The sequence below is a fragment of the Elgaria multicarinata genome, chromosome 8 (genome assembly GCF_023053635.1).
Source record: "Elgaria multicarinata webbii isolate HBS135686 ecotype San Diego chromosome 8, rElgMul1.1.pri, whole genome shotgun sequence".
NCBI lineage: Eukaryota > Metazoa > Chordata > Lepidosauria > Squamata > Anguidae > Elgaria > Elgaria multicarinata.
Genome location: NC_086178.1, coordinates 11,099,882 through 11,163,425, shown reverse-complemented (window position 1 = coordinate 11,163,425; position 63,544 = coordinate 11,099,882). Strand labels below are relative to the sequence as shown.

General features: G+C 43.8%; 1 protein-coding gene across 1 annotated transcript; it reads right to left on the bottom strand.

Annotated features, from left to right (window-relative positions):
* Nucleotides 1–3,021: 3,021 nt before the first annotated feature.
* LOC134402436 (cytochrome P450 2J5-like) lies at nt 3,022–61,497 on the bottom strand. Its single transcript, XM_063131875.1, has 9 exons — nt 61,170–61,497; nt 43,252–43,414; nt 34,404–34,553; nt 21,103–21,263; nt 19,182–19,358; nt 17,173–17,314; nt 5,925–6,112; nt 4,519–4,660; nt 3,022–3,475 (listed from the first exon to the last, which is right to left on the bottom strand). The coding sequence occupies exons 1-9, from the start codon at nt 61,335–61,337 to the stop codon at nt 3,285–3,287; spliced, it is 1,482 nt and encodes a 493-aa protein (XP_062987945.1). The 5' UTR covers nt 61,338–61,497; the 3' UTR covers nt 3,022–3,284.
* Between the last annotated feature and the right edge of the window lie 2,047 nt (nt 61,498–63,544).

Genomic DNA, 63,544 nt, shown 5'->3' with positions numbered 1-63,544 from the left:
TGGGAGATTGAGCTTCCTTCGTCTTTGCTCATTGTGGGTAAGACTTGGCAGGAATTGGGTGTTTTGGTCTGGCTAGCTTAGGTTTGTTGTCGGTGTGTGATTTGGGGTGTTGGTACTTGGATCTTTCTTCAGCCTTCCCCCTTCTCTCTCTGTTACCTCTTACCTCAATTTCTGTTTCTTCTTGTTTTTTTCTAAAAATACAAAATTTATATAAAAAAGTCTTCTAATTGTTAGCCTTTAGTGTGTTTGTTCCAATCCTTCCCCCTTCCTTCCTTTCCTGCATTTTCCCCTGAAAAAAAGCAAATTTTAGCAGTTGACTACACTAATACCACTGTAACAATCTGTCGGAATATTGAAAGACATGATCCACTCCCACAGCATTTATAAAGTCTACAGATTTCATGTTTGTATCATGAGAAATGAAACATCAGTGTTTCTTTTTCCCAATGCAGGTCTATGAGAAAATGAGAAATTCAAATAATTTGGAAATCTGAATCTCGATACGGATTCAGAACTGAAGCGAATAAAAACAGGTCTGAACCTGTATGAAGTGAATCAGGCCTAATTCGGAACTTCTGAATTAGGATTCGAAGAGAATTGGGGTGGTTGTACGTCCACAGCCCTTGTGCTCAATTCCTACATCGGCTCAGTCTTGTTCTGAATGTTGGTCTGTGATCCCCCTGGCCAATGTGAAGAACAAGCTGAAAGGGCAGGATTGCTGTTTGGGATTGATAAACAAATGGTCAAGTAACACCTAATTTCTTTGAACAAGTTCAAATCTCCAGGGCCCAATGAACAGCATCCAAGAGTAATAAAGGAGCTAGCAGAAGAACTCTCAGAACCTCTGTCTATTATCTTTGTGAAATCATGAAGGATGGGTGAAATGCTGGACGACTGGAGGAGAGCTAATGTAGTCCCTATCTTCAAAATGGGTAAAAAGGAGGTACCTGGGAGCTACAGACCAGTTAGTCAGACTTCTTTCCCTGGGAAATTTTTTGGAGCAGCTTATAAAGAAGTCAATCTGTAATCACTTTGAAAAGAATGAAGTGATTACTAGAAGCCATCATGAATTTGTCAAGAACCACATTGATCTGATATCATCTGATCCGAACTAATCTGATCTCATTCTTTGATTGAGTAACCTCCCTTGTGGATTGTGGAAATACTGTGGACATAACATATCTTGACTTCAGCAATGCTTTTGACAAAGTGCCCCATGACATTCTGGTTTACAAACTAGCAAAAAGTGGGTTAGATGGATCCACTATTACGTGGATCCACTGTTGCCTACAGAATCGGACTCAAAGAGAAATAATAATGATAATAATACATTTTATTTCTTACCCGCCTCTCCCTCTGGATCAAGGCAGGGAACAACATTAAAAACAACAATGCAATACATAAAACTAGTTAAAAGCTTTAACTCCGAGAGGCCTGCATCTTCTTCAGCTGCACATCCGGGAAGGAGAGTCCACAGCCTCGTGTAAGTCAGGTTCCTCCTCAGAAGAAGACTCCTCAGGAAAGGCCATGACAAGGGTCTCATGCCTACCTTGCTGCCAACCTAAAATGCTGTCCATCCATCTATGCTGCCCAATTTGTAACACCCCCCCCCCAAAGTCTTCGGCTTCCCAACCTCATGTTTTTGTTAGTTGTTTTTATGCTCTTCATGATTTTAATTTTTGTGAACCACCCAAAGAGCTTCGGCTATTGGGTGGTATAAAACTGAAATAAATAAATAAATGAATGAATGAATGTTTTCCCCTTAAGGCTAATTGGGGAAATATCTGTTTTGTTGACATTCCCTCTCCCTTGGATAAAGCCATGTGCATAGCTGGTGCAGCTTCAGCCATCTTCATGTAGACTGAAACATGCTGATATTTCAGGGATTATAATATTATCATATACCAGTGCAAATCTCCAGTCCCCATGGGGACTTCCTTGCTCCCAATTAACTGTGCCTAGGATTGCAGCCTTGCTCTGTTTAATGATGAACAATCAATCACTCGCCTTCATTTGATGATATGGATGATTATTTCTGGCTTCTCCCCACATAAAGTTGGAAATGTCTTCTGTTCCTGCATGGTAATGGTGAAGACTACATATTGTTTTTAAGACAAAATATCAAGCAAGCTGATTTGATTTTTTTTTAAAAAAAAAATATAATCATGATGATTTCCATGTGCAACTTCATTTTTATTTCTTGTCCTACTTTTCCAATTGGAAACTCTGTCTCTTTAATTTTTTTACGAACATCAGTCAAGTTGTGGCAGGACAATGGATTGGGGCTATGACTCCTTCCCTTTCCCCAATCTCTCCCCCCCCCAGTGGTTCTTTGCTCCTATGGGAATAACATATATGTACATGTATGCTCTTAATGATATTTTCACACACCTATTGTGTGGTGGGGCTAATGTCTTCTGTAGGAATTCGGGTTGGGAAGGCTGCAGTAGAAATTGAGGGGGGATATGGTACCAAGGAATTTATTTGATGAACAGGGTCCCCTCCCCATCTTTGAAAGGCACAGAGTAAGAAATGCCTAGTTTTGTAATTGTCAACCTGCTCTCAAGTAGGGGAAAGTCCAACCCACTTTCCTGTATGGGGAGGCTCAGAAGTAAAAGACGAACAAGTAAGTTGAAAGTAGTCTCTTTTATTGGCTTACCAGTTCCATTATTCACTGAAATTCATATAAGTTCAGGGTTTTTTGGATGCTCTGAAGCATGGTTGAAGAGGTAAGTACTCTCTTGTAAAAACACTGGCTAGAATATTTGCAAGTACATCTTGTCATCCTCTAATAAGGCTCCCCAGACATGGATTAAGAGGTAAGTATAGTCTTGTCAAGACACACTGGCTGAAATGTTTGCAAGAACATCTCCTCACCCTCTCCCTCACCTCACCCTCTACACATCCTCCTTCCCTTGTTCTCTCCTTCTTTAGCTCTCCTTCTGCCTCCTGCAACATTGGGTTGTTCAATGGCTCTGCTCCAGGAAAGCCCTGTCTGATCTTCCCCAGGTAGCTGCAATCATGGTTCAAGCCAAATTCTTGGTCAGCCGGCAAGTGAGTGCTGAGGATTGTGTTTGCCTTGACCGAATGCCTACTAAGGCCAGGAGAGATGGGGGACGCATTGGTGAGCCCTGCCAGCTCACTCCAGTCATACACAGAAAGAATTCAGTACTGAGCATTTGTGCATAAACAGCAAATTCAGGGTGGTGTTTTTTTCATAACTGAAAAGTAAGGAGGGAGAAATTTACGGTAATTAGTAAGCCATTTTAAATGCATTTATCTGTTTATGATGAGCTACTGTGAGGAACAGCACAGATTTTATAAGGCGGGGGTTGGAATGTGAGCCCCATGACAGGATCTTGACTGAGTTTTTTCACTCCTTCCGGCAGCTGAAACCTGAATGCCCTCAGCAGTTTGATCAAGAAGATGAAGAGCTCGATTCTCGCCAGCTGCTCCGTCAAACACACCCGAGCTCCTGTGGAGGACATAAGGGAAAAGCAATGAGTGAGTAATATGTCCTAATCAGGAACTAGGTGTGAATCTGAGAAAAGAACATGAGTTGTTACCCTCTTCCCCACGCCATACCTTCAAATGCTAAAATGCTTGAAATGGGGCACTACTCTGGAAGGAGGGCAGAAGGAGAGAGTGTGGAATAGTGTGGTGTAGTGGTTAGAGTGATGGACTAGGATTTGGGAGATCCAGGTTCTAATCACCACTCCGGAATGTAGCTGACCAGGTGGCTTTGGGCCAGTTTCTGACTCTCAGCCTCACCTACCTCACAGGGCTGGTTTGAGAATAAAAAGTAGAAGAGGAGGATTAGGTAAGCCTGCCTTGGCTCCTGGCAAGAAAAAAAGGTAGGATATAAAGTAATAATAAATAAATACGATTAAGCCTGCTGAATATTTCCAGTAGCTGTGATTAAGCCTGCTGAATATTTCCGGTATCTATGATTAAGCCTGCTGAATATTTCCGGTATATCCAGTTTGAGAGGAGCAGAACTGAAGGGCAATGGGTTAAATCCAGCCCACCTGATTCCAATCCAGTCCTCCAGGTGTCCCCAGAAGTCCCCAGCCCATTTCCTCTGATGTTTTTGTGGTTTCCCAGTGTCTGCTGTTTTCCCCATTCTGAAAGACTGAAACGGCTCTCCTAATAGGGCTTTAGGTACTAGCTGGAGAAGGTTGCAGTGGCAATTTTGGTATTTTGCCCCACCCACTTCAGCTGTGGCTCCAGCCTATCTCCACTTCCCCTCTGCCCACCACTGGGAGGCATCACCTAGACATTATGTAGAGGAAAAGCAGGGAAGAAAAAGCTGATAGTGCAGCGCTCAGATCTGAATTCTGCCCTGAAGCCAGAACAGGACACAGTGGATTAACCGCCTCATGTAGGGTAGCTCAATATCTGATGAAAAGAAGTGGGATGGTTTTAGGCTTGCCTGAAATGAAGTCAGATGGCGTCTCCTGGGAACAACTCAGTAGATATGTGTACAAATCACAAGCAGGTTCAGATTTCTGCATTTACCTGCTCCGAATGGCAGAAATTCTTTTCTAGTCACAAAATTTCCATCCTTGTCCAAAAAATGATTTGGGTTGAACTCTTTAGGAGTCTCCCATCGCTTAGGATCCAGAAGAACAGAGCGCAGGTCTGGAATAACAAGGGTCCCCTGCAAGAAAGAAATAACGGACTGGGAATGTATCGAGAAGAGCGGCTTTCAGGATTGGTCCCCACTTTCCCAGTGCTAAGCAATGCGACCACACATACTTTCCTCAGAACTGAGGACTCCCTCGGGACTGGTCCTCTGAGGGGCTGTTTGAGGCATAGCTAGATGGGGTGATATCCCGGGGATCATCCCAGGATCATCCTTGTACGCCCACATGACACGCAGGGAATCCCGGGAGCAGGGAGGGATAATCCCTCCCTTTCCCCGTGATATCACCCTACTCCTTTTTCTTGGTTTTTCCATGGTCTCGGGATGATCCAGAGAACGTGGAAAGTGTGTCCCACCATCCCGGTTTGTCTGGGCTCCTTGCAAATAACTGCAAGGAGCTGGGAGCCAGTCAAGGGGCACAGAGCTCCTATTTATTTATTTGTTTGAACATTTATATCCCACCCTATATCACAAGGACCTCAAGGTGGCCTACAGATAAAATCACACATATAAATTAGAATAAATATACAATTCTAAAACAAATCAAACCATTAATACGTTAAAACCAATATGAAATTTTAAAACAGTTAAATCCAACTAAAACAAGACAGTGTGCAGGCTGGTGGATTTAGCCATCAAAGGCTCTGTTAAAGGCCAGAGCTGTTGCTTTGAGGTTTTATGTTTAACGGGGTGCAGTTGGGGGGTGGGGGGAAGAAAGACTTCCGGCATAGCAGCATTTTCCTGCCCCGGGGAAGCACATCTGTACTTCAAATGCTTTCTGCGCCCACCTTGAATATAATCAGAACGTCCCTTTCCTGTTCGCAACCTGCACAGGGCAGGGGAAGAACTCGGAGGAGGTGTTTCAGTTCATCCCTCAATATCATGTGCTCTTTAATAACAATGTGGATGCATCTATCTGTCTGTCCGACATGCCACAGCACCATGATTGTGAAACTTTTTCACCTGAAACTTCTCACGAGTATTAAGGGATCCCTAGGGATGTGTGCAGCTTGTTTTAAAACTGCATTAATTTCAATTGTTGCATTGTTGCTAGGCTTTATTTGTGTGGTTTTTTTTAACACAATATTTTTAAACTTTTAAAGTTGTATATTGTATTTCACTGTGTTCTATTTCATGTTTTTAATGGTTGTAAAGCACTCAAAGAGTTCCAGGTATTGGGAAGTATAAAAGTGAAATAAATAAATAAATAAATAAATAAAATAATTAATTTTAAATCATTTGAAGTGCATTCATCTGCAGCTGTCATTATATTCTGTACCTTGGGAAGTAGAAAACCACCCAGCTTCACGTCCTCTGAACATTGTCTTGGGGCCCCAAAAAAGAAGGCATAGTTTGATCGCTGTATCTCATGAATCACAGCATTAGTGTAGGGGACTTTCTTTAGATCTTGATAGGAGATGGATTGAGAAGAAACGAAAACATCTTCTATCTCCTTGAGGACTTTATCTGAAGAAAATGATGGAGATAGAAGCTTTATTTTTGAATATTACTTTTTATTACTGAAAGCTTAAGTAATCATTGGCAGCTATTTATTATACATGAAATAATTTCATATAAACCTCAAATATCATTTTATTACGTTTATATCCCAACTTTTCTCCAAGGAGCTCAAGCCCGCCATAGATGGTTCTCCCCTATCATTAATCATCCTAGGTAGGGCTGTGTTCCGCTTTGCTTAGGGTTGTAGAAGTGGCATCGGAGCGGCCTGATTTGCCTCCAGTAAAGGCGGAGGAGGTGCGAGTTGGGGCGCAGTGGAGCGACAGGGAGTGGGACGCTGATTTGCTGAGCGGTCCTCTTGTTTTCGGCACTCCACCCGCCATTTTGGTTTTTCCCCCATAGGATTGTATTGGTGCTTTAAAAAAAAAAAAAAAAGATCCCTGAAACTTACTGTGCATAGACATTGATGATTGGGTGTCATTTGTGTCAGATTTTCAGAAATTTTGTCGTGCGGTTTGCTTGCTATAAGTTTTATAGAATGGCTAAAACGGGAGGGGGGAGCGCTTTTTCCACCTTGATGATTGACAGATTCAACGCCTAATCATGATAAGTGATCACCTGATGTGAAGTGTCCTCCAATCACAATGTTTGAGGGGGGAATAAGCAAAACGGGATACTTAGTAACTTGGGATACTAGTAACTTTGATTTCTTTGTCTTTCGATCAGACTTTTTTCAGTGTTTTGAAGCAGTAAACTTACACAACCTTAAATCATATACTAAGTAAAATAACAGATAGGCAACACACCACTGCAAGGTGCCTACCATCACCTTGGGGAACAACTGAATAGATGTGGTGCAAGGGAATGATGTCCATACAGCATGTGGACGTGCCCAGTGCACACTGCCCTGCCTTGGGGGGGGTCATCAGAACCCTCTAAAGCAGTGGTTCTCAACCTTCCTAATGCCGCGACCCTTTAATACAGTTCCTCATGTTGTGGTGACCCCCAACCATAAAATTATTTTCGTTGCTACTTCATAACTGTAATTTTGCTACTGTTATGAATCGTCATGTAAATATCTGATATGCAGGATGTATTTTCATTGTTACAAATTGAACATAATTAAAGCATAGTGATTAATCACAAAAACAATATGTAATTATATATTGTGAAATATTTATTTCTAATTACAAATAAATGACCATCGGAAATATGTGTTTTACGATGGTCTTAGGCGACCCCTGTGAAAGGGTCGTTCGACCCCCAAAGGGGTCGCGACCCACAGGTTGAGAACCGCTGCTCTAAAGGTTAGCCATTGGAGAAGCCAATGACATGCACAAGTTGAAGTGTGATGTTGTTTCTCAAAGGCACATACCTAGACAGGACCGGTCAAATGACTGGAATCCCCTTTCCCTCTTGGCACGTCCACTTTCCCCTTACAGGTAATAAAGTCAGACAAACCTTTTTTTTAAAAAAAATCTTGTTATGATTATTCCTAGATTCAGCAACACTGCTGCTTTTAATTCCACCACTCCTGTGTTTATTTATTTATTAAATTTATATACTACCCCATAGCCAAAGCTCTCCTGGCTTTCCCTCTACAGTGAAGTCAGGCAGGCTTTCATTGTGATTCAAGTTCTTATTGTTGTTGTGATTATTATTATTAATATTACTAGTACTGCTATTATTAACATTATTATTATCGTTTACTAATGACTGTGTGATGATCACAGTGCAGTCAATCAAGTCTGAAGCAAGGAAGATAAAGGTTTACTCTTATCCTCCTCCCCCCCCCTATTAGTTATGGGATGCAAAAGGCATCTCTCTGTGCTGTTCCCGCCTCACAGGGCTGGTTTGCATTACTGGCTTTGATGGCCTGGAAAGTGGAAACAATCCTTGGCTCACTTACTTGTGCCCCCAGAAATGTCTGCTGCATGCCCGCCTTCCCGCCTCCACCTGGGTGCTCTCGTTGTGGGGTAATGGGATCTGCTGCCAGGGACTTACTTCCCCATAGATCTATGGCACAGTGTGTGTGTGTGTGTGTGTGTGTGTGTGTGTGTGTGTGTGTGTGTATGTGTGTGTAGCACCTCTCTGCCTGCCTCTCTGGCCTCCTGGTGCCTGGGAGATGTAGATGGGCTGTGTGGGTCAACCCCACAAGCCCCTTGCATGCTTGCTCCCAGTGCTTCAGGCCAGGGCATAGCCACCACCTGCTGCCACATCTCCTCTTCTGTGCCTGCCTCACAGGGCTGGTTTGTGTGTGTTTTGCTTTGACTCAGGGCATTAGTCCTTCCTGGTGATGAAAAGGCAGCTGCATTGCTGCTGCGCTCACCCTGTTGAAGTTCCTTGTTAATTTTTGAAGTGTTGAAAATTCTTATTTAGGTTTATCTTTAAGTATTCCCCACAATGGCATGTTGGGATTTCCTTTCAAATGGCCATGAATAGGGATCTATTTATTTAGAAGCCCATTTAGCTGTCTGCAGCTTACAAAATCCCTGAGATAGAGGGACGTACTAAAACAAAGGACAGTACTTGCCCATAAAGAAACCATACTTGCCCATAAAAAAACCATATTTGCCCATAGGAATCCATTGCAAAGCGCTTGCCCATAGCAATCTATAGGACAGAATTGTCCATAGAGAAACCATACTTACTTGCCCATAGGGATCTATTGCAAAGCGCTTGCCCATAGCAGTCTATAGGACAGAATTGTGCATAGAGAAACCATCCTTGCCCATAGGGATCCATTGCAAAGCGCTTGCCCATTGCAATCTATAGGGGAGAATTGTCCTATGTTTCCCTATGGGCAAGCGCTTTGCAATGGATTCCTATGGGCAAGTATGGTTTCCCTATGGGCAAGTACTGTCCTTTGTTTCAGTATGTGCCTGAGATAGATGCATTTCTGAAAATGGGGTGGGGGATTTTTACATATTCACCAAAAATCACTGGATGCTCAGATTTGCTTCAAACTGGCCATGAATGTGGATACGTGGATAAGCTCTCATGATGCCGATCTTGAGGATTCTATAATGTTAAAAGTGATGTAGATGTAGAAAGGTTTGTTAATCAGTTTTTTTAAAATCGGTTTTTAATGCTTTTTGTGTGTATGTTCTGTGTTTTAGAGTTCTAAATTTTGTATACTTGTTTTTACCTCAATTTTAGAATTTCTGTAAACCGCCCAGAGAGCCCTGGCTATGGGAGCGGTATATAAGTGTAATAAATAAAATAAATAAATAAATAAATAAATTTGGGGTTAGGGTTGATGGTTAAAAAGTTAAAAAATCACTAAAAATCAGGGCATGCTTGGATTTGCTTCAAACACAGCATGAATGTGGATGTAGGTGGAAGCTGGGATGGTGCCCATTTTCAAGTTTGTATCTTGAAAAATGACAGAGATATTTGCATTTCTGAAAATGGGGTGGGGGATTTTGACATATTCGCCAAAAATCACTGGATGCTTGGATTTGCTTCAAACTGGCCATGAATTTGGATACATGGATAAGCTCTCATGGTGCTGATTTTGAGGTTTCTAACATTAAAAGTAAAAAAGTTATAGGCATTTGATTTTTAATGCAAGTCTATGGGGGAAACACAGAGCTCCGATCCGGATCCGGAGCCCCGCCATGGAGCGGAGCAGACCATAGGCGGATCGGCGTGTGGCGGAGCACACCAAATCTGGAAGTTGCGGATTGGGATCCACAGTGGATCGGGGTGTGTGTGTCTGTACACAGCCCTAATCCTAAATACTCTGCGAGGTAGGTTAGGCTGAGAAATACAGACTGGTGTAAAGTCGCCCCACTCTGTGGGGATACGAACCTGGGTTTCTCCATCCTAGTTCTCCATCTTAGTTCGACCCTAGCACTGACCATAACATAGCTGGGCTAAGATTCAAAGCCTGAGGTAGGATTGGTTAAAAGAACAGTGCTATCACTGTAGAGATATATTGGAAAAGAAATAAGAACTTGGTCCCCAAATCCACGTTATGAATAAATCTGAAAATGTTGAAGATTATGATTGCCAGTTCTTAGTTTGCTACTCTTCTTTATCATCAGTTTTATTTAGGCTGTGATTTTGTATTTTGTGCTAATGGTTTGTAGACTGCGTTGGCTCTGGCCTCTGAAGCAAGGTTGATTGATACACACTGACAAACACACGATGTAGCCCATATACTTTTTCTAGTTTTACACTGAGAAGATATGGAACGGGATGGGAGGATAGAAGTTAGTATAGATTCTTGTCATTGTCAGACCATTACAGCAGGTCTAGCCCTGCTATAGAGCAAGATGAAGCAATCACCCAAGGCAGCAGATGGATTGGCAGATTTTGTTCATTACAAATTTGTTCTCTCTTCCTTTTCTGCTGCTATTTTATTGGCTAAACAACAGTATTTTTCTCTTCTAATTCAGTCTCAAGCTAAGTGCCCTCAGCAGCTTTTTATTTATTATTTATTTGATTTATTTATTACATTTTTATACCGCCCAATAGCCGAAGCTCTCTGGGTGGTTCACAAAAATTAAAACCACAATAAAACAACCAACAGGTTAAAAGCACAATTACGAAATACAGTATAAAAAGCGCAACCAGGATAAAACCACACAGCAAAATCGATATAAGATTAAAATACAGAGTTAAAACAGTAAAATTTAAATTTAAGTTAAAATTAATTGTTAAAATACTGAGTGAATAAAAAGGTCTTCAGCTGGTGACGAAACCAGTACAGTGTAGGCGCCAGGCGGACCTCTCTGGGGAGCTCGTTCCACAATCGGGGTGCCACAGCGGAGAAAGCCTTCCTCCTAGTAGCCACCTGCCTCACTTCCTTTGGCAGGGGCTCACGGAGAAGGGCCCCTGTAGATGATCTTAAGGTCTGGGCAGGTACATATGGGAGGAGGCGTCCCTTCAAATAACCTGGCCCCAAACCATTTAGGGCTTTAAATTTCAATACCAGCACTTTGAATTGGGCCCGGACCTGGACTGGCAGCCAATGGAGCTGGAAAAGGACTGGCGTAATGTGATCTCGCCGGCCAGTCCCCGTTAGTAAACGGGCTGCCCTATTTTGTACCAGCTGAAGCTTCCGGACCGTTTTCAAAGGCAGCCCCACGTATAACGCATTGCAGTAATCCAAGCGAGAGGTTATCAGAACATGGATAACTGTAGCTAGGCTATCTCTGTCCAGATAAGGGTGTAGTTGGTATATCAACCTAAGCTGATAAAAGGTGCTCTTTGCCTCTGAGTTCACCTGTGCCTCAAGTGACAGTTCTGGATCTAAAAGCACCCCCAAACTATGGACCTGATCCTTTAGGGAGAGTGCAACCCCGTCCAGGACAGGGCAAACATCACCTTGCCGGACAGATGAACCACCTGCTAACAGTACCTCCGTCTTGTCTGGATTGAGTCTCAGTTTGTTAGCCCTCATCCAGCCCAGGCACTGGTTCAGAACAGTCACTGCGTCACCTGGGTTTGATGAAAAGGAAAGGTAGAGCTGGGTATCATCCACATGTTGATGACTCCTCAGTCCACATCTCCGGATAACCTCCCCCAGCGGCTTCATGTATATGTTAAACAGCATAGGGGATAAGATAGAGCCCTGTGGGACCCCATGGCTTAGGAGCCATGGTACAGAGCAATAATCCCCCAGCACCACCTTCTGGAATCGGCCATTCAAGTAGGAGCGGAACCACTGCAACGCAGTACCTCCAACTCCCAGCTCAGACAACCTATCCAGAAGGATACCATGGTCGATGGTATCGAAGGCCGCTGAGAGGTCCAGGAGAACCAACAGGGTCACTCTCCCCCTGTCTCTCTCCCGACAGAGGTCATCCCACAGGGCGACCAAGGGAGTTTCCATTCCAAAAGCAGGCCTGAAATCCGATTGAAATGGATCTAGATAATCCGTTTCATTCAAGAGTGCCTGGAGTTGTCCTGCAACCACCCGCTCAAGCACCTTGCCCAGGAAAGGGATATTAGCCACCGGCCTGTAGTTGTTAACATCCTCCAGGTCCAGGTTAGGCTTCTTCAGGAGTGGTCTAATTACCGCCTCTTTTAAAGAGGCCGGCACCACTCCCTCTCTCAAGGAGGCATTTACAACCTCCTGGACCCAGCCGGTGATCCTTTCCTTATTTGATGTAATGAGCCATGAGGGGCAAGGGTCAAGCACTCAGGTGGTAGACCGGACTTGGCCAAGCACCTTGTCCACATCCTCGGACCTCAATAACTGAAACTCATCCAATAAAACTGAACCGGACGGCGCTCTGAACGCCTCTACTAGTGGAGCTGCATTAAGTGTGGTGTCCAATTCATGACGAATCTGAGCGACTTTATCTTCAAAGTGCCGTGCAAACTCGTCACAGCGTGCTACCGAGGGTTCCACCATCTTTCACCCTGGCCCAGAGTGTAACAGGCCGCGAACCACCCAGAAAAGCTCCGCAGGACGACACTGAGAAGACGCAATGCTGGCGGAAAAGAACTGTCTCTTTGCCACCCTCACCGCCACAGAGTAGGCTCAATAGTGAGCTCTAACCCGTGTTCGATCAGACCCAGCATGAGTTTTCCTCCACCTGCGTTCTAGCCGTCTCCCCTCTTGCTTCATTGCCCTCAGCTCAGGTGTATACCAAGGAGCTGACCAGGCTCTGCTCAGAGGGAGAGGATGCTTGGGCGCGATCGTGTCAACCGCCTGAGTCATCTCTGCATTCCACAGAGCGACCTGGGCTTCGACAGGAGCACCGGCCAAATCAGCAGGAAAATCCCCCAGAGCCCTCTGGAATCCATCGGAGTCCATTAGCCTCCGGGGTCGGACCATTTTAATAGGCCCCCCACCCTTGCAGAGGGGAAAGGCCGCCGAGAGTCAAAACCTCAATAGGAAGTGATCCGACCATGACAAGGGGGTAGATGTTAGTTCCCCCACTTCCAGATCAGTATCCTCCTGTCCAGTCGAGAAAACCAGATCAAGCGTGTGTCCCTTTGCATGTGTTGGGCCGATGACATGTTGAGACAGCCCCATGGTTGTCGTGGCAGCCAAAAGTCCTGAGCCACTCCGGATACAGCATCCTTGGCATGGAAGTTGAGATCCCCTAGAACCACCATCCTGGGGGTCCTCAACACCAGGTCCGAGACAACCTCCGTCAGCTCAGGCAGGGAGACTGTTGGGCAGCGGGGTGGACGGTACACCAGCAGAATCCCTAATCTGTCTCGAGTACCCAACACACAGTACAAACACTCAATATTTTATGTCATTTGACACTCTTCTGAAACCCAGTCCACCCTCCCTTCCTCCCTCCTTGTCTGCTCAGGATTTTGCTACTTTCTTCAACACCAAAATCCAATCAATTAGCTCTGAGCTCGCTATTACTATCTCTTCCCCAACATTCACTTCTCAACTTCCAGTTCCCCCTGTAATTTTCTCTGCATTTCCTCTGATTGCTGCAAATGAACTTACTAGTATAATGCATTCTTTGAAGCCCTCCACCTGCCCTCTTGATCCTATCCCTTCTCGCGTCTTTATCAATCTTACGTCTACCGTTCTTCCTTCCCTACTCCACATTATTAACACTTCTCTGTCTTCTGGCACATGTCCTTCTGCCTTTAAGCATGCTTCAGTCTCCCCCATTCTAAAAAAAATCCTCTCTCGATATGTTTTCTCTTGCTAATTATTGCTCTATTTCTTTGCTGCCATTTGTGTCAAAAGTCTTGGAACGAGTGGTTTATTCCCGGTGTCTTCATTTTCTTTCTAGTTCTTTGGCCTTGGGTCCTTTTCAGTCTGGCTTTCATCCTCTGCATTCTACTGAGACAGCTCTTACTAAGATTACCAATAATCTTCTTATCGCCAAATCTAAAGGCCTGTTTTCGGTTCTTATTCTTTTGGATCTTACTGCGGCCTTTGATACGATTGATCATGACCTCGTATTGGCTACCCTATGTGACCTTGGATTCTGCAAATCTGTCTATGACTGGTTTGCTGCCTGTCTTTCAGGTTGCTCATTTAGCGTGTGTGCTAATGGCCACTCGTCTTCTTCTTTTCCTCTTTGAGTTGGGATGCCACAGGGCTCAGTACTTGGCCCAGTACTTGGCCCTTTGTTGTTCTCTTTATACATGATATCTTTAGGTAATCTTATTCATTCTCATGGCCTCCAATATCATCTGTACGCAGATGATACACAATTGTATCTCTCTTCTCCCGAACTTTCTTCTGACATTCAGGCTAGGATCTCAGCCTGTTTGTCTGACATCTCAGCCTGGATGCTTCAGCTTCGCTTAAAACTAAACATGACAAAACCAGTATTGCTTGTCTTCCCTCCTAAACCATCCCCTCGCACTTCATTCTTTGTTACTGTTAGTAATGTCACACTTTAGCCTGTGGAAGAAGCTCGTAGTCTTGGCTTCATATTTGATTCTTCACTTTCCTTCTCCTCACATGTCGAGGCTGTAGCCAAGTCCTGCCGCTTTTTCCTATATAACATTGCTAGGATCCATCTGTTCTTATCTGTACATTATTATTATTATTATTATTATTATTATTATTATTATTATTAATTTATTTATTTATTTATATAGTGCCATCAATGTACATGGTGCTGTACAGAGTAAAACAATAAAGTAGCAAAACCCTGCCGCATAGGCTTACATTCTAATAAAATCATAATAAAACAATAGGAAGGGGAAGAGAATGCACCAAACAGGCTCAGGGTAGAGTAAAACTAACAGTATAAAAGTATTCTGCCAAGACTCTTGTACACACTTTAGTTATCTCCCGTTTGGACTTTAGTAATCTTCTCTTGTCTGGTCTTCCTTCTATTATTATTATTATTATTATTATTATTATTATTATTATTATTTATTTATATAGCACCATCAATGTACATGGTGCTGTACAGAGTAAAACAGTAAATAGCAAGGCCCTGCCGCATAGGCTTACAATCTAATAAAATCATAGTAAAACAATAAGGAGGGGAAGAGAATGCCAACAGGCACAGGGTAGGGTAAGCAGGCAGGTCTCTCTTCACCATTCTGCAGCCAAGATTATTTTCTTGGCTCATCACTTTGACCATGTTTCTCCTTTGTTGAAAACTCTCCACTGGCTTCCAATTCCTTATAGAATTCAATATAAGCTTCTTTTGCTGACATTTAAAGCATGCCATGGTCTTGCGCCTTCTTATCTCTCCACTCTCATTTCACTCTGTCATCCCCCTCGTATCCTCCATTCTTCAAATGCTATGTTGCTCTTCCGCCCAGGAGTTTCTATCTCTCTTGCCCGGCTTTGCCCATTCTCTTTAGCTGCCCCGTTTGCTTGGAATGCTCTTCCAGAGAATCTACGAACTACAACTTCCATCTTAGATTTTAAACGCATTTGAAAACTCATCTGTTTTCTATAGCTTTTGGTATTTTAGCCTGATTTTACTGTTCTCATTACTATGATTATTCCTTATTTTTGTTTTGTGTAACCCCTTTCCCCTTTATATGTTTTAATGTGATTTTAGACTGTAAGCCTCTAGGCAGGGTATTGCTGTTTTATTTGTATATTCTGTATAGCACCAAGTACATTGTTGGTGCTATAATAATAATAATAATAATAATAATAATAATAATAATAATAATAATAGTGCCATGAGGTAGCAGGGTGGAGAGGTGCAAAACGTTCCATGAGCCACCTGAGCATGTATCAACCATGTCTGTTCCTCCTAGATCCCAGTTTTATTGCACATTTGTCATTTTGCTATTACTCATTTCATAGTCATTCAACAGCTGTTTCATTTTTTCTTGTTTATTTTAATTCTGTCAAGTTGTCATTCATGGTTATGGGTGGCAGAAACTGATCCTGATTAGACAACATGCTAAGCCAGGGTGGTTAAGCATCTTGGGCTAAACATTATGGCTTAGCATGTCATGTGAACCATTCCTAACTATGGTGTCTACATAATTTTGGTTTAAACATGCCCACTAACCATTGGTGCAAAAGGGTTAGTAACCTAACCGTAGCTTAGCATGTTGTCTGAACAGGCCACTAGACATCTTTCCCTAATCTGGATATGCTGGCTGGTGTTGATGGGAGTTGTAGTTCAACACATCTGCGGGGCGCCAAGTCAGGGATGGCTAAACTAGGGAAATGGTTGTGAAAAAGAAATATCTTGCATCAGAGGTAAATCCAACAGGGGCCCGTCTGCACGATGCTCCTTTCACTGCTTTTCCCCCTCAAAAACCTATAACGTCACAGTGTGACAAACACTGCAATGTCTGGGCAGGAATGAATGTGGAAGATCCTGCCCCGAAACTTCCTAGGATCAGTTACAGGGCCGTAATGAGCAGCAAATAGTGACTAATGATGGGGCTCTGAAAGTAATTAATTTTTCTTTCCGTTCAACTCTGTAGCAGTGAAAGGATGTCTCTGTGCACCTATAAAGCTTCAAAACAACAGGCACTCGCCTTCAATGCTAGGTAGCCATATTTAGCTCTCTTCTCCCACCTCGCCCCTGCTCCACGCAACTTTCCCTTCGGTCAATCAGCACTTCTTCGACCAGTCTGTGCTGAATTCAACTGAGGTCACACGGACTCCAAAACTGCTCTGAATCCTCAACGATGGGAAAATCCACTGCAAAATGTGTTCTGGGGGAAAAAAAGATTTGGGGCAAGAAATGCTGCACTAGCTATAAGAGGTCTGTTTGTCATCTGCCACGATCGACTTGCGGCCATGGTAGAACCCGGGTAAAAGCTCCGTATAGATACCCCACAGGTTATTTCAGTCTCCTCGGGTCTTCTGAAACTCTGATCATGAACTCTTTTACTTATAAGTAAGTTTCATTTTTTCACAGAACATTCTAGGAGGTACTGATAGAGATAAGGCAAAATGTGAAGTTTAAAAGCATCCTCATAGTGTTTGAAAGGTATGAAGCCTCAGGGGGAGAATCCTATTCATGTTTAGTCTGGAAAAAGAAGTCCTACATCTTCCAGCATTCCCCAACAAGCCATGCTGGCAGTTGTAAGACTTTTCCTTCAGTCTAAACATGTATAGGATTGTGCCCTAAAAGAATGACATGATTGGGATCAAGAGTGTCCCTTGCTCCCATGGGACAGATGTCTCTTACCTTGGATATCTGGATGATTTGTCAGGAGGACAAGTGCCCATCTCAGAGTAGTGGTGGTTGTCTCTGTTCCCGCGCCAAAGAAGTCGTGAATGTCCTGAGCCAGGTTCTCTTCATCAAAGGTAGAGTTGGGGTCATTCTTGTTCTGATGTTGAAATTTAATTTACAATGTATTATTTGTTTATTTATTGCATTTTTATACTGCCCAATAGCTGAAGCTCCCTGGGCAGTTCACAAATATTAAAACCATTCAAAGTATAAAATGAACAGTATAAAAACATGATATTAAAATACTATATAAAAGCGCAATCAGGATAAAACCAGCAGCAGTGCAGAAATACAAATTTAAAATACAAATTTAAAACAGCAAAGTTAAAATTGAATCTATAAACTGTTCAAATGCTGAGAGAATAAAAAGGTCTTCACCTGGTGTCTGAAAGAATATAGTGTAGGCGCTAGGCAAACCTCCTTAGGGAGCTCATTTCACAGCCGGGGTGGCACAGCAGAGAAGGCCCTGCCTCTCTTCCTTAGGCACGGACTCACAGAGAAGTGAGGATGACCTTAGGGTCTGGGGAGGTACATATGGGAGGAGGCGTTCCTTCAGATAGCCTGGCCCCAAGCCGTTTAGGGCTTTCAATGTTAATACCAGCACTTTGAATCGGGCCCGGACCTGGACTGGCAGCCAATGAAGCTGGAAAAGGCCTGGCGCAATGTGGTCTCATTGGCCAGTCCCTGTTAATAAATGTGCTGCCCTGTTTTGTACCAGTTGTACCAGTTTCCGGACCGTTTTCAAAGGCAGGCCTTCAGCACTTCCTTACTTTCTGTGTCAACTCTTACTATCCAAGGAGCAAATCATGTCTCATAGTTGAATGTTGTGAGATGCACACACTCATGTGCAGATTGCATCTTCTACTGCTTGTGAGGATGTTTGGATTAGGGTTATACTTGATGAAAAATGATTATTACATATATCACTGGACCCCCAAGGTGACATACAGATAAAGACATACAAACAATATAAAACAATAAATATACGTAGCTAAAAACAAATTAAACCATTAATCAAGCTAAAATCAGTATAGAATTTAGAAGCAGTAAAACCAATTAAAACAGTTAAAACAATGTACAAGCTTGATGAATTTAACCATTGTTAAAAAAACATGTCTTAACTTGGCACTGAAATGAAGCCAGCACCTGTGCTAGTTGGGCCTCCGTGCGGGGGGGGGGGCATTCCATGGCCGGGGCGCCACAACAAAGAAAGCCCTCTCCCATGCCCCACCATAGCGTATGTCTCGTGTTGGTGGAGTGCGGAGGAGGGCTCCTCCAAGAGATCTCAATTCTCCGGTAGGCTTATATAGGGAGAGGCGCTCCCTCAAGTATCGAGGTCCCAAGCTGTTTAGGACTTTAAATGTCATTTCTGACACCTTGAATTCTGACTGGAAGTGTATAGGCAGCCAGTGCAATTCTTTTAAGACCGGTGTTATGTGGTCTTTGTAAGATGTACAGGTCAGCAGTCTAGCTGCTTCATTTTTCACTAGCTGTGACTTCTGAGTCATCGTCAAGGGCAGCCCCACGTAGAGTGCATTGCAATAGTCTAATTGGGAAGTTACCAGTGGATGCACTACTGTGACTAGGTTAACGAATGCCCTGTAACTAATAATTAATGCCCTGTATTTCATATTCCTGATGCTCAACAACAGCCTTTCCCCCATCCTTAGTAATCTTGGTTGTGAGCTCTGTAGAGTGTATAGGTAACAGGGTTAACTGATACACTTTAACGGTTGACTATGCATCCTATGTGTGCAGTCAAGGTTCTAATCTGCATTTGTGACAGTGAGTATGGAAGCTTAACATTTATCCTCTATGCAGCTGTGCAAGAGTAGCTGTGACACTGCATGATTAGGGGAGCGATATTGGTATTTACCTCGAAGATCAGCTATTCTAGTTTAGGTGCTCTTTCACACTTCACCCTTTTATTCAGCAAAAGCATTGTGTAAAAAGCAGACACTTACTTTCTCCATCTGAAGTAGATAGAAATCCATGAAATCCTGTGGCTCATGAAAGGACAGTTGCTCCTTATGCTTTTTTATCTCCTCCTTTGCATATGAAAGCACCAGATGTGAGGCAGTTATTAACTTTTTGTGAGGCCCTGGAAGATGTTTCAGTATTGATGGGAACATTTCATACAGCTGAAAGGAAAACAAAATCAGAATCCTGTCATCATCAAGGAGGAGGTTGGGTAGCACAACCCCACTCTCAACCAGCCCCTTTGGATCAGCACTTCAGCTTCACTCTCTGGATTATTCTTGATGGCTTAATTATTAATTTGGTTCTCATTTGGTGAAAATCTGGATTTAGCATCTTCTTCTGAATACTGCAATTACTGGATTTTTGTGAACCGCCCAGAGAGCTTCAGCTATTGGGTGGTATAAAAATGTAATAAAATAAATAAATAAAATAATTTCTGGTCAGAGGATTCAAGGCACCACTGATATGTATTTGGGTGTGTGGGGGGTCTGGGTGTGGGGGGTCTATGTGTATGCATGTGTGTGCGCGTGCGTACTTTAGTAGGCAACACTCTTTTTTTCCTCATTAAGTTGCCAGAGATCATAACCTCAACACTGGTATCACAAATTACTAGTGATGCTAATTAGGTGAGCAGTTCTCCATTTGAAATGGTTTCCCTCCTTCATACTTAGGCCATAGCTAGATGGGGCTTTACCCTGGGGCGAAGGAAACCGGGATCCCCATGACAAACAGGGGAGCCTGGTTTCAGGGAGGGATGATCCCTCCCTTGCACTGGAATATGGCCCTACAGTTTGGGCCACTTTTTCTGGGGTCCTGGGCTGATCCTGAGACCACGGAATGTGTGGGCGGGTGTCATGGTTTGTCCTGGCTCCTTGCAGTTACTCATGATGAGCTTGGAGCTGCACATGGGTGTTCCCCTTCCTCTTAAAAAACAAAAAACAAAATGGTGGGCACAATGTCCTCTCCTTCTGAGGCCATTGCATGCTGTGTGTAAACAGAGGTGGAGATCTCACGATAAAAATATCTTGAGATCTTCACCCCTCCATTACACTAGACTGGTAGGTCTAGCTGAGGCCCCAGAGATGTGACGGCCCCAGTGAAAAATTATTAAAAACAAAAACAAAAAACCCACACCTGTTTTTTCCCTGAGCACCTTGAATTTCCTGGCAGAATTGAAGCGTCCGGTTATGACCTATATAGCCCTGTATGGTTTGGGACCAGGCTACCGGAAAGACCGCCTTTTCCCAATCCAGGCTGCCCAATTCTTAAGTTCTTCTGGAGAGGTCCTTTCTTTGAGACCACAACCTTCAGAGTCATGTTTGGTGGCAACCTGAGAAACAGCCTTTCTGCTGGCCACTCCCAAGCTCTGGAACTCCCTCCCAAGAGAGGCTGGGTTCTTCTGTCCTTCCATTCTTGTAAAAACATTAGGTACAAATCAAACAAATATCTTTTTTCCTGGGAGATTCAATAGTACTTCTATTTAATTTGATGCTTTATCATCAATTTATTCCTGATCTTTTTGAACTACTTTCAATACTTCAGAAAAAAGCAAGTTAGACACATAGTACATAAATGAATGCCCATTGCTAAACATGTTTGGATTTGACAGCCTTATAAGCCCCTTCCAACTCTACTATTCTATGATTCTATGATTGAGGATTCAGATCTCCAAAGAGTTCTGTGTGATATACGTGATCTCCTCACAACTTTTATCTTTACAGTAATTGTGAGAAATAGGTTATATGTTAGACAGGAAAGGACCCCATCTGAGGGTGGTATTGAAGACCTCTAGACTCACTCACTCCAACAGTCTAACCACAGTTGTGAAGTTTTTCAAGAATTCTGTGAGGGAAGATAGATCAAAGACAGAGTCCTGTCTCAGTTAGAGAGAAAAAGGATACTCACGACATGAAATATGCCGCCTACAAATTTTATAGAACTATTAACAGCTTCAGTCAATTTCTGGAATTTTTCATCTTCAAGAGAAAACCGGTGTCCAAAGGTCACAGCACATATCACATTGGAGACTGCATTAGTGATGGGCAAGGAAGGGTCAAGTGGCTGACCTGAAAAGTAAGGTTTATTTATTTATTTACAAAATGAGTATACTGCTCCATATATCTAACAAATTCCAGAGGAGTGAACATAAGAATTAAAACAGTAAAAGACACAAAATTTAAGCACCATTACAATTATCTATCTGCCTGTATATCTCAACAGAATGCCAGAGCCTTGGAGCAGCCGCTGAGAAGGCCCTCTCCCGCGTACCCATCCGGCGTGCCTGAGATGATGGTGGGACTGAGAGAAAGGCCTCCCCTGAAGATCTCAGAGCACAGATAAACCTGTTACTTTTTCAATGTTATGTTGTAAAGAGATATAACCAATGGATTATATAGATGTTATAAGGGAAATATAATGGCAAATGTATAATCAAAACAATTTTATAAGGATTTCTGAAAGGGGTCAGCTAAATGCGATGTTATATGAAAAACAGGAAAACATGACTTAACAGATGGAGGAGAGCAAAGGATATAACTCAAAACTTACAGAAAAACAGGAAAACATGACTTAACTGATGGAGGATCTTTTTCTGTAGAGATAATAGAGCAAAGGAAATAACTGTCAGAATGTACAGAAAAACAGGAAGGCATGACTGAAGCCCCTTTGTGAACAGTTAAAAATTATGGTCTTGTGGTCATGATAGGGGAAGAGAAACATATCTGTTGTTTGAACTCATGACCTTATGGGGGGAAGTGATGAAGAGGTAAACGGGGGAGGAGTTACAAGGCGTACCGGGATAGGCTGTAACCCTTGAAATACCTGACCAATGGGTAACCAGGGGAGGGACCACTTCGGCCAGGTTAAAGGTATAAAAGAGCTTCGCATCAGCTTGTGGGTGTGCCTACTTTGCTGGAGCACCCAGACTTGCAATTCTGTCTAATAAAATACTGGGTGTTAACTTTCACCATTTGTCCTTGAATTTTAATTTCAAATCGTGTTTCTAACACATGGGAGAATACTGTCTTTCAAATAACTGAGCTGTATAGGGCTTTATAGGTCATGACCAGCACTTTGAATTGTGCCCAGAAACAGACTGGAAGCCAGTGGAGCTGTTTTAACAGGGGAGTTGTATGTTCCCTGTAAACAGCCCCGGTCAACAATCTCGCTGCAGCTCTTTGAATCAGCTGGAGTTTCCAAACACTCTTCAAAGGCTGCTCCATGTAGCACGCATTAAAGTAATCCAAGCGGGTTGTAACTAAGGCATGTGTCACTGTGGCCAGGTCCGACATCTCTAGGAACGGGCGCAGATGGTGCACTAGCTTTAATTGTGCAAATCATTTGGGAACAAATGATGTCACCAAGCAGAGCTACAAAGAAATCATTTCAGACTTTGAAGCTCTGGGAAGGAAACTGAAGAACTTTGGGGCCCAGGTAATTTTCTCATCCATCCTCCCGGTTCTTGGAAGAGGATTAGAAAGGGAAAGAAAAATACTCTGGATGAACGACTGGCTTCGAAGGTGGTGCCATCGTGAGCGTTTTGGATTCTGGGACCACAGGCTACGCGACTTGGAACATGGACTGCTGGCAAGGGATGGGTTGCACCTCACAAGGGATGGAAAGAATGAGTTCGGCCACAGCATGAAGAACTTCATCAGGAGGGCTTTAAACTGAATCTTACGGGGGTGGGAGACGCAAATTTTGAGGCAACAATGGATGAAGGCCAATGCACCACAGTACAGAGAACAGCTCCAACAGTGTCCCAAAATAGTGTCTGCAACAAGGTAGGAACAAAGCCAGACTATAAAACACATGGTCTTCGATGTTTATATACTAATGCCCAGAGCATGGGAAACAAACAGAATGAACTTGAACTCTTATTACATGAAGGCAAATATGACTTGATAGGTATAACTGAAACTTGGTGGGATGACTCCCATGACTGGAATATAGCAAATGAAGGATATAACTTGTTCAAAAAGAACAGAAGAAATAGAAAGGGAGGTGGAGTTGCACTATATGTTAAAAATACCTATCCCTGCACAGAAATACAGGCGGATGAGACTGGGAGCCCTGTCGAGAGCGTCTGGATTAAAATAAATGGGGCTAGGAATAAAAAGAACATGATAATAGGAGTCTACTACCAACCACCCAATCAAGGAGAAGACGAGGACGAAACTTTTGAGAAACAAATTGCCAGTGTTTCAAGGAAGTGTGATGTAGTAGTGATGGGGGACTTCAATTACCCTGATATCTGTTGGGAGACCATTACTGCCAAAAGCGGCCCTTCCAAGAAATTCCTGACATGTATGGGTGATAACTTTCTCCTACAGAAAGTGGAGGAAGGAACTAGAGGATCGGCAATCCTTGACTTGTTATTGACCAATAGGGATGACTTAGTGGATAAAGTGGCAGTTACGGGAACTCTGGGGGAAAGTGACCACGTCATACTTGAATTCTTGATTATGAAGGAGAGAAAAGTCGAGCGTAGCCATACACATACTCTGGATTTTAGGAAAGCTTATTTTAATAAACTCAGAACTATAATAAGTAAGGTCCCGTGGCAAAGGAGCCTAATGAGAAAAGGAGTGCAGGATGGGTGGGAGTATTTCAAAAATGAAATTTTAAAGGCACAGTTACAAACAATTCCAACAAGGAGAAAAGATAGAAGACAACAGAGGAAACCAATGTGGCTCCACAAAATGCTTAGAGATGACCTGAAAACAAAAAGGGATACATATAGGAAGTGGAAGGAAGGCCAGGCTACAAAAGAAGAGTACAGACAAGTGGCGCAGAAGTGCCGAAATGGCGTCAGGAAGGCTAAAGCTGTGAATGAGCTGAGATTAGCGAGGGATGCTAAAAGCAATAAAAAGGCTTTCTTCAGTTACGTGAGTAGTAAAAGACAGAGGAAAGAAATGGTGGTTCAACTGCTTAATGAGGATGGCAAATTGATAACAGACGACAAAGAAAAGGCTGAAGTGCTCAATTCCTACTTTGCCTCGGTCTTCTCCCAAAAGCGGGTCTATGACCCCCCTGGAAAAAGTGAAGCAGAAGTTGAGGGGGCAGGATTGCAGTTGAGATTGATAAACAAATGGTCAAAGAACACCTAATTTCCTTGAATGAGTTTAAATCTCCAGGGCCCGATGAACTGCATCCTAGAGTAATGAAGGAGCTAGCAGAAGAACTCTCAGAACCTTTGTCTATTATCTTTGCAAAATCATGGAAGACGGGTGAGGTGCCGGACGACTGGAGGAGGGCTAACGTTGTCCCTATCTTCAAAAAGGGCAGAGAGCTTCGGCTATTGGGCGGTATAAAAATGTAATAAATAAATAAATAAATAAATAAATAAATAAAAAGGAGGAACCTGGGAACTACAGACCAGTCAGTCTGACATCCATCCCTGGGAAAATTCTGGAGCAGATTATAAAGAAGTCAATCTGTAAACACCTTGAAATCAATGCAGTGGTTACAAGAAGCCAACATGGATTTGTCAGGAACAAATCCTGTCAGACTAATTTGATCTCATTTTTTGATAAGATAACCTCCCTTGTGGACTGTGGGAATGCTGTGGACGTCATATATCTTGACTTCAGCAAAGCTTTTGACAAAGTACCACATGACATTCTGATTAACAAACTAGCTAAAAGTGGGCTAGATGGAACAACTATTAGGTGGATTCACAGTTGGCTACAGAATCGGACTCAAAGAGTACTTATCAATGGAAACTTCTCAAACTGGGGAGAGGCAACGAGTGGGGTGCCGCAGGGCTCAGTCCTGGGCCCAGTGCTCTTCAACATTTTTATTAATGATTTGGACGAGGAAGTGCAGGGAACGCTGATCAAATTTGCAGATGACACCAAATTGGGTGGGATAGCTAATACCCTGGAAGACAGAAACAAACTTCAAAGTGATCTTGATAGGCTGGAGTGCTGGGCTGAAAACAACAGAATGAAATTTAATAGGGATAAATGCCAAGTTCTACATTTAGGGAATAGAAACCAAATGCACAATTACAAGATGAGGGACACTTGGCTCAGCAATACTACAAACGAGAAAGATCTTGGAATTGTTGTAGATCGCAAGCTGAATATGAGCCAACAGTGCGATATGGCTGCAAGAAAGGCAAATGCTATTTTGGGCTGCATTAATAGAAGTATAGCTTCCAAATCACGTGAGGTACTGGTTCCTCTCTATTCGGCCCTGGTTAGGCCTCATCTAGAGTATTGTGTCCAGTTCTGGGCTCCACAATTCAAGAAGGACGCAGACAAGCTGGAGCATGTTCAGAGGAGGGCAACCAGGATGGTCAGGGATCTGGAAACAAAGCCCTATGAAGAGAGACTGAAAGAACTGGGCATGTTTAGCCTGGAGAAGAGAAGATTGAGGGGAGACATGATAGCACTCTTCAAATACTTCAGAGGTTGTCACACAGAGGAGGGCCAGGATCTCTTCTCGATCCTCCCAGAGTGCAGGACACGGAATAACGGGCTCAAGTTAAAGGAAGCCAGATTCCGGCTGGACATCAGGAAAAACTTCCTGACTGTTAGAGCAGTGCGACGGTGGAATCAGTTACCTAGGGAGGTTGTGGGCTCTCCCACACTAGAGGCCTTCAAGAGGCAGCTGGACAACCATCTGTCAGGGATGCTTTAGGGTGGATTCCTGCATTGAGCAGGGGGTTGGACTCGATGGCCTTGTAGGCCTCTTCCAACTCTGCTATTCTATGATTCTATGATTCTATGAAATGCACTCCTGGACACCATTGAAATCTGGGCATCCAGGCTCTGGGCTGAATCCAGGAGTACACCCAAGTTGCAAACCTTTGTCTTCAAGGGGAGCATAACCCCATCCAGAACAAGCTGAATCCCAATTCCCTGATTTGCATTTCGACTGACCAGGAGCATGTCTGACATGTCTGGATTAAGCTTCAATTTGTTTGCCCTGATCCAGTGCATTACTGCTGACAGACACAGGTTAGCACCTAAACAGCTTCCTTTTTTAAAAAATAATTATTTTTATTTTTAAAATTAAAAGTATACAATAACCACAACACATCAACTCATTACCATACAATAATAACCAATAAAGAACAAAGAAAAAACTGCTTAATATAATAATCTAATAATAATAGTTATAACCATAATCAATCATCATCATAACCATAATAAAAATGATAATAAGTGCAACCCACCCACTGGGACCATTATTCTCCACTCCAAAATTGTGACGCATCTTGTGACGGTTTACACCCTTTCCCTTTTCCTAATACAAATTTAACAAATGGTTTCCAAATCTCCTCAAAATCATTCCACTTTAATATTCCTTTCTTAACTTTCATACACCCCGTTAGCCTATCATTAATAGCAATATCTCAGACTTCTTTATACTATTCTTCTATTTTATATTCCCTTTGTTCTTTCCAATTCCTAGCAATTATCAGTCTAGCTGCTGTTAGTAAATTAGTTATTAATTCTTTACTATTTTGCATACATTGGACCCCTTCATATATTGATAACAATGCTGTCTTTGGGCCTATTTCTACCTTCCATCCCATTATTTCATTTATTTCTTTAAATACCATTTGTCAAAACTTCTGAATATTTTTACAATCCCACTACACATGAAAATATGTACCTATTTCCTGACACCCCCTCCAACAATTTACTGAATATTTCTTATCTATCTGGTGTAATCTTACCGGTGTTAAATACCACCTCCATACTAATTTGTAGTAATTTTCTTTTATTCTTGTTGACATACTCTTTAATATACGTTGACTCCATATCTTCCCCCACTCTTGACCACTTAACTTTCCTACCATATCTTGGTCCCATATCATTTTAATATGTTCTTGCTGTTTTTCCATGCTCATTAGTACCACACTCATTATACCCCTACCAACTAGCTTTCCATTTTTGTTTTCTCTTTGTAAAATCAACCTTTCCGTTTCTGTACACTCTCTACACTCTATATTTTCCTCTTTCCTCTTTTTTGTCCATTGTTCCAATTGTGCTGCCTCCATCCAAGCATTTCTCCTCTCTCTTACTAACTCTTTTATTTTGTCTCTATCCATTTCATTCATCCAATCTTTTAATTTATCTATTCCTTTTTCCCTTAAATCTTTCTCCAATTCTTTCTTCAAAGTCTCTGGGAAATTCCCTATCATCATCACTGGCGTTAGGGGTGATATCTTTGGCATTATTTTTTCTTTATATTTGGCCCAAATCTCTATTATATTTGTCATCAGGGGGTTCTCTATTCCCTCCATTTCTTTTTTAAAAAAAATTATTTTAAAAAATGTTCTCCAACTTATACTTCTTCTCTTGCATCTCCCATTCTAACCATTCCAAATCCTTATTTCCTGTCATCCCCTCTATCACATATCTTAATTGATTTGCAATATAATACCACTTTATATTAGGGAGACCCAATCCTCCCACTTTTGGATGGCCAAGGATAACATGGTCAGTGGTACTGAATGCTGCTGAAAGGTCCAGCAGAACAAACAGGGATGCACTTCAACCCCTTCATTGTTTGATTCTTCAGGTCTGACCGGCTATCCGTGGATTCCTCAGAGCCCTGAAAATTAGGGATGTGCTCCGCTTATCCTCGAACCGGAGAAGCAGGAGCAGAGCGGGGGGCTTCGCCTGCCCTTAAGGTGGAGGCAAAGAGGTTTGGGGGGTTGGCAGAGCATGGCGAAGAGGATTGAGGTGAAGGTGGATCCTTTGCCTCGATCCGGAGCTCCGCCAGAAAGGTAAGTGGGGATTACTGGGCCCTGCTGCTGTCACTGTCGCCCATGCGGCAACAGCGGCAGGGCCCAGTAACCCCCCCGCCCTCCTCTCCCTTACCTGCGTCCGCCCACGGTCCGTCAGCTTCTTCAATTGAGTCTGCGGTTCAACCAGGAAGTCTGGGCCACAACCACGGGCTCAATTGAAGAAGCCGACGGACCGCAGATGGAGGCAGGTAAGGCCCCCCTCCCCCTTGGTCCCTTACCGGGCTCTGCTGCCATCGCCGCACAGGCGGCGATGGCGGCAGGGCCTGGTACCCCCCCCTGCCCTCCTCTCCCGGCCTTACCTGGTGCCACTTCCCTCCACTGTGGAGCTCTGATTAGGAGCCAGAGCTCTGCGGCAAAGAGGAGCGGAGTAGTGGCGGAGCGGCGCGAAGCGGAGTGGGCCGATCCGAAATTTTCAGATTGGCCTGTGGGCGGAGCGGGGTGTTCATGCACATCCCTACTAAAAATCAACAACTTCTGCCAGCCTCCAGACTTCTGTGTGACATCCAAGACAAATGGCTATCCAAAATAGCCTTCTCTTGCCTTCCCAATGACTCCACTAGCCGCTCCAGGGTTTAGTCAGTCACAGTTCCATCTACTGGTCCCACTGATCCTTGCTGAGAGAAAAACTCTGGCTCTGGGTTCTGGGTTCTGGGCCCATAACCTGTTGGAAGTTAAACCCTAACCCTAACCCTAACCCTAACCCTAACCCTAACCCTAACCCGTAATTATGGCACATCCTAATTTTGGCAGTAATGTCCCAATGGAATTGCTCACAGACTCTAACTATCTTTCCTGATGGTTTAAAATTGAAATGTGCCTGAAGAAAGATGATTTGTGGGACGTGGTGGCTAATGAACCACCAGAAGATTTAAGTGCAGCAGAGCTCCGGGAGCTCTGCCATGCCAAAATGGCAAAGGTGCAAATTGTCCTGTGCATGAGAATTGACCAGTTGTCTTATATTAACCATGAAGACACAGTGAATGTTATTTGGACTAAACTCAGAGAGGTCTATGTCAGAGACACTGCTGGTTCCAGGATAAATTTAACTAGAAGAATGTATCACACTCACCTTAAAGAAGGGGGTGAAGTTTCCACGCACTTACAAGAGCTCCATAATTGCTTTGAAAATTTGGCAGCCGCAGGTCTGCTGCTGACGGAGGAGAACAAAGTGTATGTTGTGCTCTCTAGCCTGCCTCCTTCCTGGGATGTTTTAGTAGCGACGCTGGAAGGAATGGCAGTGTGGGACTTAACCCTTAATTTTCTCTCTGGAAGGCTGTTAGAGGAACAGCAGAAAAGGCAGGTGAGAAAGGAAGCCGTAAGCTCAGACGGCAAGCCAGACGCATTTGTAAAGTGGTCTGGAAATGAAGGGGTTAAGCCAGTAAAGCAGGAAGCTGAATCCGCATATTCAACTTCAAAGAAAGTCAAGCTGCTTCGCTGTTATCTATGTGGCCGTGTTGGGCATTTGAAAAAAGATTGCAGAGCCAAGCTGCAATCAGAGCCGGCTGACGCCCATGGCAAGAAACGGCGCTGGAAAGCAAAGCTGGAGAAAGCCGCGCAGCTTGTAACGGCTGGAGTCAGGAAAGAGGATTCCAGAGAGGAGAGCAAATAAAGCGATCGGTGGCTGATTGATTCTGCCTGCAGCACGTCCATATGCAACCAGCGGAAGTTTTTCAAGAATTCCAGAGAATCTACACTAACGAACGTTGCATTGGCAGACGGAAGCTCAGCACGGGTGATCACAGAAGGAAGATGCTATCTACCTTTTTTGAAGGAAAGTTTTGACTCTATGTTATTTGTCCCAAGCTTAAGCTATTCCCTTCTAGGAGTTTCTAATCTAACTGAAAAAGGATTTTCAGTACGTTTTGATGGAGCAAAATGTTTTATTAAGAAGCAAGGGAAATTGCGTGGGACTGCTCATGTGGAAAACGGCTTGTATTTTCTGGACAACAATATGGAAGAGGAGGAATCCGGGACAATTACAGCAGGTTGTATGACTAATAACAGCTTACCTCCCCATGAGAACTTGGCTGGACCATTTCCAGAAAGCATTGGAAAGGCAAAATATGCTTTAATTCTCCTGGATGACAAAACCAGATATTCATGGGTTTACCTGATAAAAGCAAAAGCTGATTGTTTAAATACTGTGAAGAATTGGGTTACTTGGATAGAAAGATTTTTCCAAAAGCAGGTGCAGAAATTTCAAACGGATCATGGAGGAGAATTTCAGAGCCTGGAATTTAAGTGTTACTGTACAAAAACAGGGATTATGCATAAATTGATTGACCCAAAAAGTCCCTGGCAAAACGGCTCAGTTGAGTGCCGGATAGGCATGTTAAAATCCAAGATGGAATGCCTAATGCAGGATGCCAAAGCCGAACAACAGCTGTGGGGAGAAACGTTTGCCACAGCTAATTATTTGTGTAACAGAACTCGTTCAAGCACCATTAATAACACCCCTTTTTCCTTGTTGTATGGGAGAAACCCGAATCTTAAGCATTTGAGGACCTGGGGTAGTTATGCGATTGTTAACATTCCTTTGTCCCAAAGAAGGCAAGCCCCCCCGAAAGGCATCAGGTTGCGTTTTGTGGGTTATCAAAACAGAAACTGCAGATTTCTAATGCAAAATGGGAAAATTCTAGGTTCAAAGTCAGCTCAGTTTGAGGAACAAAACTGGGTTGGAATCCACAGCAACCCAGAAATTTTGATTGAGCTAAGCAGTAGGCCAGCACCACAGGAGTTAACTCAAGATCAAATTCCTCAGTTAGAAACCGAAGTGGTTCAGGAGGAGGAGGAGGTGTCTATCCCTCGCCGCTCACAGAGGGTAAACAAAGGAATTCCCCCTGAGCAATTTGCATCTAAAGTCTTTCATGTTAATTTTGAACCTGAGACTTATGCAGATATTCAAAGATTAGGTCCTTTAGAAAAACAAAAGAGGAAGGCAGCCATGGAAAGTGAAATGCAAAGTTTGAAAGACAATGATGTATTTCAAGAGGCAGATTTACCCGCAGGACAAAAAGCCGTGTCTTGTCGCTGGGTCTTTAAGCGAAAGTGGCTAGAGTCTGGGGGAGAAAAGTTCAAAGCCAGGCTTGTTGTAAGAGGTTTCACTCAGGTTAAGGACGTAGACTACGATCAGACCTTTGCTCCAACGTGTAAGGCTGAGACTCTAAGGTTGCTTTTAACAATTGCTGCAAAGGAAAAATTAATTGTCAAGCAATACGATTTCCAAACGGCCTATCTGAACGCTCCAATAAGTGAGTCAATTTACATGAGGAAACCAGAAGGTCATGAATCAGAAAATAACAGGGTCTGGTTTCTTAAGAAGGCAATATATGGGCTTAAGCAGAGTGCCAGGTGCTGGAATTCCATTTTAAATTCCACTTTGGTCAATGAAATGGGATTTGACAGGAGCCTGGCAGATCCTTGTCTGTACACAAAGGGTAGTGGAAAAAATTATAAAGCCATTATTATTTATGTTGATGATGTTTTAATTGCATGTACAAACAATGAAGAGGTCCAGAAAGTTGCAAATCAACTTGGAAGTAGGTACAGTTTGAAATCTTTAGGTCCAGTGAAAAATTACCTAGGTGTAGAGGTAAAGGTAGCAGAAGATGGAAGTTTTTTGCTTAGCCAGAAGCAGAAGATTTTGAACTTGCTAGAGGCTTGTGGGATGCAAGACTGCAAAGGAGTCAAAAGCCCTTTGGAGATGGACGTTCACAAGAATCTGCAAGGAGAAAGTTTTAGTGATCCAAGTCTGTATCACTCAGTGGTGGGCACTTTACTTTACTTGGTTTCTTGGTCCAGGCCAGATCTTGCTGCCGCTGTAGCTATTTTGAGCAGGTTCATTGCTAAGCCAACAGTCTCAGCTTGGCAAGCAACAAAAAGGGTGTTAAGGTATCTGAAAGGAACCTTAAAGTACTGTCTAAAGCTATCTTCAGAACCAGATAAAAAGTTTCTAAGCTATGTTGACTCAGACTGGGCAGGGTGCCTGGAAAACCGAAAGTCAACATCAGGGATTGTGTTAATGTTTGGCAAAGCATTAATCTCCTGGAGATCCAGAAAACAGGCTTATGTGTCCATATCTTCCTGCGAGGCAGCATATGGAGCGTTGTTTGAGTTATGTGGAGAAGTCACATGGTTCGTGCAATTACTGAAGGATTTCAAAATCCAATTTGAAATGCCAATTACTGTGTTCTGTGACTCTCAATCATGTATTGCTTTAGCAAATGCAGACATGTTCAAGTCAAGGTCAAAACATATTGCAATTAAATATCAAAATGTGAAAGAACATATAAATAACAAAACTCTAAGGCTTGTTTATTGTGAGTCAAAGGAAAACATTTATTTATTTTATTTATTTATTTAACATATTTATATCCCGCTCCTTAGCCAAAAAAGGCTCTCAGAGCGGCTTACACTTCGCAAAAAAGACAGTCCCTGCCCTCAGGCTTACAATCTAATAAAGACATGACACACAAGGAACAGGAGTTCAGGAGGGAGGGAGGGAGGAGAGAGAAAGAGAGAGTCCAAGAGGAGCAGGCCATGATGTTTCTTCTGCCTGCTCCTGTCCCCTTGCTCTTTCTTCTTCCCCACAGGGCCAAGATGACAGTTTGCCCTGTGGGGGTGGGGGAAGAGTCCAACAGGAGCAGGCCATGATGTTTCTTCTGCCTGCTCCAGTCCCCTTGCTCTTTCTTCTTCCCCACAGGGCCAAGATGACATTTTGCTCTGTGGGGGTGGGGGAAGATTGCTGACCTGTTCACAAAGCCATTAGGAGTTACAAGACACAGAGAGATTTGTGAAACGTTAGGTTTCAGGCAGGAGCAAATGTAAATAACTGTACAAATGTTTTTGCATAAAACTGTTATATAAAAGTAAAAGAAGGGGTGTTGGATCCTGGATTGGATCTGGTTTTACTTTTACCACTGTTTTACAAGTGCCTGGAGGCCTGAAGAAAAATGAAGAAGTCAGCAGAAATGTATTTTCTAAATGTCAAGGCCTCAGCTGGACAATTGTTGAATTATTGGCTGGAGATGTTTTTCAATCAGTTTTCCCATGACTGTACAGTTTTCCTCTATATAAATGCCTGTGTTTTGTGTCCATTTTGATTATCCACTCCATCTGTAATGCTGCTGCTGTGTAGACTATTATGAACGTTTGTGAGTATGTGTGATGCTGTAACTAAGTTATTCAACTGCCAGTAAAAGGCTTTGTTTTTAACTAAGCAAAGGATCCTGAACCTCATTTGTGTCTTTGCTGTGTTCTATGCTGAGAGCCGCTGCTAATTCTGCTTATGTCTGGAATAGAGTTTAACTTCCAACACACACTACCCCTGTTCAGTTCCTGGCATAGGTCATCCACCAAGGCAAACAAAGCTGTTTATATTCCATAACCAGGTCTGAAGCCAGTCTGAAATGGAACTAGATAATCTGTCTCATCCAGGAATCCCTGGAATTGGGAGGTCACAATGCGTGCCAGTACTTTGCCCAGAAATAGAATACTGGAAACTGGCCAGTGATTATGCAATATGGTGGGGTTCGAAGAGGGCTTTTTCAATGTGGGTTTTACTACTGCCTCCTTCAAGCAGGCCGGCACCCTGCCTTGGCAAAGGGAGGCATTGACCACTCCAATTACCCACTCAGCCAGTCCTGTTCTGGCTGCTTTTATGAGCCAGGAAGGGCAAGAATCTAATACACACACCTCTCCAAGGATCCCGTCCACCTCATTGGGATGTACAAATTGAAAAGTATCCAATAATACTGTACAAGCAGGTGCCATAGTTACTTCCACTGGATCTGTATCAACTATAGTGTCCAAGTCAGAGCGGATGGGAAAGTGCTGGGCAAATTGTTGACTGTAGGCTGTCAAAAGGTCTGAATTCTTCTCTTGGGGGACTAGTGTGTGAAAGGCTCCATACCACCCCAAACAGCTCTGCTGAGTGGCTAATAGACTAGAGTGACCAGATAAAAAAGAGAGCAGGATTTCTGCAGCTTTAACTGTTGCGATGAAGAGGGAATTTCACCAGGTGCTGCATTCATACAAGTGTCACTTGCTGAAATTCCTTTTTCTATGCAACTGTTAAAGATACAGGAGCCCTGTTCTCCTTTCCACATGGTCATCCTAGGCATGGGACACAATTGAGATCTTTGGCAATTTATTTTTGTGTTAAAAAACAAGTAAAATACACAAAATTCCACCCCACAATGTACAGAGTACACAAAGTTTTCTGTGGACTGGGGACATATGCCTGCATCATCATCATCATCATCATCATCATCATCTATTATTATTATTATTATTATTATTATTATTATTATTTACATTTATATACTGCCCGATAGCTGAAGCTCTCTGGGATGTTTACAAGGATTAAAACATTGAAAATTTAATAAAAGAGATATACAAAATTTTAAACCCGTAAAAATAACCACTTAATATCACATACCCTTTGCACATGCAAAAATCTCCACCAGCTGCTGGGCCTCTTCTTCTATTTGGTGCTCCATGCCTTTCTTCCCCAGACCCAGCTTCCGCATAGTCACTACAGCAAACCGTCTCTGCTGCTTCCAAGTGTGACCGTTTGAAAGTGCAATACCTTATTTCATCAAGAAACAAGGGGATATGATTATGTATAAAATTCAAGCAAAAATGGTTAGCTTCGTGAACAAGAAAAGACAATATTTATCATTCATTCAGGAGCTGCCCATTCTTTCAGAACCTAATAACTGCATTGCTGATGAAGAATCAGACTCTGCCAAGCACAAGGTTCAGGTACTGGGACTGGCCACTGCTCTGCACTTAGAAACTGCCTAAGAGGCCCTCATTCTCTTCCATCTGAAACAGTCAGGGTTGGTTCTCACTGTATATCTCCCCTAACATGGAGTCTTTCCCCTATATTTTCCCTAATATGGATTCTTGGCTATTTCCCCTAATATGGAGTCTTTCCCCTAATACAGAGTTTCAGTTTGTGTGCTAATGGAAGAAAAGTATGCACAGTGTCATTAAAATGCCTTGTCTGGGCAGCTCTACAAACTATAACTGCTGTGGGAAAAACTGTGGTTGTGTTACACTAGCAATAACTACAACAAAAAGCACAGGAGCAACGTGTGAGTGTTACCATTTCTTTAATCACCAGTGTAAGAACTTCATCCCATGTACCTGTTTCCCTTGAATTATCCCCTACAGCGCTAAGCTGTCGCCATTGTTGTTGTTGTTGTTGCTACTGGGCGGCTAGATCCTTTGCATACCAGGAAATGGGTTTAAGGGGGGAAATGTAAAAAAAAAACAAAAAAAAAACATAAAAATCAACGGGTGACCCAATCCAATTCAAATTTCGTATGCTTAAAGCTCTCCTTAATATCTATTACTGTACCAATTTTGATGTCTTTACCATTAAAGCTTACGCAGATGTAAGCATTTGTTTAATTTTTCTTCAAATCCTGCTCCTGCGCCCTAGGGGCTGCTTGGAAAACAACAAATGATACGCTCAAAAACTAGTAGCAAAATATTGCACTTCTTTTGGTTAAGAAGCACAATTAAAGCAGGATGCATGGGAGTACGTCACAATAAAAGCAGATTACAAGCTGGAAAACTTCGGAGTCCTTTGCACGCATTTCGCAGTGATTGCACAGTATAACGCTGGTGTGATAAAACTCTAAATCTATCTCAGAAAGGACTGCCTATACCTATATGAACCTGCATGTGCCCAGAGAGGTCCTACTTGCAAGCCTACCACTCCCACTGAGAATGACCAAACACAGCTTATTTATTTATTTTATTTATTGCATTTATATCTTGCCTTTTTTCCTCTTCAGGAACCCAAGGCGGCATACAGAATCCTCCAACTCCTCTCCATTTTATCCTCACAACAACAACCCTGTGAGATGGGTTGGGCTGAGAGTTTGTGATTGACCCAAAGTTATGCAGTGGGTTTCAAGGCGGAGTGGGGACTAGAACCTGGATCTCCCGACTCCCAGGCCAACACTCTAGCCACTGCACCATCATCAAGCCTGCTTTGTGGAGTTCTTTCCCACCATCATTTCATCTTCTCAATGCTGCCCAGAAAAGGCATAAGAACAGAAATCCAGGTAAGGAAATCTTCGTTTTCTCATCATAGTGTTATCTGGCTTCCAAGTAAAGGTGGAAATAATAAATCCTTTCAATTTTATGATTTCCATCTCAGGAGTAACAAACAGTATAAGTCTAACAAGTAAAACCTGGTATCCTTGAGCTATCTGCAGGAATTTCTCTCATTCCCCAACATTACAGTGACCAATCGTCCGGATTTGCCCGGACATGACAGGAAATGGTGGGGAGAAACACCATCTGGCCGGAAATGGCCTTTCCCCCCCCCCTTTTGCCTGGGAAAAAAGGCTCCCCCGGTTTCTATCGGGGCCTCTCCTTGGTCGTCGTCACCATGGCGACCAAGGAGAGGCCCCAATAGAAGCTGGGGGAGCTTTAAACTGCTTGTTTCCCAAACACGGAAACACCCGGCTTAAGACCCACCCACCTCATCCAATCGGGTCTCTCCTATGACGTCGACATCATAGGAGAGACCTGGATGGATGAGGTGGGGGGGTCTTAAGCCGGGTGTTTCTGCGTTTGTTTGGGAAACACGCCACTCTCGGGGCTTCTATTAGGGCGTCTCCATGGAGGAGACGCTCCAATAGAAGCCCCAATAGCGGCGCATTTCCCAAACAAACAAGGAAACATATACCCCCGGCTTAAGACCCGCCTTCCTACCTTCCTATCTCCCCGGCGTCGAGAGACCCAATTGGATGAGGTGGGCGGGCCAGGTCTTAAGCTGGGGGTTTCCTTGTTTGGGAAACGTGCTGCTTTCAGGGGCTTCTATTGGAGTGTCTCAATGGAGGAGACGCTCCAATAGAAGCCCCCATAGCGACGCATTTCCCAATCAAACAAGGAAACCCCTGGCTTAAGACCCGCCTTCCTACCTCATCCAATCGAGTCTCTCCCTGGCGTCGAGAGATCCGATTGGATGAGGTGGGCGGGCTGGGTCTTAAGCTGGGGGTTTCCTTGTTTGGGAAACGTGCTGCTTTCAGGGGCTTCTATTGGAGTGTCTCCATGGAGGAGACGCTCCAATAGAAGCCCCCATAGCGACGCGTTTCCCAATCAAACAAGGAAACCCCTGGCTTAAGACCTGCATTCCTACCTCATCCAATCGGGTCTTTCCCTGACGTCGAGAGACCCAATTGGATGAGGTAGGAAGGCGGGTCTTAAGCTGGGGGTTTGTTTGGGAAACACACACGTGACCCGTCGGCTTGTGGCTGGGCAGGAGTCTGAGGCGGTGAGGAGGGACGCAGTGTGGCAGCCACGGAGGTGGGTGAGGGGGCAAAGCACAAGGCAAGGAGAGGAGCGAGCGAGCGATGGGAGTTTGCTGGCTAGTAACTGAAGATGGTAAGGCAAGCTTCAAAAGACACATCCAATTTAGTCATTCTGCTGCTGACATGCACAGCGGGGGCTGTTTGATATGCAGATAAAAAGTCAGTCATTAAGAGACAAGTCTTCCAGAACTGCAGGCCATTAAGCTGTCTGGCTAAAATAAGCAGAAGTCAAGAAGATTTATGGACTCAGACACACACTCTCTCATCTAATTATAATTTGCTCTATTCATTGCTTTTGAAATTGTGTGTCTGTGTGAGTAGTGGAGGAAGGGCGTGTGGATGGAGGGTGTGTGCCTGTGTGTGTGAGGGGGGATGAAGAGGGGTGGCATGCAGATATGTTGTGAGGATGGCCACACCTTGCCCGCAGCTGTCCGGCCACGGTGCAAAAGCAGCTGGATGGCTGATGCCCCCCCCTCTTCCTCCAGAGATCTGAGGAAGGGGCTTGGCAGCAAGGACTGAATGCTAAAGTCTGGCACTGAATGCTAAAGTCATGGGATGCAGGTGTCTCCCCGTAGCTGCCCACTGCCACCCACAGCTCCACCCAGAGCTGGAGACTTGAACTTGTGATGATGATGGTGGAATTCCCCCCTCCCCCACTGCCCATAGTCCCACAGTGGTACGCTAGCTGCTGAGCATGCAGAAGCCCCCAGGCCTTCTGGGGAATACTGGAGGGCAGTCTTTCGACTTCCAGATTTGAACTTCTTCTACACTGGCTCTAGCCTGCATCTATTGCGTCTAATACTAAATGCTGCGTTGCCACACTTTCTTTATGTAAAGCAACTTTGCTGTCATTCACACCAGACTTTCCAACAAATTCAACCTTTTAGAACAGGGGGAAATCACACAAAAGCCTGGAAAGGGCCAAACAGATAGTTGGGGAAAAGGGAATGGAGCCAGGAGAAGGGGGTCGGGCCTTCTGGGGAATACTGGAGGGCAGTCTTTCGACTTCCAGATTTGAACTTCTTCTACACTGGCTCTAGCCTGCATCTACTGTGTCTTATACTAAATGCTGCGTTGCCACACTTTCTGTAAAGCAACTTTGCTGTCACTCACACCAGACTTTCCAACAAATTCAACCTTTTAGAACAGGGGGAAATCACACAAAAGCCTGGAAAGGGCCAAACAGATAGTTGGGGAAAAGGGAATGGAGCCAGGAGAAGGGGGTCGGGCCTTCTGGGGAATACTGGAGGGCAGTCTTTCGACTTCCAGATTTGAACTTCTTCTACACTGGCTCTAGCCTGCATCTACTGTGTCTTATACTAAATGCTGCGTTGCCACACTTTCTGTAAAGCAACTTTGCTGTCACTCACACCAGACTTTCCAACAAATTCAACCTTTTAGAATGGGGAAAAAATCACACAAAAGCCTGGAAACGGCCAAACAGATAGTTGGGGAAAAGGGAATGGAGCCAGGAGAAGGGGGTCAGGCCTTCTGGGGAATACTGGAGGGCAGTCTTTTGACTTCCAGATTTGAACTTCTTCTGCACTGGCTCTAGCCTGCATCTATTGCGTCTAATACTAAATGCTGCGTTGCTGCACTTTCTTTATGTAAAGCAACTCTGCTGTCACACACACCAGACTTTCCAACAAATTCAACCTTTTAGAATGGGGAAAAATCACACAAAACCCTGGAAACAGCCAAACAGATAGTTGGGGAAAAGGGAATGGAACCAGGAGAAGGGGGTCAGGCCTTCTGGGGAATACTGGAGGGCAGTCTTTCGACTTCCAGATTTGAACTTCTTCTACACTGGCTCTAGCCTGCATCTATTGCTTCTAATACTAAATGCTGCGTTGCCGCACTTTCTTTATGTAAAGCAACTTTGCTGTCATTCACAACTGACATTCCAACAAATTCAACCTTTTAGAATGGGGAAAAATCACACAAAAGCCTGGAAACGGCCAAACAGATAGTTGGGAAAAAGGGAATGGAGCCAGGAGAAGGGGGTCAGGCCTTCTGGGGAATACTGGAGGGTATTCTTTTGACTTCCAGATTTGAACTTCTTCTACACTGGCTCTAGCCTGCATCTATTGCGTCTAATACTAAATGCTGCGTTGCCGCACTTTCTTTATGTAAAGCAACTCTGTTGTCACTCACACCAGACTTTCCAACAAATTCAACCTTTTAGAACGGGGAAAAATCACACAAAAGCCTTGAAACGGCCAAACAGATAGTTGGGGAAAAGGGAATGGAGCCAGGAGAAGGGGGTCAGGCCTTCTGGGGAATACTGGAGGGCAGTCTTTCGACTTGCAGATTTGAACTTCTTCTACACTGGCTCTAGCCTGCATCTATTGCTTCTAATACTAAATGCTGCGTTGCTGCACTTTCTTTATGTAAAGCAACTTTGCTGTCATTCACAACTGACTTTCCAACAAATTCAACCTTTTAGAACGGGGAAAAATCACACAAAAGCCTGGAAACGGCCAAACAGATAGTTGGGAAAAAGGGAATGGAGCCAGGAGAAGGGGGTCAGGCCTTCTGGGGAATACTGGAGGGTATTCTTTTGACTTCTTCTACACTGGCTCTAGCCTGCATCTATTGCGTCTAATACTAAATGCTGCGTTGCTGCACTTTCTTTATGTAAAGCAACTCTGTTGTCACTCACACCAGACTTTCCAACAAATTCAACCTTTTAGAACGGGGAAAAATCACACAAAAGCCTTGAAACAGCCAAACAGATAGTTGGGGAAAAGGGAATGGAGCCAGGAGAAGGGGGTCAGGCCTTCTGGGGAATACTGGAGGGCAGTCTTTTGACTTCTAGATTTGAACTTCTTCTACACTGGCTCTAGCCTGCATCTACTGCGTCTTATACTAAATGCTGCGTTGCTGCACTTTCTTTATGTAAAGCAACTCTGCTGTCATTCACACCACACTTTCCAACAAATTCAACCTTTTAGAATGGGGAAAAATCACACAAAAGCCTGGAAACGGCCAAACAGATAGTTGGGGAAAAGGGAATGGAGCCAGGAGAAGGGGGTCAGGCCTTCTGGGGAATACTGGAGGGCAGTCTTTCGACTTGCAGATTTGAACTTCTTCTACACTGGCTCTAGCCTGCATCTACTGCATCTTATACTAAATGCTGCATTGCCGCACTTTCTTTATGTAAAGCAACTTTGCTGTCATTCACACCAGACTTTCCAACAAATTCAACCTTTTAGAATGGGGAAAAATCACACAAAAGCCTGGAAACGGCCAAACAGATAGTTGGGGAAAAGGGAATGGAGCCAGTCAGGCCTTCAGTAGGCCCCTTCCAACTCTGCTATTCTATGATTCTATGAGGTTCAATTCCTGGCATCTCCACTTAGGGCTGGAAAAAACCCTCCCTGATTCCCTGGAGCACCATGGCTGCCAGTCAGTGTGGACAATACCGGGCCAGGTGGACCAAGGGGAGGGCTTGGTATAAGGCAGCTTCTGATGTTCCTGCTGTGGCGGCCAAGGAGGAGGCAGCTGCAACGTGGGAAAAGGTAGGCTGAGGCAAGGCCACCATCCTCCTTAACTTGGCATGGGGGTGGTGAGGAGGAGGGGGGAGAGGCTTGGACGTAGGGCATGGGGGGAGGCTAGAGCTTGAGAGGGGGGTTTCATTGCTTCAGCCTCTTTAAAACTGGCTATTTGCAAGTTTTCAAGACGTCCCTGAAAAAAAATAACCTTGATGATAATGGATGGTGATGGTAATGTTAATAATGCTCCTCCAGTTGCTGTTGATGATGATAATGGATGGTGATGGTAATATTAATAATGCTCCTCCTTCTCTTGGTGATGCTGATAATGGATGGTGATGATAATAATAATGCATATAAAAATGTAATAATAAATAAATGTGACCGAGGCCACACCCCCTTGGGGGCCGGACATGTTGAGTTGGATCCACCTTTGGGGTGGGCATGTTGGGGTGGCCATGCCTCCTGAGGGGGCCATTTTGTCCTCCTTTTTGGTTTCCAAAATATGGTCACCCTACCCAACATGACTACGTGAATAGCAAACAGCTGTGTGACAACCTTTTAAGTATTTGAAGAGTGCTATCATGTCTCCCCTCAAACTTCTCTTCTCCACACTAAACATGCCCAGTTCTTTCAGTCTCTCTTCATAGGGTGTTGTTTCCAGACCCCTGATCATCCTGGTTGCCCTCCTCTGAACATGCTCCAGCTTGTCTGCGTCCTTCTTGTATTGTAGAGCCCAGAACTGGACGCAATACTCTAGATGAGGCCTAACCAGGGCCGAATAGAGAGGAACCAGTACCTCACGTGATTTGGAAGCTATACTTCTATTAATGCAGCCCAAAATAGCATTTGCCTTTCTTGCAGCCATATCGCACTGTTGGCTCATATTCAACTTGTGATCTACAACAATTCCAAGATCCTTGTCATTTGTAGTATTGCTGAGCCAAGTGTCCCCCATCTTGTAACTGTGCATTTGGTTTCTATTTCCTAGACGTAGAACTTGGCATTTATCCCTATTAGATTTCATCTTGTTGTTTTCAGCCCAGCACTCCAGCCTATCAAGATCACTTTGAAGTTTGTTTCTGTCCTCCAGGGTATTAGCTATCCCACCCAATTTTGTGTCATCTGCAAATTTGATAAGCGTTCCCTGCACCTCCTTGTCCAAATCATTAATAAAAATGTTGAAGAGCACTGGGCCCAGGACTGAGCCATGCGGTACCCCACTCATTGCCTCTCCCCAGTTTGAGAAGGTTCCATTGATAAGTACTCTTTGAATCCGATTCTGTAGCCAACTGTGAATCCACCTAATAGTTGTTCCATCTAGCCCACTTTTAGCTAGTTTGTTAATCAGAATATCATGGGGCACTTTGTTGAAAGCTTTGTTAAAGTCAAGATATATGTCGTCCACAGCATTCCCACAGTCCACAAGGGAGGTTACCCAATCAAAAAATGAGATCAAGTTAGTCTGACAGTATTTGTTCCTGATAAATCCATGTTAGCTTCTAGTAATCCCTGCTTTGACTTCAAGGTGTTTACAGATTGACTTTTTTATAATCTGCTCCAGAATTTCCCCAGGGATGGATGTCAGATTGACTGGTCTGTAGTTCCCAGGTTCCTCCTTTTTGCCCTTTTTGAAGATAGGCATAACGTTAGCCCTCCTCCAGTCGTAAATAAAAAGGGGTGAGGCCTATTAAAAAAGGAGTATTCTCTGCCAGGTCCTCTAGGGCTCCTGCCTCTTTGCTGTCTAGGTCTAAAATGAGAAAAGTCTCCAGCCTAAAGGGAAATCCTTACTAATCCATTCCAAACTGCTAGGTTCCAGCTACAGCAGTCCTGGCTAGCAGATCTTTGATCTCTCTTCTTTAAAAAGCTGGGGGCAATACAGCATATCTTATTGTCTGCCTGCCAACCTGCTTGCCTACCTATCTCTTACCTTCCACACCACTCACCTGCCCTTGCCCACCTTTGTTCCTTTCCCAGATCCACCCATGTGCCTTCAGCCTCCCTGCTCCTTAGGGCATGTCTACACCAGCCCTATATTCCGGGATCATCCCGGGACCATTGCTGTGCATCCAAATGGCACACAGGGCATCCAGAGAGCAGGCAGGGACAATCCCTCCATTTTCCTGGGATAACCCTTAGGTGCAGAAAGGGCTTTAGTCATGACCTTTCCATGCAAACCTTTCAAGCCAGCAAGACTTAGCCTTGAAAACCTTCACCACAATAAAGTCAGACCACCTCTGTTGTCTTTGGGATTAGGTGATTTGTCAGTGTATCAGACTGTCTGGGAATCTTGGTGCCTAATGCAATGGCAGGTAAATTCAGTGGAATCCCTATTTCCAGAGTTCACCTGCTAATGATATTTACAGTTGTTTGAAACTTCCACAGAGGCAGCACCTGTTCTCTTATTTCCCCCCGCTGGAGAAGAGAGCAGTACGAATCCTTACTCTTCACAACTTACCCCTTCCTTTTCCTAAACGTGTAAAGAAAGGAGTACTCGGTCGGTCAGACAATTTTTCCGCATGGTCGATCAGTCCTTCTTTCACAGCTTCGTAGCCTGACAGGAGTACCAACGGTAGATGTCCTAGCCATAAAGTGCAAATGTTTCCATACTGCCTTGCCAGCTGCCGTTTGAATCAAAGTACAGAACAGAAATGTTGAAATCAAACAAATCAGATTATGTCGTCCAAAATATTTGACCAAAACAAAATGAGAGAGAGAGAGAGAGGGTGGGTGGATCCCAAATGCATGTCTGTGCTAAATGTGGGTCCCTGGTCTGAAAAGTTTCAAGACTACTCGCTTGGAGAGAGTTTATGGGTCTTTGGGCTGTTATCAAGCTATTATCTTTATAGCCTAAGCAGGACATTTAGCAAGTGATACAGAATGGTAAGGCACTTATGATCCACACCTAGATGATGACCTAGATGATTCTGTTGCAAGCAGTTACAAAGAGGTCATGCAGAAAAACCTGCTCTATTTGTTCCTTTTCCAAACAATTTCATGTGAGGCATATGTGAAATCGAACTGACTGATGAGTGAACTTGCTATTAGAAAGTTCTTTGGGTTAGTGGGCACATTTGGAATTTTGAAAGAGTGTCATGGGTGCTCTCACAATATGGTTTCTATAGAGTTGTTCTCAATCATAAACTGTCTACCAAGATGTGGTGGCCAATCACAAACCACTCATTTCTCAGAAGGCAAACTGGAGAGACTAAAAGAAAAGTAAGTTGTCCAAGAACCTAAGGACAAAGCAGAGATTGGAGTCTGTGCTCCAAAACACAACACGATTCCTTTGAAGCCAAAAAAAGTATAGCTGGAGTGACCAAGTACAAAAGAGGGCAGGGCTCCTGCATAGGATGACCATATGAAAAGGAGGACAGGGCTCCTGTATCTTTAACAGTTGCATAGAAAAGGGAATTTCAGCAGGTGTCATTTGTATATATGGAGAACCTGGTGAAATTTCCCCTTCATCACAACTGTTAAAGCTGCAGGATCTATACTAGAGTGACCAGATTTAAAAGAGAGCAGGGTTCTTGCAAGCTTTAACTACTGGAATGAAGAGGGAATTTCACCATGTGCTGCCCACATGCTAATGACACCTGGCCCCCATCTTTACAGTGCTGCTTTGGTGCCACGAGGAACTTTGCTCCCACACTTGCGTTCCTTCCCGGCTTCTGCACGGGAAGGAAGTCAAGTGCGAGTTTTCCAGCTCTAGAAAAGTAAAACACATAAAAATGGAGAGAGAGAAGAGGAGCTGCAAAGGTACAGATAATAAAAATGAAAAAAAAATGGGGTTGTGGTAGAGGGAACAAGGCAGCCAGAAAGGGACTGGGTGAACCACATCTTCTCCTTCTTGCTGGCCGTTCCTCCCCACTCACCCCCATTTATTTTTATTTTTATTATCTGTGTCTGCACAGATACAGATAATAAAATTAAAAAGGGTTGTGGAATGGCCCTATTTCTCCCCTCCCCGTTTTCATTTTTTTGCTTTTACAGAGGCGGGACTGTCCATAGTGACCAATCAGGGTGTGCCATAGGCCTTAATGACCCAAAAGTCAGGGTAAGTGCCCGACGTTTTTGGAGCGGAGTTTCCAGGGTTTGCCCCTGGATGGCTTCACAATGGCGGCTGCATCATGTAGAAAAACTTCCTGACTGTTAGAGCAGTACGACAATGGAACCAGTTACCTAGGGAGGCTGTGGGCTCTCCCACACTAGAGGCCTTCAAGAGGCAGCTGGACAACCATCTGTCAGGGATGCTTTCGGGTGGATTCCTGCATTGAGCAGGGGGTTGGACTCGATGGCCTTGTAGCCCCCTTCCAACTCTGCTATTCTATGATTCTATGAAATCCTCAGCCCAGCAGGTCAAGTGCCTATTGGAATTAAGTCTTAGGCAGCAAAAAGCATGGAGAAGATGAGATAAATGGACCTCCTGTGGTAGGGTGTGCTAGAGATAATCCTCTCCTATATTAATTCATTTACAAACTTAAACCAGTAGAAAAGGTTAAAAGCAATAAGAACAATTAAAACTGTTAAAACCAAGTACAACTTTGGAGAATTTTAACCTTCAAAGTAGGGGTGTGCACGGACCCCCCGCTCCGCTTCACTTGCAGATCCGCCATTTTCCGGAGCGGGTCGCTCCGCTCCGCCCCCGCTCCGCCCACTTCCGCTCCGCTCCGCTCCGCTCCGCTCGGAGCTCCGGATCCGGATCCGGAGCTCCGTTTTTGCCCCCCCATAGGGTTGCATTGAAAGCTAAAAAAGTAAACAACTTTTTTTCCGTTGAAGTTAGAAACCTCACGTTTGGCACCATGACACCTCATGGGCGTATACACACACACGCCAAGTTTCAAGGCAATCCCATCATCCCCTGATTTTTGGCGAATTTTTGAAAATCGGGCACCCCATTCACACCCCTTGGGATAGCTCCGTCAATTTGCATGTTAGAAACCTCAAACTCGGCAACAGGGCAGCTTATCCATGTGTCCACATGCACGCCAAGTTGCAAGCAAATCCCATCATCCCCTGATTTTTGGCGCGGCTCTATCCTCTAACGCACCACCCATAACCCTAATTCACACCCCTTTAGATAGCTCCGTCAATTTGCACGTTAGAAACCTCAAACTCAGCACCATGATAGCTTATCCACGTGTCCACATGCACGCCAAGTTGCAAGGCAATCCCATCATCCCCTGATTTTTGGGGAATTTATGAAAATCGGGCACCCCATTCACACCCCTTGGGATAGCTCCGTCAATTTGCATGTTAGAAACCTCAAACTCGGCACCATGAGAGCTTATCCATGTGTCCACATGCACGCCAAGTTGCAAGCAAATCCCATCATCCCCTGATTTTTGGCATGGCTTAACTCACCCCAAATTGTCCCATTCTACAACTACGTCAATTTGCATGTTTGAAACCCCAAAGTCGGCACCATGATAGCTTATCCACGTGTCCACATGGACGCCAAGTTTCAAGGCAATCCCATCATCCCCTGATTTTTGGGGAATTTATGAAAATTGGGCACCCCATTCACACCCCTTGGGATAGCTCCGTCAATTTGCATGTTAGAAACCTCAAACTCGGCACCATGATAGCTTATCCATGTGTCCACATGCACGCCAAGTTGCAAGCAAATCCCATCATCCCCTGATTTTTGGCGCGGCTTAAACTTTTTAACTCACCCCAAATCAAGTCCCATTCTACAACTACGTCAATTTGCACGTTAGAAACCTATCCTTTGGTCCCATGACAGCTTACCCATGTGTCCCCATGGACACCAAGTTTCAAGGCAATCCCATCATCCCCTGATGTTAGGGGAACTTTTGAAATTTGAACACTCCAGTATGTCAGGGATTTAAAGTTGCAATTGCAGACAGCTCAATGGGGCCAGTTCCAAGGCAATCCCAACATGCCACGAGATAACCCTAAATCTTCTTGCACATTTGAAAAAGGGATTATTGAATTTGATAAAGTCTAAGTGAGCGCAGGAAGGACTTCTCCCCTTAGTCAAAGCAAGACACATACACCATCGTTGCAAGGTGGGAAGGGGAGAAGGGAGGGAAAGCAGGCAGGCAGCATGCATTGTAGTGCCGCAAGGATGGCTTGAGCACTAACGCATAGCAAACCAACCCGTAAGCGGGCGCAAGGAGCAAGTGAGGCAAAGATGGCTGGTTGTTTCTTTCTAAGCCAGCAGTTACGCCTTGAGGGGCACAGAGGAGGACGACTGGGAGCAAGCGTGCCGGAGGGTGCTGGCCACGAACCGCAAAGCCCATCTCCCAGGCACCAGGCGGGCAGAGCAGGCGAGGAGTCAGTCCTGGCAGATGCCCCACCACAGCAGCACCCCGGGGGAGGCGGGCAGACAGGCAGGCAGGCATGGGTTGGCGGGCCCAGAAAAGCTGGTACCTTGCACAAGTAAGCCATAGATCTGTGGGGGAGTCAGTCCCAGCAGATCCAGCTACCTCACAAGGACGGCTCCCAGGCAGGCGGGCAGGCGCCTCCACTGTAGTGGCTGTGCTCAACTCGGCGGGCGCACTACAAGACGAGTTGAAGTGAGAGCTCACTTCTCAGGAAACGTAGTGGCTGTGCTACGGGAGATCGGTGGACTGCTGGAGCTTAGCTTTTTCTCTGAGGGGAAGTCCATGAGTTGAAGTGACAGCTTGCTTCTCAAAGACAGGGTTACAGCGGAAGAGGGGTGGGACGAGACCAGGGAGAGAAGCTCAACCAGTGACTACTACTAATCCCCACATCCTGGAGGACCACAGCATCCCACACAAAGTGGCTGTGGTGAAGTCAATGGCTGTCATGAGTCGAAGTGAGTGCTCACTTCTCAGGAGGAAACTTAAACTGTCCCTATGCACTAAGTGGCTGTGCTATGGGAGTTCGGTGGACTGTTGGAGTACCAGCCGCAATTGGGGAAGTGAATGAGTTTCAGTGAAAGGTTGCTTCTCAAAATCAGCACACAGATCAAGGACTCCATTTGATCCCCGAGCTATCTAAAGGGTGACCCGTGGACTGCTGGAGTTTTCCTCCGGTTCCCGGTGGCTGGGATGGGTCTCGGCTTCTCAAAGCCATGGCACTGCTGCATATGCAGTGCAGCTTCTCGAAAGAGAGCTGTCCCACGGAAAAACGGTGCATTACTGGAGCTTAGCTTTTTCTCAAAGGGGAAGTCCATGAGTTGAAGTGACAGCTTGCTTCTCAGGAGGAAACTTAAACTGTCCCTATGCACTAAGTGGCTGTGCTATGGGCGTTCGGTGGACTGTTGGAGTACCAGCCGCAATTGGGGAAGTGAATGAGTTTCAGTGAAAGGTTGCTTCTCAAAATCAGCACACTGATCGGGTCACCCAGAGGACCACAGCCTGTACGTAGTGGCTGTGCTGAAGTCAATGACTTCCATGAGTTTAAGTGAAAGGTTGCTTCTCAAAGGCGAGGACTTGCCTGTTTCATTTTCGCAGCGAGACAGGCAGCTGCAGTAACACTCACAACCACACACACAAGGACAGCTTTTGCACAGAGGCTCATGAGTTCAAGTGACAGCTTACTTCTCAAAACCATACTTCTGGATCAGGGAGTACGTCTTCCACTCCCAGGGCACTCCAAAGGGCGACCCGTGGACTGCTGGACTTTACCTCCCTCAGTTGGGGAAGTGAATGATGAGTTTAAGTGAAAGCTTGCTTCTCAAAGACGGGTTACAGCAGAAGGGGAAGAGGAAGAGGATGAGACTGAGGAGAGAGAGAGAAGAGAGCATCCACTGTAGTGGCTTTGCTAGTGGCTGTGCTACGGGCGATCGGTGGACTGCTGGAGTACCTCCCGCACATAGGGGAAGTGAATGAGTTTCAGTGAAAGGTTGCTTCTCAAAATCAGCACACAGATCAAGGACTCCATTTGATCCCCGAGCTATCTAAAGGGCGACCTGTGGACTGCTGGAGTGTAACCTCCCTCACCCTCAATTGGGGAAGTGAATGAGTTTCAGTGAAAGGTTGCTTCTCAAAATCAGCACACAGATCAAGGACTCCATTTGATCCCCGAGCTATCTAAAGGGCGACCCGTGGACTGCTGGAGTGTAACCTCCCTCACCCTCAATTGGGGAAGTGAATGAGTTTCAGTGAAAGGTTGCTTCTCAAAATCAGCACACTGATGGAGTCACCCAGAGGTCCACAGCCTCTATGTAGTGGCTGTGCTGAAGTCAATGACTTCCATGAGTTCAAGTGAAAGGTTGCTTCTCAAAGGCGAGGACTCGCCTGTTTGCTTCTCAAAAAACCATACTTCTGGATCAGGGAGTACGTCTTCCACTCCCAGGGCACTCCAAAGGGCGACCCGTGGACTGCTGGAGAGAGGCAGCCTGGCTAGTGGTGGTGGTGCCAGGCATTGCCTTGCCCCCTGCTTGCACCTCACCTAAACGTGCAGTCAATCATGGACAAACGGTTGTAAACCGCCCAGAGAGCTTCGGCTGTGGGGCGGTATATAAATGTAATTAAATAAATAAATAAATAAATAAATAAATGGAGTCTTTTGGAACTGGGTGGAAAACTATCCGGATGAGTTGACTAAGCTGTACCGGACGCCACAGAAATGAAATGAACTCAAGTGCGGTGCTTTGCCCTCACATTCAGTCACACACACGCACGGTGACAAACTCTGCCTAGTGCCTACAGAGAAAAAACCAGCCTGCCTGAACTGTAGTGTGCCTGCCAACCCAAGGAGGGGTGGAATTAAAGGGAGCCTGCCTGTCACTCCCACGAGGGCTTGAGGGTGGGGTATCCCAGCAGGGGGAGATTGCCCTTCAGAAAGACCAGCTGCTCCACCAAGTCCGGCTCCAAGCGAGAGCGGTGAGGGGTCACTATGTCGCCCGCCATAGAGAACACCCTCTCGCTTGGAACACTGGTGGGTGGGCAGCTGAGTCGATCCATGGCCACCCGCGACAGGTCCGGCCAAATCTGAAAACGGGATGACCAGTAGGCCAGGGGGTCCATGGAGGAGTCCTCGATGGGCTCTGACAGGTAACGCTGCACGGTGGTTGCAGCGTCATCCTGGCTGGTGGCTGGGGAGGGTCTCTGCCCAAACACGGTGTGCAGAGCCTCTTCCCAATACCCCTCGCCTGTGCTGCTGCTGGGAGGGATGCAGGTGAGGCTGCTGCTGGTGCTGCTGGTGCTGCTGCGGGGAGGGGTGGCCTGCTCCTCTGCCTCACTCTGCCCCACCCTCTTGGCCCATGCCGCCCGCACTTCGCCCACCAGCGTTTCCACCCAGTGCTGCCTGCTATTTGGCCCACAAAGCCCATCCTTCACACGAGGGTCGCACATGGCTGCCAACATGTGGACCCTGTCGGTTTGGATGGGCTCCAGCCTCCGCGTCACGCCGTCCCTCAGCCTAGTCACCGCTTCGCGGACCTCGGGCTCGAAGCGCCTGCCGGTGACGGGATCCCTGTACTCCAGAAAGTCGCCCATCTGTTTCTGGAGATACCTGCATACAGGGATCACCTGGCTGAGGAGGGCAGAGCTTTTGCTCAGGGTCTCGGTGGCGTTCAGGAACGGCTTGAGGACCGCCACCAGCTGGGACATGGCGTCCCACTGCTGCTTGCCCATGTGGTGGACGCCCATGTCCCTGACCCTGAACAAGTCGTGGATGGCACGCTGTTGCTCCACCATCCGCTCCAGCATCAGGTAGGTGGAGTTCCAGCGTGTCACCACATCCTGCACTAGCCTGTGCTGCGGGAGATTCAACTCCTCCTGCTTCTCCCGCAGCAAGCGACTGCCCTTGACGCTGTGGTGGAAATGGCCTGCCACCTTTCTGCAGCTCTCCAGGAGGTTACGGATCCCGGACAGGGGACCGAGGTTGGGCTTGCTGCTGCCCATCCCAAGGCCATCCCTCACCACCAGGTTCAAGACGTGCGCGATGCAGCGGACGCCCTCGAATCCGCCGTCGCGCACCGCCTTCACCATGTTGGCTCCCCCGTCCGTGACCATGTAACTGTGGGTGACCTTCTGCCCAGCTAGCCACCCATCCACCATGCGGTTCATGGCCTCCGTAATCTCCGCTGCCGTGTGGGACTGGTCCATCACTTGCGTGTGGAGGAGGGCCCAGCAGTAGCCCTCCTTGCCAGTCCCTGTAGTGCTGGATCCTTCCTGCCCCACAGCTGCCCACCAGTGTGCCGTCAGGGACAGGTAAGCGTGCACTCCGCCCTCGCTGGACCAAATGTCCGAGGTGAAGTGCACCATCCGTGCCTCTGCCTGGCACAGACGACCCAGCATTAACTCCCTGCAGGAACGGTACAGGGAAGGCACCACCCGCCTGCTCAGGGTGGTGCGACACGGCAGCTTATAGTATGGCACCACAAGCGCCATCAGCCTCTTGAAGCCTGCGTTGTCGACGAGGCTGAATGGCTGGTCGTCCAACGCCACCATCTCACCGATTGACGTGGTGATCTGGGAGGGCGTTGGAAAACGCCATCTTGTGATTCCATACATCCCCCACCCCATTTCCGGCAGGGTTGCCTGCCTAACCCTTGTGGGGATGGGAGATGGAGAGCTGAGACTGGAAGTGCCAGCAGCAGCAGCAGCAGCAGCAGCAGCAGCAGCCGCCTTCGGCTTTCCCCTGGAACCAGTCGCCTTGCCCGCCTCTTTCCCCAGCAAGACCAACTGGTGCTGCCTCTTAAGATGCATCTTCATGCTGCTGGTTCCATAATGCCCTGTCGATGAACCCCTGCTTAGGCTGAGTTTGCAGTGGCGACAGACAGCAAAGCGGGGATCCGCTCCCAACTCAAAGTGGTCCCACACGATGCTTGTCTTTCGTTTCCGTGGTGACACCACCAATTGCCCGCCTGAGCTCTCTGGTGTTGCCACAGAAACAGGGGTGTGGGATGAGACTGGGGAGAGAGCCTCGGCCTGCTGCTGCTCCTCCTCAGCCCCCACATCCTGGAGGCCCACCGCCTCCTCCTCCTCCTCCCCCCCTCCACTGTGCTGAGGACCTCGTCTAGGTCCATCATCGGGCTCGTGGGCTGAAAGGAGAATGAAGGAGTTGGGGATACTCCTCCTCCTCTAATGGCACTGCTGCCACGTGCCTCTTGCAAACGGGCACTTTTCCCATTCCCACCCTCAAAAAGAGAACGCCGGGCACAAGTTGCAGAAGAGAGTGGCTCTGCCTGCTGCTTGTCCTGCTTCTGTTTTGGAGCAGTCAGCCAAGGAGTTGCCCGTTTGAGTTTCACAGGAGGAGAGGAAGCCTGCTTACTGCTGGCAGACTGAGCCTTGCTGCTTTCAGCACGCCTGCTTCCTCTTTTCATGATGACTAACAAAATATTAATACTACTAATACTATGTATAAGGTACTACTAAGAATATGTATAAGAAGAATATAATATGTTTAAATGTAGGGAAATGGGACAAGAACAATAAAATATACTACTACTAATATGTATGAGAATATACTAATATATATATATATATATATATATATATATATATACTACTAAGAATATCTACAAGAATATAATAATATGTTTAAGAATATTACTAATAAATGTAGGGAAATGGGACAAGAAATGGGACAACCACTACTATAACAAGAACAAAATATGAATACTACTACTAATATGTATGAGAATGTATACTAATAGACTACTAAGACTATGTCAAAGAATATAATATAATATGTTTAAGAATAGGGAAATGGTGTGCGTATGCTTTCCCCAAAATGCTCAATCTGTGGCTGCCTGTTGAACTTGACAAAAGCAGCCCACTCTGTCCAAGTTACACAGAGAAGAAAAAGAGAATCCAATTTTTTTGGTATATTTGGTATATAGAAGATAGAAGGAAACACAATCAGGATTTAAGAGAGGGGAGGGGGGAAAAGAACCAACCACTACTATAAGAAGAACAAAATATGAATACTACTACTAATATGTATGAGAATGTATACTAATAGACTACTAAGACTATGTAAAAGAATATAATATAATATGTTTAAGAATAGGGAAATGGTGTGCGTATGCTTTCCCCAAAATGCTCAATCTGTGGCTGCCTGTTGAACTTGACAAAAGCAGCCCACTCTGTCCAAGTTACACAGAGAAGAAAAAGAGAATCCAATTTTTTTGGTATATTTGGTATATAGAAGATAGAAGGAAACACAATCAGGATTTAAGAGAGGGGAGGGGGAAAAAGAACCAACCACTACTATAAGAAGAACAAAATATGAATACTACTAATATAATATGTATGAGAATGGACTATGTGAAAGAATATAATAAAATATGTTTAAGAATATAAATGTAGGGAAATGGGACAAAAAGTGTGTGTATGCTTTCAAAAGAAAGCTTTCACAAAAGCAGAACAGTCAGGCTTTAATACAGGGAAGGGGGGGGCAACCAACCCAACCACACACTCCAAAATTCAAAAATAAAGTTTATATTAAATCAAAGTAAGGGGAAAACACAGGGCAAACTAAGCTACAAGTCAGAAAGAAGCAAACAAACACACACACGCGCCAAACTAAACCTATCCTAATCTATCTCCAAAGTCCAAAGCAGGAGCACTAACTAACTAAGTGTTCCCTCCACGAACGCCAACCCACAAAGAGACACAAAACAGAAAGTTCTCAGGGTGGGTCTGCCTTAGTCCCCCCTCCAACGCTGGGATTGGAGGAGGATGCTTTCTGAGGAGATCAATTCTCATCAGGATTGGGAGTTGAATGTGCCTGTCATCGCTTCCAAAAAAATAAAAAAATAAATAAAAAAAACCCAAACCCCGATTTTTAAAAAAATATTGCACATGAACCACAGCACGCAGAAAGTTGAGAGTGGTCTCAAAATGACCCCCATCCACGACTCTCTGTGCACAAGAATTTTCAGAACGATAGCTTAAACCCCCCCCCAGTTATCCCCGATTCTTTCCCTCAATGCAATCCTATGGGCGAAAAGCCGAAACGCAGTTTGAGCCGCGCGGTTGACCCGATTTTCAAAAAAATATAGCACGCGACATGGACAACGCAGAGAGGTGAGAGTGGTCTCAAAATGACCCCCATCCACGACTCTCTGTGCACAAGAATTTCCAGAGCGATAGCTTCAAAAACAACGTAGTTATGCGCGATTATTTGCCGCAATGCAATCCTATGGCGAAATGTTTTCAAGATGGCGACCGGAGCGCTCCGCCTGAACTCGGAGCTCCGAAAAATGGTCGCTTCTCTTCGCCTTGCTTCTAGGGGGTCCGCGGTCCGCTCCTACTCCGCCTCTGGGTAAGGCGGAGCAGGCCAATCCGCTACTGCTTCTACGCTCCTAATCGGAGCGGAGCACATCCCTACTTCAAAGGCTTTAATAAAAAGCCATGTTTTAACCTGTTGCCAAAATGAAGGCATCATCAATAATAATAATAATATTTATTTATTTATTTATTTATTACATTTTTATGCCACCCAATAGCCGAAGCTCTCTGGGCGGTTCACAAAAATTAAAACCACAATAAAACAACCAACAGGTTAAAAGCACAATTACAAAATACAGTATAAAAAGCACAACCACGATAAAACCACACAACAAAATTAATATAAGATTAAAATACAGAGTTAAAACAGTAAAATTTAAATTTAAGTTAAAATTAAGTGTTAAAATATTGAGTGAATGGGGGCGGAGCTGGACGCCATGGAAGGGTAAGACTTCTTCTTGGGAGGCTCCCTGACGGGGAATCCGAGAACTCAATTATCTCATTTAAAAAGGCATGGGTCGCTAATGAAAATTAATGGAAATGCTTATGACTTCTAACTGAGGGTGAAGATGTCATTTTTGAAAGCATAATCAGTATAAGGAGTGAGGAATTTAGCCCGGTGTTCGGGCTTGTAAATCAGTCAGGCGGAGCGGAGAGCGAAGAGAACGAAATCGAAAGTAGAGAGTTGTTATTGTTGGAGCTCTTCCATCGCCTGGTTGGTTAAATTACTGTGAAATATACTCCTTATCTGGGAAGAACGAGTAATTGGCAATAAATTCACCCATCAGAAAGCATCGAAAGAGGAAAGTGGTTTATATGCATGGAAAGAGAGACGGTGTTGATTGTTATTTGGGACATTAAGCAATAGTTATAATAAGATCTATGCTGAACGTTAGAAAATAATAAAAAAAAAACCTGAAAAAGTTATTTGGCAGCGAAAACGCCCCTCTAATCATAATCTTGCCCTTCTTGAAAAGGTGCCCACAGAAGAAGTTACACAAAGTAGTGGGAGTGAACGAAAAGTAGCGAAAACGGGACTGACAAGATGGCGGAGAAAGCTGGCATGGCGCCAACTTCTATGGGGGAACTTAAGAGCTTGATATTGGATAGCAATGCAACACTGATAAAAAAGATGGATGAACATTCCAAGAAGGCAGATAAGCGGATGGGGGTGCTGGCTGACAAGATTGCCCAGAATGACAGAGCTATAAAGATGTTAGAAGTTGGAGTAAAATCAAGGAGAAAATGCAGGATGTCTTTGAAAAAAACTGCAATGTAAAGTTCCAGGACCAAGAATTAAAGCTGATCCATTTACAAGATCAAGATCGAAGATCTAATTTATGAATTAAAAACTTTATTGAAGAACCAGGAGAGGATTTGAGAAAAATAATTTTGAAGTGGTTTAAAGACATGATGCCTGATCTGGAAATAAAAGACTGTGAGCTGGAAAGGATTCACAGAGTGGGAGGAGCAAACTACAGAGGAGCAATTAAAGACATCCTAGTGAAATTTGGTAGTTACTACAAAAAAGAGCAAGTTATGAAGAAATTGAGATCTATGGCTCTGATAAAATACAAAGGCAGAGCAGTGCAAATTTATAACGATCTCTGTCAGCAAACACTCCAATGGAGACGCAGCGTTAAGCAAATAACTGAAACATTAACAAAGAATACAATAAAATATGCTTGGAGTTACCCTGTTTTCTTAAGATTTTCACATGGTGGGAGGCAGCACAGAGTAACCTCTTTGGATCAGGGCAAGGAGCTACTGAAGAGTTTGGGTTTGTTTAATGATGTAAGTTTGGAAGCTGCAGTTGGGAACGGAGGTGAAGCTGGGGCGTCTGGGGCGCAATAAATTTGATAAATGGTTTATGAGATAATAATACATAAAAGTTGTTAAATATAGAGGTCTTGCCGGTCGGGCAGAGCACCGCCTCCCCCCCTCCCTTAAAGGTAGATAATGGCCGGAGTGGTAGACTTACGGGGATTTGGGGGGGAAAGAGGTGGGTGGGGGAATGGGGTGGGTGGGTGGGGTTAATAGGGCAGGAGGGAGGGATTTGAAGGGGGGTTCAGGGTTTTTATGTTTTTATGTATTTATTTATTATTTATTTATTTTATTACATTTATATACTGCCCCCTAGCCGAAGCTCTCTGGGCGGTTTACAACAATTAAAAATAGTAAACATTAAAAGTATACAAAATTTTTAAAAAACATAAAAACAGTATAAAAATAACAACTACCCATTTAAAACAACAATTCTGGGGTCCATTAAAACAAACTTAACGTTATTAAATGCTGTTAATGTATGTGATTATGAGTTGCAGAGCACATGGGATCGGAAGGAGTATCAAAAGGTTAAATATGGATATCAACGCTCAATGTCAAAGGTCTGGGGGCAGTCGTGAAAAGGAGGAGATTTGAACAAATGTTAAATAGAGAAAGATCTGATATTATTATGCTGCAAGAAACACACCAAGGGTCTGATGGAGTAAACGAAATACGCACAAAATGGTCAGTTTATTATGAAAAGTCACTGGGGACAACAACAAAAAATGGAGTGGCTATTTTGATTTTTTTAAAAAAAGTGGATTATATTAGAAACTATAAAAAGGATGATAATGGTAGATATGATAAAGGGACAAATTGAAGGTAAAGCATATACATTAGTTAATGTTTATGCCCCCAATGAGAGACATAGAGAGTTTTATATGGAATTATTTAAAGAAATAGAAGAGTTTAAGGAGGGGTATGTTATTTTAGCTGGGGACTTTAATATGGTAATGGATAATAGATTGGACAGGTCAAACCCCACTAATGCGGAAAAGAGAAATAACATTACTATATTGAATAAATTAGTAAGAGAAAAAGATTATGTGGATTGTTGGCGTTTACTTAGTGGGGCGAATCCTGGCTTTTCTTACTACTCTCCAGTTCATCGTACATACTCTAGGATAGATTATATATTCGTTTCAAAAGAGTTTGCAACTAAGGTATGGAAAATGGAAACGGGGATAATAAAGGTAACAGATCACGCATTGCTAAGTTTAGAGTTTACCGTTAGAAAGAATTATAAAGAAGCGTTTAGGTGGAAATTAAATACAAAAATTTTGAAGTATAATAAAGTGGTAGAAAAAATGCAGAGGGAACTGTCAGAGACTTGGGAAATTAATGAGAAGGGAGGAATGACAAGGGCAATTGTTTGGGATACCATGAAGGCAGTAGTAAGAGGGATATGTATTAGAGAAATGTGTAATTTAAGGAGGCTCTACAATTTGTAGAGCAGGAAAAGTTGGAGGTAGAGATTAAGAAATTGGAGAAAGATTATTGGCAATTTAAAAATAAACATAAATTAATAGAACTACAAGTGAAGAAAAAACAATTAGAAAATTTAAACTTAGAGGAAGTTCAGAAAAATTTAATTTATATGAAAAGGGAGGATTTTGAAAATAGCAATAAAAATTCTCGATTGCTGGCCAGACTCACACAAAAGGAAAAAGCTAGGAATGGGATAGGAATATTGAAAGATAAACAAGGGAATTATTGTCATATAATGAAGGGTAAAATAAAAAAAATTCAAGAATTTTATCAAGAATTATATAAGGGAAAGGATATTCAAAAAAAGAAGTTGGAAGCTTATATAGAAAAGTATATAAAGAAGGGAATAAAAATAGAACATAAAGAGTTAATGGAGAAGGTAATAACTCAAAGAGAAATTGAAGAAGTAATTGAGAATTTGAAAGTGGGTAAATCACCTGGGGTAGATGGTTTAGGATCAGAATATTATAAGGTTTTTAAAACCTTCTTAGTACCGAAATTATTGAAGCTGTACAACTCCATATTGGAAGGAGAAAGGACATCAGAATCATGGGAACATTCATTAATAATTTTAATACCAAAACCAGATAAAGATTTGACTGTCCCTGATTCATACAGACCTATTTCATTAATAAACCAAGATGCTAAGATTTTTTCAACTATTTTAGCAAGGCGGTTGAATAAATTTATAGAGGAATATATAGGGGAGGATCAATGTGGATTTGTAGCAGGTAGACAGATGCCTAATTTAGTGGGAAGGGTTCTAAAAGTAATACAGGTGATAAATAAGTCTAGGGTTAAAGCGGGAATTCTGGCATTGAATATTTTCAAGGCTTTTGACTGTTTGAGCTGGCAAGCTCTAAAGATGGTTTTAAATAAAATGGGATTAGGAAATAAATTTAAAACTATAATAGAACAGTTGTACTCTCAAAATACAGCCGTAGTGGTAGTGAATGACGGAGTTACTGATAAGATACGACTAGCCAGAGGGACAAGACAAGGATGTCCACTCTTGCCGGTCCTGTTTGTAATGGTAATGGAATTATTGGCGAATGCAATAAGAGATGATGGGGAGATAGAAGGAATAGGTAGTATTAAAAAAAAAATGAATGTGTTTGCAGATGATACCTTGCTAACTATTAAAAATCCTATAGGAAAGATGGGAAGAATTAAACAGCAACTGAGAGAATTTGAGGATATTACTGGGTTAAGAATAAATTGGTCCAAATCAGAGATGATATTTAACTATACTAAAAAGGAAGAGAAGGATTGGGAAGAAAAGGGAAGAGAAATGAGAGTTAAGGAACAGATTAGATATTTGGGAATTAAAATTACACAGAATTTAGAGAGTTTAGAGAAAGAGAATTTAAATAGTTTAAAAAAAGAGATTTTAGTAAAATTGGAAAAATATAAAAGATTAAATTTATCCTGGTTTGGAAGAATAGCATTAATAAAAATGAAATTTTTAGCAAAGATTAATTTTGTGTTTAGGATGTTACCAATAAAAATTTCAGAATCAGAGATAAAAAGTTGGCAAAATATCATAAACAATTATTGTAATGGGGATAAGAAAGTGAGGGTAAATAAGAATAAACGGTATTTAAGTCAAAAAAAGGGAGGATTGGGTCTCCCAAATATTAAACTATATTATGTAGCTAATAGGCTAAGACATATTGTGGAGGCAATTATAGGAATAGGAGAATTAGATTGGATGGATGATAAAACTGCAAGTAATATAGAGATTAATTTGGAAAATGTATTTTTTAGGGAAGGGAAAAAAAATGGGTGGAAAGTATAGGTAACCCGCTCTTGAGGTTTCACTGGGAAATTTGGAGTAAATATAAAGGGGAGTTGCTCCTGAGCAACTCACCTCTATCACCTGTAATAATGCTAAAGAATTTCCCGGAGGAATTAAAGAGTAGATTAAGTAAAGTTTTAATAGAAAAAAATAAAATGAAATTAAGGGAATGGTTAAGTGAAATGAATACAAGAGAGGATTTGGAAGAGGTTTTAAAAGATAAGAAATTAACATGGCTAAATTATTGGCAATTAGAACAGTGGACTAAAAAGTGGGTAAGAGAAAATGGAGATTGTAAAGAATTGACGAAGTTTGAGGAATTAATAGTTAAGAAAGAAAATGATAAGGGAAAAAGAATAGTGTTAAAAGGGTTAATGAGTGAAATATAAAGAATATTGGTGGAGAAAGGGTTGATGGATAGTTCAGGTAAAATGGTTTGGGAGACAGACTTGAATATACAAATAGGACAACAGAGCTGGGAGGGACTATGGAAACAAAGAGCGTTGAGAAATATGTCAGTGAGAATAAAAGAGAATTACTTTAAAATTATGTGGAGGTGGTACCTAACCCCGGTTAGATTAAATAAGATAAATAATCAGCATTCAGCAAATTGTTGGAGAGGATGTGGGGGAAAAGGAACGTATTTACATATGTGGTGGGAATGCAAATATGTACAAAAATTGTGGAAGATGGTGTTTTTGGAGATTGAAGAAATTGTGGGACTGAAGATAGAACGAACACCAAAAGTTGCATTACTGTCACTATTTGAAGATTTAAAATGTAAAAAAGAAATTAAGGAATTGATAACGAATTTGCTGACTGCAGCAAGATTGATTGTAGCTAGGAACTGGAAGATTCAAGGGGAATATTCTATTGAAGAATGGTACAAAGAAGTATGGGATAAAGCTATTAATGATAAATTAATTTGTAATATTAAATGGAGAAGAGGTATAGCTAAAACAAATGATTTTGAAGGAATTTGGAAACAGTTCCTAATATTTGTGTTTTCTAAGGGAAGTGGGAAACCACCAGTAGAAGAAAGTATGAGATTTTGGAATCAGGAATGAGATCCCGAGGTGGGGGGTGCATGTATATGTTAAGTTGATTATGTTATATAGAGATGATATTGATGTTATTCAACATTTATGTAGTATGTTGTTTTTGCTTTAATTGTACTGGTGTATGTTTAAGTATTGTAGAAAATAAAAAAAATTATATATAAAAAAATACTGAGTGAATAAAAAGGTCTTCAGCTGGCGCCAAAAGGAGTACAGTGTAGGCACCAGGCGGACCTCTCTGGGGAGCTCATTCCACAACCGGGGTGCCACAGCAGAGAAGGCCCTCCTCCTGGTAGCCACCTGCCTCACTTCCTTTGGCAGGGGCTCACGGAGAAGGGCCCCTGTAAATGGTCTTAAGGTCTGGGCAGGTACATATGGGAGGAGGCGTTCCTTCAAATAACCTGGCCCCAAACCATTTAGGGCTTTAAATGTCAATACCAGCACTTTGAATCGGGCCCGGACCTGGACCTGGACTATTATTATTATTATTATTATTATTATTATTATTATTATTATTAATAATAATAATAATTCTTTCACTAAGGCCTTAGCTAGAACTACCTGCTATCCTGCAATGGAGGAAGGAAGATCTCGTGTTGTGTTTAACGAGAGATCCCTCCTCTGTTTACATGCGACGCTTGACGACTTCAGAAGGAGAGGTGTCGCACCCACCATTTTTTATTTTTAAAGGACCAGCAGCACACGAACGCTTGTGCACAAACGGTAAGTCCTTCTTAAAATGTAAATTATTTTCTCCACTCCTCCCACCCGACCCCCGATGGGCACAGCTCCCAGCTCCTCACGAGGTATCACGTGCAGCCGGGTCAACCCGTGGCAACCAGCAATGGGGCCAAAGTGGAGAGCGAGATCCCGGGGCAAGTGAGGGCTCATATCTCCCTGATCCCAGAATCCACTGTGTGTCATGTGGATGCACAGGGACGATCCCAGGGATCACCCCAGGATAAAGCCCCATCTAGCTATGGCCTCAGATTAACATGGTATGGATTTAGAATTTAGAAAGAATTACCTCAATCAGAATATTTTCATGAAGCATCGTCACAATCCACCACAGGCCTCCGATGACAGGAAGAGAAAGAGGCCCAGGAGGGAAGTGTCTCTGTGACCAGAGTTGGCCCAGGAAACGCAGAATCAAAAGGGCCACCAGCAGAGCAATCAAAAATGCCCAGGTCCCCATCCTTCTACTACGTTCTCTTTCTTTTTGATTCTTTCTAATATGTCTAGGTAGGTAGAACACTCTTCTTCAAATCGTGCTTTGATTTCCCCAGTCATGTTGCAACTTCTCTCCCTTTATATATTAGCATGGCATCTGTCTATAATCCCCAGTGATTAAAAACAAGCACAAAATCTTCTGATGCCATATCCATGTAGCTTTAGAATTTGGCCTGCAGGCATTTATCATAGCAGCACACTTTAATAAAAAATACAGACACTTATATAGAGGAAAAACTGTACAGTCATGAAACTACTAATTGATTAATTGAAAAACAATTCCATCCAATAATTCAATAATTGTCCAGCTGACACCTTGACATTTAGAGAGTATATTTTCTGCTGACTTCTCCTTTTTCTTCAGGTCTCCAGGTACTTGAAAAAACAGTGGTAAAAGTAAAACTGAATCCAATCCAGGATCCAACAATATGACATCCACAGCATTCCCACAGTCCAAAAGGGAGGTTACCCTATCACAAAATGAGATCAAATTAGTCTGACAGGACTTGTTCTTGACAAATCCATTTTGGCTTCTAGTGATCACCGCATTGATTTCAAGGTGTTTACAGATTGACTTCTTTATAATCTGCTCCAGAATTTTCCCAGGGATGGATGTCAGACTGACTGGTCTGTAGTTCCCAGGTTCCTTCTTTTTGCCTTTTTTGAAGATAGGGACAATGTTAGCCCTCCTCCAGTCATCCAGTACCTCACCCATCTTCCATGATTTTGCAAAGATAATAGACAAAGGTTCTGAGAGTTCTTCCGCTAGCTCCTTCATTACTCTAGGATGCAGTTCATCGGGCCCTGGAGATTTAAACTCATTCAAGGAAATTAGGTGTTCTTTGACCATTTGTTTATCAATCTCAAACTGTAATCCTGCCCCCTCAACTTCTGCTTCACTTATTCCAGGGGGGTCATAGACCTGCTTTTGGGAGAAGACCGAGGCAAAGTAGGAATTGAGCACTTCAGTCTTTTCTTTGTCATCTGTTATCAATTTGCCATCCGCATTAAGCAGTTGAACCACCATTTCTTTCCTCTGTCTTTTACTACTCACGTAACTGAAGAAAGCCTTTTTATTGCTTTTAGCATCCCTTGCCAATCTCAGCTCATTCACAGCTTTAGCCTTCCTGACGCCATTTCGGCACTTCTGCGCCACTTGTCTATACTCTTCTTTTGTAGCATGGCCTTCCTTCCACTTCCTATATGTATCCTTTTTTGTTTTCAGGTCATCTCTAAGCTTTTTGTGGAGCCACATTGGTTTCCTCTGTTGTCTTCTATCTTTTCTCCTTGTTGGAATTGTTTGTAACTGTGCCTTTAAAATTTCCTTTTTTAAATACTCCCACCCATCCTGCACTCCTTTTCTCATTAGGCTCACTTGCCACGGGACCTTACTTATCATAGTTCTGAGTTTATTAAAATCAGCTTTCCTAAAATCCAGAGTATGTGTATGGCTACACTTAACTTTTGTCTCCTTCATAATCAAGAATTCAAGTATGACGTGGTCACTTCCCCCAGAGTTCCCGTAACTGCCACTTTATCCACTAAGTCATCCCTATTCATCAAAACCAAGTCAAGGATTGCCGATCCTCTAGTTCCTTCCTCCACTTTCTGTAGGAGAAAGTTATCACCCATACATGTCAGGAATTTCTTGGAAGGGCCGCTTTTGGCAGTATTTGTCTCCCAACAGATATCAGGGTAATTGAAGTCCCCCATCACTACTACATCACACTTCCTTGAAACACTGGCAATTTGTTTCTCAAAAGTTTCATCCTTGTCTTCTTCTTGATTGGGTGGTCGGTAGTAGACTCCTATTATCATGTTCTTTTTATTCCTTGCTCCATTAATTTTAATCCAGATGCTCTCGATGGGGCTCCCAGTCTGATCCGCATGTATTTCTGTGCAAGGATAGGTATTTTTAACATATAGTGCAACTCCACCTCCCTTTCTATTTCTTCTGTTCTTTTTGAATAAGTTATATCCTTCAATTGCTATATTCCAGTCATGGGAGTCATCCCACCAAGTTTCAGTTATACCTATCAAGTCGTATTTGCCTTCATGTAAATATGCTTCCCGCCCAACCTGAAAGTTTGGGCGGGAAAGCAACGGTTGTGGGTTGGGAGGGGCTGGAAAGGAGCAAGAGCTCACGTGGCTCTGTGTGCGAGCCTCGTGTGC

What these genes read in the sequence shown, in the direction of transcription:
- LOC134402436 (XM_063131875.1), bottom strand. Translation starts at nt 61,337, where the DNA reads ATGGGGACCTGGGCATTTTTGATTGCTCTGCTGGTGGCCCTTTTGATT. An exon ending in ACGTTTAGGAAAAGGAAGGG is followed by an intron (nt 34,554 to 43,251) that starts GTAAGTTGTGAA and finishes TGATGAAATAAG; the next exon opens with GTATTGCACTTTCAAACGGT. An exon ending in TAGGCGGCATATTTCATGTC is followed by an intron (nt 19,359 to 21,102) that starts GTGAGTATCCTT and finishes TTTTCCTTTCAG; the next exon opens with CTGTATGAAATGTTCCCATC.